We start from the raw sequence: 72,089 nt of genomic DNA, 5'->3' as shown, positions 1-72,089 counted from the left end.
ATCCTGTCTCTTATTAACTAAACTGTATAACCTGTCCTAATTGTAATGCATATGGGAAACAGGATTCCAGTCTCAGATGGTCATTCCTTTCTGTTATTCAAAAAGGGTGGCTGGCAGAATGAAATTAAAGTTTATATCAATTCTTATAGTACAATTATAAAATTTAGCTCTTACAAAGCGCAGGAGAGGAGGCCCATAATAAGTGGATTTGATTTTGGGAATCGCTGAAGTGAGTTGTTGGGGGCAGGAGGGTTGCAGAAAGCAGGCTTGTCTCCCCCACATGCCTAGTCTGAGTGGTGGAACAGGCTGTTGATAGACTCCCCCACTTCATGGGAATCTCCCTCAAAGATCTCCAGGAAACTCTCATGGAGCTACTGGACAATCCGCTGCCGCAGGTTCCTCGGCAGAGCTGCTTTGTTTCTTGCCCCATTAACGGTAACTTTCCTGTGCCACCACAGGGGGTGGGAAGGTAGGGGTGGGAATCATTGCTGCACACAGATGAGCTTCATAGTGGCCAGGGTGGAAGCTGCAGGCTTGGAGAAGACCCTCCCTTGATTCCCTGCTCACCCTCAGCTGCAAGTTATCTTTCATAATGATCACCTCCTGTGGAAAGTGTGGAAAGTGTGGGGACAGGAATGATTATCAGGCCCCCAACTACAGTGCTGGCTCTCCCCAAGAGCCCTGGGCCCAGTGTACAGCAAGATCCAGCAAGAGTGATTTACCCTACCCCTGTGGCTACTTACCATTTGGGGGGTCTTGTGGCTAATGTGTGCTTGCCTGGGGTCAGCCAGCTAGAGACAGGTGTGTGAGTACTGGTTGTGTTTTAAAGCACTGAATCAGTGTTGTCTGTGTTGCAAACAATACTGCTTCTGTAAAATGTTGCATTTAAACTTTACAGAGATGAACTTGGGTACCCAGCCTCCCTCTTTGTTATCGGTAGCAGAACAGCTGCACAGAATTAGGAAGCATCCAAGAAGAACTAAGGAGTACTTTCTCCGTGAAGTTATGATGCACTCCGCTGCTGAGAAACAGGAATTGAAGGACTGGAGGGACTGTGAGAAGAGGGACTGAAAGGAGAACGCAGCACACCATAAAGAAGCCACGGAGTGGCTCTTAAACGTTATAAAGTGCCAAGTGGACATGCTCCAAGTGATACTAGCTCTTCAAACCAAGCAGCTCTGTGACCACCCTCCCCTACAGCTGCTGTTGCAAAACTATCCCATGTGCCCCCCACACACTGCCAACACACTGTTATCAACCTCCTGGCTCCAGTCTGTACCTGCGGCACTCCACTCCTCCCCCCTCACAGTCTAGCGCTGTAGACTCCCACTACCAACTGCACTCAACACCCATCCCTCTGCAGTTTGGCCCTGCTGAAGTGCAGGACCAGCTGCATTTTACTCCAAAGGAGAAGGTTGGGTATGATCCCTGGACGTACACAAATCTGTAGCCATCCTGGGACCCCTCCTCTTCTTGAGACCTTCCCTTCCCCCATCCTCCATCCCTGCTGAAGAATTTTTTCATTTGACTCTCTCCTCCGGTTGTTGTCTTTTAATAAAATAATTGTGTTGATTTGAAAGCAATCTTTATTCTATTAAGTGAAAGCAAAAAGAGCACTGCAAAGCAACATGTTAAGCCCCCTTCTTACATCAGGTGCACCAATCACCTCCTAGCATTACAAGCGCTGCACTCCTGAGCATAGCAACAAATATTAGTGGCTTTCAGCTTCAAATTGCTGCCTCAATGAATCCCTGATCCTTATGGCCCCGCACTGTGCCCCTCTAATTGTCCTGGTCTCTGGCTGTTCAAACTCAGCCTCCAGGTACTGAGCCACTGTGGTCCAGCCCTGAGTGAAGCTTTCACCCTTCCCTTCACAAATATTATGGAGCATACAGCATGTGGCTATAAGTATAGGAATAGTGTCATCGGCCATGTCCAGTTTCCCATACAGGCATCGCCAGCAGGCTTTTAAACAGCCAAATGCACACTCAGTCATTCTGCACTTGTTCAGCTTGTTGTTGAACCACTCCTTGCTGCTGTCAAGTTGTCCCGTGTATGGCTTAATAAGTAGGAGGGGTCTCCCAGGATCACAATGGGCATTTCAACTTCTCCTATGGTGATCTTCTGGTCCGGGAAGAAAGTCCCTGCTTACAGCTTCTTGAACAGGCCAGTGTTCCGAAAGATGCGTGCATCATGCACCTTTTTGGACCAGCCTTAATGTCTGTGAAAAGCCCACGGTGATCCACAAATCTGGAGAACCATTGAGAAATACCCCTTGCAATTAATGTACTCAGGTGGTCTGGTGCCAGAATTGGAATGTGCGTGCCATCTATCACCTCTCCACAGTTAGGGAAGCACATTTCTGCAAAGCCATCCATAATGGCACGCACATTGCCCAGAGTCATGGTCTTTCAGAGCAGGATGTGATTAATGGCCCTGCATGCTTCCATCGACTCCAGCTGTCGACTTTCCCACTCCAAACTGGCTAGCAACCGATCGGTAACAGTCTGGAGTAGCCAGCTTCCACAATGCAATCATCACGTGCTTCTCCAGCGACAGGGCAGCTCTCATTCTCATGTCCTTACACCACAGGGCTGGAGCAAGCTCATGACACAGTCCCATGAATGTGGCTTTCCTCATGCAAAAGTTCTGCAGCCACTACTCGTAATCCCAGACATGCATCATGATGTGATCCCACCACTCAGTGCTTGTTTCCCAAGCCCAAAAGCGGTGTTCCGCTGTGGTCAGCAGCTCCATGAATGCCACAAAGTGAAGAAACAGATTGACAGAGCCAGAGGAGTACCCAGAAGTTACCTACTAGGGGACAGGCCCAACAAAGAAAGTAACAGAACACCACTAGCCATCACCTTCAGCCCCCAACTAAAACCTCTCCAGTGCATCATCAAGGATCTACAACCTATCCTAAAGGACTACCCATCACTCTCACAGATCTTGGGAGACAGGCCAGTCCTTGCTTACAGACAGCCCCCAAACCTGAAGCAAATACACACTAGCAACCACACACCACACAACAGAACCACTAACCCAGGAACCTATCCTTGCAACAAAGCCCGTTGCCAACTGTGCCCACATATCTATTCAGGGGACACCATCACAGGGCCTAATCACATCAGCCACACTATCAGAGGCTCGTTCACCTGCACATCTACCAATGTGATATATGCCATCATGTGCCAGCAATGCCCCTCTGCCATGTACATTGGCCAAACTGGACAGTCTCTACGTAAAAGAATAAATGGACACAAATCAGACGTCAAGAATTATAACATTCAAAAACCAGTCGGAGAACACTTCAATCTCTTTGGTCACTCGATTACAGACCTAAAAATGGCAATTCTTCAACAAAAAGACTTGAAAAACAGACTCCGAGAGACTGCTGAATTGGAATTCATTTGCAAACTGGATTCAATTAACTTAGGCTTCAATAAAGGCTGGGAGTGGATGGGTCATTACACAAAGTAAAACTATTTCCCCATGTTTATTTCCTTCCCCCCGCTGTTCCTCAGACGTTCTTGTCAACTGCTGGAAATGGCCCACCTTGATTATCACTACAAAAGGTTTTTCCCCTCCCCCCGCTCTCCTGCTGGTAATAGCTCACCTTACCTGATCACTCTCATTACAGTGTGTATGATAACACCCATTGTTTCATGTTCTCTGCGTATATAAATCTCCCCACTCTATTTTCCACTGAATGCATCCGATGAAGTGAGCTGTAGCTCACGAAAGCTTATGCTCAAATAAATTGGTTAGTCTCTAAGGTGCCACAAGTACTCCTTTTCTTTTTGCGGATACAGACTAACACGGCTGCTACTCTGAAAACAATCAATCTTGTGTTGTAACTACTACACGTGGCAAAATCAATGTCGCACTCCTCTTGCCTTTGTAGTTTAAGGAATAACTCCACTGCCACTCATGACGTGTTGGTCAGAGCAAGCAGCATACTGGTCAGTAGTTCAGGATCCATTCCTGCAGCCCAAAAGAGATGTGGCATGCAGTACACAAACCTTTGAAAGACGGTGCCAAATGAAGACGGAAGCACAGGGATTGCTGGGATGCGAAGCAATGCATCACAGGGCATTGGGACAGGACCCAGGATGCTGCGCAACCCCCTCCACCTTCCCACAAGTCTTAGTGGCAAAAGAGAAAGAGGTACTCTGTGGGATAGATGCCCAGAGTGCACTGCTCTGAATAGCGCTGCAAGTGTGAACACGCTATTATGCAGGCAGCTGTCAGTGTGAACACACAACAGCAGTTTTCCTTCTACGCACTCTGAGCAGCGCTGTAACTGCCGGCGCTGTAACTTTGCCAGTGTAGACATGCCCTTAGACCAACTGTTCCTGCTAGATGAGGCACTGAAGACCAACCAGACTGAGCCTGAAAGTCACTGATCTTCATCTCTACTTCCTTTGGTGTTGAAACCTCCAGTTAAGGTGGCATATTTGAGGACTGTGTGGGAATTGCAAGCTCTTGCTTTAAGTGTGTGTTTACTCATTGGTTTCTGGTTCTGCTTGCAGGCTAATGGGCTCTGTAGCAAAGTGTATCAGCAAAGCTGGTCTGAAAATAGACAACAGTGCAAGATGGGGTGAGTTGTAACTTACTGCCTGAGGGAGAAACGTGTTTTCTCTCACTCTGTTTGGAGTTCGTGTGTGCTCTCTTTTTGAATTCAGTCTAGCAGCAAGAATAGCTTTTTTTAAATCTAACTTCTGTATTTCTTCCATGAACATAGAAGTGACCAGCTTTTACAGATACTGTGTTAGAATCCGTTTTAAAAAGTCCATCTAGATCCAGAAACTCTGAGCCCAGTCATCTGGACTATGGTACTTATTGTTAACTGACTGTTTTTAAGAAATGCAACAGATTCTAGAGTCACTTGTCTTCCACAAGAAAGACCTTTTCTTTTAAAATGGAAAATATTTTCATTGAGAAACCATAAGGAGGAGCCAGTCAGAGACTGAAGAAGGCACAGAAGCTGCAGAAAGCAGTTCAAGCAGGAACTCCTGCACTGGAGCGGGGCCTAGGGGAGGTGGAAATGGGACCTACCCAGGACCACTACTCTCCTTTATTATTCTGCAGGCCCAGAACCGTAGGGGAGACATTTCCTCATGTACAGGGCACTAAGATCTATGCAGCATCCCCCCAACTCCCTCTCATGGGGAAGGCCAAGGCTTTTGGGAACGACAATGCTGGGAGAAACCACCCAGACTCTGCAGCCAGCAGAAAGCAGCTAAAGTAGGGGCTGAGAGACACAATATCAACAGATTGTTTTCTGAATTTCACTGTCCATGCTCTCCTCCTGTTGATTGGCTGCTTGCTTCAACCATTCCCTTGTCTTTCTAACTAGACAATCCCCTCCTGGCATAATCCCACTGAAAGAAACCAAACCAAACCAATGAATAAATAAATCACAAAACTTGCATGATATTTGCTGTCATCACAATGTTCACCCTGCTTGAATGTTATATCTCTTTCCCCGTGGCACTACTGTAATAACTGTAATAGTGAATCTCATTCTGGGCTTTCAGGAAAGGTGATAGATCAGTGATGGGCCACCTGTAGCCCGCATGTGGCCCATCAGGATAATCCACTGGCGGGCTGCCAGACCATTTGTTTACATTTGCATGGATGCCTGCAGCTCCCAGTGGCCGCAGTTTGCTGTTTCCAGCCAATGGGAGCTGCGGGAAGCAGCACAGGCTTGGCCACCACTTCCCGCAGCTCCCATTGGCCGGGAACAGCAAACTGTGGCCACTGGGAGCTGCCAGCGGCTGCGCAAATGTAAACAAATGGTCTGGTGGCCCGCCAGTGGATTACCCTGATGGGCCGCATTTGGCCCACAGGTCGCAGGTTACCCAGCACTGTGATAGATGCTGTGTTAACTTTCACAATTCCTTTTAATTTGGGCTATTTGTTATCACACTGAGGAGTCTGCTTTGCTCCCAAGGTACAATTAAAAAGTCAATTAAGCAGTTCTAGCAACATTCCATCCAGACCTAGCCAGGAGTATAGAGACATCACACATGTAACAGTTTAAAGATTTTCGGAGGGACTGATAAAGATGGGAATACCTTCATGTCTGGATTTGAATCCAGTGCTCACCATGTTGATGAAATTAATGTTTGAGCCCCTGAGGGAATATTTGCTGAGCCAATAAGAGCAGCCAATCAGATAACAAACCCAGTGGCTCATCTACACAATATTTTATTATGATAAAGTGATATTTTGCTCACCTATTAAATTTCTGCCTAAAGTTAGGATCTATACTGGAAATACTGGAAGGTGAAGGAAAGGTTAAGTTGGCAATAACTGTGGTTCTTCAAGTAGTCTGCCTGTATAGATTTTACCTCCTCACCTTCCTTCTTCCAAGGTCTTTGATATGGACCATAATTAAAAAGAAAGGAATTGAAGGGTGCTTGGACCCAAAGTTTCTGATATATTAGAAGGATGAACATTCGACTCAGTGAGAAAGCATGCACAGCCCCTGTTATTCATTGTTCTTCAGAGGATTTTGAACCCACATCCCAAGTGTGTAGATCACTATAATCTACCTAAAGATCTACAATTCCTAATAAATACTTTGCTATCTTTCTTATTTAAGAAATCTGGAATGAAGCCAAGATTCTGATATTGCTTTAATTGTCATCTTCATGTTACATAATAAGCATGAAATTTACCAAGTGTTCACAGTGAGAATCAGATTCATCAAATGGATATTGTTGGTAGAATATTGTTTCCTATTCTCCACTTCTTAATAGAAATTATTGAAAACCAAAAAGTGTACCAAATGGTTCTAATGGTAGTGATATTTGATTTTCAATTAAAGGAGCCATAGTTAATTTTCAGAAGATGAAAAATTCATATGTATAGAGTGCCTGTTTTTTTTTCCCATTAAAAAAATACTGGAAATTAGCCAAATAATTACTCATTTAAAAAGCCACCATGTTCAATATTTTCTCCAAGAGGTGGAAAAACAACAACTAATATGTGTAATTTAATACTTATAATTGCCACTAAATTCATCTGGAAACCCCAAAGCCAAAACCTGCTAGTCTTAATCATACAAATGGTCACAATGACAACATTGGAACTAACTCTTCAATTCCTGTCCACGCAATCAGGATAAAATCATTCTGAAGGAGTGCATAAGGAAGGCTGGAAGAATGGATCAATATAGGAATGCTACTTACATCAGTGGGACTATTCATTCATGTAAGACAAACAAAACTTGGCCTGAAATCAAAAGAGACCTATGTTGTTAATCATAGATCTTATATTGTATTGATAAGCTAGTTATACCAATCAAAGCTATTCATCCATACTCTTTTCAATGAGCTTGGTTTTAAAGCCAAATACAGGATAATGTACCCCAAATTGTACATAATAAATGATACGACACCGAAGAGTTTCTGTGATACTAGACATCACAAGAACAAAGTTTTAGTGTGTTCACTCAAGACACCATAAACCCATGAAAATGAATGAGGCTCTGCAATTAGCTGAAACAAAGCATTATATTTATCCCTCCTATAAAGAATACCTAACAGAAAAGATAGCTTAAAATCTACAAGCAGATTTCTAGGTTTTTGCTTTCTAACAGACCCAGCCAGATGAATGAGGTAAATACTTCTACTCATACAATTTTCACAACAGGCTCTCTTTATTAATTTATTTTTATGTTTTAAATATTTTGACAGTTTTTCAGAATATTTTTTCTCCATTTTTATGATAATGGAGTTGTAATGAAACACTTTATCTACTTGAGTCAGCTCATCTTGCCTAACTGGCTGTTGATAAATAGCAGCAAGATTATGGACTGGAAAAAATGGAAATAGCTAATACATACATTTCAATATAAACCCAATTCTGCACACCTTTTGGAGCCCAAAACTTGCATTAATGTCAGTCCAACGATTAGACCCCAAAACAACTTTCTGTTTTGTCATCACTAGTGTCAGGGTTCCCTCCCCATTCTGAACTCTACGGTACAGATGTGGGGACCCGCATGAAAGACCCCCTAAGCTTATTTCTACCAGCTTAGGGTAAAACTCCCCCAAGGCACAAATTCTTTGCCCTTGGAAGGTACGCTGCCACCACCAAGTGATTTAACAAAGAATCAGGGAAAGGGCCACTTGGAGTTCCTATTTCCCCAAAATATCCCCCCAAGCCCTTACACCCCCTTTCCTGGGGAAGCTTGAGAATAATATCCTAACCAATTGGTTACAAAGTGATCACAGACCCAAACCCCTGGGTCTTAGGACAATAGAGAAATCAGTCAGGTTCTTAAAAAAAGGACTTTTTTAAAAAAGGAAAAAATAACCTCTGTAAAATCAGGATGGAAAATAACTTTACAGGGCAACAAAAGAGTCAGAAACACAGCAGAACTTCCTCTAGGCTTAGTTTCAAAGTTACAAAAAACAGGAATAAACCTCCCCCCAGCAAAGGAAAAACTCACAAGCAAAACAAAAGATAATCTAACATGCCTTGCCTGGCTTTTACTTACAATTTTTGTAATATGAGAGACTATTAGGATGGTTTATAGGAGAAGGGGTTTTCTGACCTGATGCTTCTCTGCTTCCCAAGAGAACACACGAAAACAAAGCCGTTCCCCCTTCCCCCTCCCCCAAGATTTGAAAGTATCTTCTTTCCCCATTGGTCCTTTTGGTCAGGTGCCAACCAGGTTATTTGAGCTTCTTAACCCCTTACAGGTAAGGAGGAATTTTAGGCTACTCTTAGCTGTATGGTTATGACAACTAGTAATAAATTGAAGTTTTGTTCAAAAGAACAGTCGGTCATATTAAGAAATGGGCTGATATTGTAACAATTTAACAGCATAGGACCAATTTCACTCCATAACCCCAAACTTTAAGCCCCTCTGCACCTCTGACTGAAAATTATCCAGGAAGTCCAAGGCCAAATGCTTCAGTAAAAGTTGGCAGGACTGCCCGGGGGGGATGAATCCACACTTTTTCTGGGAAGCCTCTGTTAGCCAGGGCCCTCTGGAAACCCAGCCGGAATTTAAAGCTGCTTTCTTCTTTTGGTTAAGCTGTATGGCACCTCCATCTGCCCTGCCTAGGGGAGAATTCACTCTCGCCACAGCTGAGAAAGTGAATATGGCTTATAAGATCTCTGTGGCACCGCCAACATACTCAGTAGTAATTGGTCAGTCCTATCTTCAAAACATGCCACTATATAGTACTAATACACACACATTTTATATATAAATAACATTTTAAAACTTATATAAAAGCCTGCCATTTTAATAAATATATATTTGTGTTTTCAAAATTACAGCTATGTATGTGTGTGTGTGTGTGTGTGTATGAAATATCTACTTAGAGGATTAATTTGTGTGATTAAAGCACAGACTGCCACAGTAGGGGGTAGTGCACATATTCATTGGTCCAGTGGAAACTCCTGAAGGCATAACATCTCAGGCCTGGGACTACATGTGGAGTAAGGTACTACTGTGTGTGAATCAGGAAGCAGAATCTAGCCCCCTGAGTTCAAGGGTTGCTCTTGTATTCAGACCCTTTATAGGGGAAGGTTCTTCTACTTGTGCACCTGCTTAGCGTATATGTCATACATGGAAAAATAAAGTAATGTAGATTTACAGATCTGAAATACTTAGGTGTTAATGGCTAAGTCTTAGCAGATCAGTAAGGGGGGGCAGTGGAGGGGCTGACAGCACTATCTGAAATGTGATCCATTCTGCAAGCCCTGCTGTCATGAGGCCCCAGGCAAAGCGGTGACTGGTCACCACAGTCTAGCATTTTTAGCTTTCTTGTTGCTAGTTGATGTGGACAGAGGCTACTAATGTCTTCTATCCCCATAGCTCATCTCCGTAGCCTGGGGCAGGATTTTGCTTTGTATGTTATAGCTGTAGTGATTTGTTGAAATTGAATGTATGGCTTGTGGTACTAAGGAATCTTAGGTTTATACATATTGCAATTATATGTCTTGACATCTCACATCTTTAATACAACAGCCTTTTCCAGCTTTGAACGATCGTTAAAAGTAACATCATACCTAGATCTGAAGTGAATATTAGTTTTTTGCTTTCAAAGCACTCCTGAGCAGCCAGTACCGATTGACATCACAAAACCTGCACATGTTTTGGCAAGACTGGAAAATACCCAGTAGACTGCCAAATAGTAAAAACTCAAACTCTTGGTCACATTTGATATCAACATCTTAGATAATTATGTGGCTTCCATTACCGTTCTAACTGATGAGACGTATTATGCCTGTTTTGCAAAATATTAATTACAGGGTGGCATTGTTCTGTCCCTAAATTATAGTTAGTTGAATATGATCTATGCTGCCTGAAAACATTGCAGGTGGCATTTTCAAAACCACTGCACACTGACCTATGTCTGTGCAATTAAAGTCACTGTCATTGACTTGAATGGGAGCAGACATGGGCCAATGTGGACTGATTTTGAAAAATCCCATCCTTATTTCAGAAAGTAACAGTTAGAAAAGACTCTGTAATAATGAAATACAAACAGCAATATCTAAATACATGGCTGCATTACAGGATAATGCATTTTAAGTATAAATATACTGGATATAAGTTAGCAGTGTTGAAAATTGCAACATGTTGTATATATTTAAATTTAAAGGACCAAACCCTGCTCACCTCTCGGAGAAAATTTTCATTTACCCATCATTTACATGAGTAAGATGAGCAGGATTTGGTCCCAAATAACTTAGATAAGCTCTTGTGTAAATGAGAATTTGTGTACATCTCACTCCACCATCACTGAAATAACAATCAAGAAAAAATGCTGAAAGGGTAATAATTAGAGTAGCTAAATTAAGTTGCTGATATTATACTCATAAATCATTTAACCAATTTAGTACGTAGTCCAAAATGACATTAATACAAAAATTACATTCACTGTTCATACCCAATAATGATCAAAAGACTTGTTAAAGTGGGTAGATAAATAAAATGTTACCCTCCTCCCACAAAAAGTAAGGAATTCAATTAAAACTTCTGTACAATATGTATAAGGTTTTGACATGTGGAAATTAATTCCTTTTTGTCTTTGGCTGATGAATATTTTGGATGCTGTAATTTGCAGAATGCCAAAAAGATTCATGTGACATAACTAGATTGGTGAACCTTGTCTTTGTTTTCTGTGTTTAGTGTATAAATTTACTCTAATGAAGAAAACAAGTGACTTCTATTAACACAAATCATTGCTGTGATTTTTCAGAACTCCTTGGACATACATGGGTCACTAAGGTAAGGTAGAGTACCTCAACATTTTATTCAGCACAGTGAGAAATGTGATGTTTTCAAGAACAAAATACCCAAAAGAATACATGAACATTTAGGGACTAAAATATTTCCTAACCTTTATGAAAAAGGCTTATGGGGTATGTCTACACTGTGATGAAAGACCCATGGCATTCAGGTGAGCTGCACTGGCTGCATAAATCTAAAATTGCAGAGTCTGGTCTCTGAGACCCTTCCCCCTTCATGGATCAGCTGACCTGGGCTGTGAGACTTGCTGTGGCAGATGTTTTAATCACAGTGTGGACGTACCCATCACAGTCTTTAATGGGGATTAAACCTATGGAGTTCTGAGGATATTTAATAGGATTCTATATACATAATTCAAAAATACATATAGAATTTAATAGCAAATGATATCCCTTTCTATGGGTTTTTTGAACCCTAGACTTATATTGCCGGGATATATTTCTCTATTAAATTCCATAAAGCCTGACCCACACTAAGGCATTAGGAGATGTACTCTATCCAGTGATACAGGGCCAACATATTATGCTTTAAATGAAATAATACCTGCAGAGTGGTTAGAAGAGTGTGGTGAAAGTGCCCTTTACAACACCCACACAATAGATGTAGCCAGCACTTCCCTTTAAATAACGCCACTGGTTTGTAAGGAAGTTTGTTGTGCCATAGATTATTTATAAACAGTACTGAAAGCAGCCGGAAGATCAAGGATGAAGAACCGGTCCTGAGATCTTCCTACTGAGAAATTATTGCTGATCCCTGCTGAAAAAAGAATTCCTTCCCCTCTGTTTGCAACTAGCACCCACCTAGCACACCTGCACGAAAGAGGCCATAATTTGGCCCCCATTGCTTGTAAGTACTGCTGCTATCAAGCAGGACAATAACCATTAGGGGAAGGATGGGAAACAGAAGACCTGGTATCTTTGCCCAAAAACTGAAGCCTAACTGGTAGTAAAACTTTCTGGTCTTTGAAAAAGTTTGGTTAACTCTAATATTACATATGTAAAATTCCCACATGACATCTTTATTTCCTGGCTCCAGAAGAAGTGCTAAAATACTGGAGGAAAGCCTGTATTCACCGTTTTTTTGGCTTTCCAAGGAGGAGGTAGTGAAATCTCACCAAAAAGCATATTCTTAGGAAAGATCCATATCAGTTTTATCAGCTCAGGAAGTTCAAATATTTTTCACAGTTAAGGAAGCACCCAAGTTTTGGGGTGTTTTATCTGAAACAAACCCAAAAGGTTGAGCTCTGCTCTTTACTAGTTATGACTCAGTTTATAAGATAGCCTTGTGTCATAAATATAAAGGGAAGGGTAAACCCCTTTAAAATCCCTCCTGGCCAGAGGTAATCTCCTCTCACCTGTAAAGGGTTAAGAAGCTAAAGGTAACCTCGCTGGCACCTGACCAAAATGACCAATGAGGAGACAAGATACTTTCAAAAGCTGGGAGGAGGGAGAGAAACAAAGGGTATGTGTGTCTGTCTATATTTTGTCTTTGCCGGGGATAGACCAGGAATGAAGCCTTAGAACTTTTAGTAAGTAATCTAGCTAGGTACGTGTTAGATTATGATTTCTTTAAATGGCTGAGAAAAGAATTGTGCTGAATAGAATAACTATTTCTGTCTGTGTATCTTTTTTGTAACTTAAGGTTTTTGCCTAGAGGGGTTCTCTATGTTTTGAATCTAATTACCCTGTAAGGTATCTACCATCCTGACTTTACAGGGGGGATTTTTTTTTAATTTCTATTTACTTCTATTTCTATTAAAAGTCTTTTTGTAAGAAAACTGAATGCTTTTTCATTGTTCTCAGATCCAAGGGTTTGGGTCTGTGGTCACCTATGCAAATTGGTGAGGCTTTTTATCCAACATTTCCCTGGAAAGGGGGGGTGCAAGTGTTGGGAGGATTGTTCATTGTTCTTAAGATCCATGGGTTTGGGTCTGTAGTCACCTAGGCAAATTGGTGAGGCTTTTTACCAAACCTTGTCCAGGAAGTGGGGTGCAAGGTTTTGGGAAGTATTTTGGGGGGAAAGACGTGTCCAAACAGCTCTTCCCCAGTAACCAGTATTTGTTTGGTGGTGGTAGCAGCCAATCCAAGGACAAAAGGGTGGAATATTTTGTACCTTGGGGAAGTTTTGACCTAAGCTGGTAAAGATAAGCTTAGGAGGTTTTTCATGCAGGTCCCCACATCTGTACCCTAGAGTTCAGAGTGGGGGAGGAACCTTGACACCTTGCATTCTTATAACCATGCTGTACAAATGGAAATATTCACTGTTACTTTTTCACAAATACATAAAAAATGCACAAAAATATATTTATAGCCAATAATTCCTGCTGGGAAGTTGAGTGGCAAGTGGGCTACTGTGTAGTCAGCACCTACCCAAACCACTGTTGCTGCTTGTCATGAATGTGCAAGTCCTTTGCACAATGAGGCTTGGCCTACTGTGAAAATATAATTAAGCTATTGGGGAAAACACAGCAATTTTCACACAAAAAATTAGACAACATGAAACAATCTTAGTTTTATTTGAAATTTTTTCCCCAAAATGGAATTTTTCATTTCAGTTTTATTTCAATCTAAACAGAAAATATGGATTGTTTGTATTTTCCCCATTATCCTCTTCCTTCCCACTCCTCTTTTTTTACCATTAGAGGAGAGGGAGACAATGGAGAGGGAGAAGGAAGAAAACAAAACTGAAAAGAAAATCATATAGCTTCAAATCACTTATTTTTTAAATTGAAGATTTTCAATAATACAAGAGTTTGCAAGTAATTTGAAAGGTCACTTTTTGACACAAAATTTGGATGAAAAAAATTCCAACCATGTCTAGAAAATAATCACATATAAAGATATGGACAACCTTCCCCTTTGGAAATAATGCAAAATATTCATTATTTTGGTAACAGTTTGCATAGGATACATTAGGAAGCTCAGCAGGCAGATGCCCCCACTTTTCAAGCGGTACAATCGATTAGCAGTGATCTTGAAAGGATTCCAAACAGTGCCACGAATATGAGCAGAGCGATGGTCCTATCTGACCTTTGTAGAAGTCAATGTGTGTTGGAACAGGTCCCACATAACTGGCTTTGCTTTAAGGGTTCTTGCATTCAATACTGTCACAAGAAGCATCCTTTCAGTTTGTGTCAGGTTTAACGTATTGGATACAGGATTTCTGAAGCAAAGTAATACCACGGTGATGAAGGCTGCATAAATGCTTAGATGGAGGGCTGGCTGTAGGTTATTTGTGCTCATTTGCATGTTAATATTCATCTCCTATTCATAGCTACTGTAAAGCAGGGCTTATATTTGAAATATGGAACAAGCCTAATATTTTGAGGCTCCCATTATGACCAAAGAACAACAACAACAACAAAAATCAGCGTACACTGGAATTTTGAAATGACATTTTAGGCTTCATAACCTGATCACCGCATGGGTTTTGCTTCTCTTTCAACAGGCAAGGTTAGCAAGATAATTAAAATCTCTCTACTTTAAGATCAAGGTCGGTTTTCTTGAGGGGGCAGAGGAGAATAGATTGCAATATCCATCTCCCTCTTACAAACATATATTCTTCACAGCCATGACTTCCATGGTTCTGTTTCACTCCTGAATGGCATATAATCAGTGTTACTTGTATGGTCTTGACTTAGTATGTGGGTCAGATCAAGTACATTATATCCCCCAGGCAGCTAAAATTTAACAGCTCCATAAATGTGTCAAGATGACAAAAAACTCATAAAGTTGATATAAATTTAATATCAATGACCACTATTCTAGATTTTCCCTCAGGTATTGGTAAAATTACTTTTTTTATATTATTAACTGCTTCCTGGTTAACCTTACACAAGTGGCAGACTGGAATTATAGTGCAGTATGTTTCAATTTACATTAGAACGCATTTTAAATAATTTGAAGTCCACAATCAGACTGTTTGTTGGATGTACCCACCACAGCCTTGTTTATCCTATGCAGTAATAGAGGTGCAAACATTATTTACAGTTAGAAGATCCCTACGTGCATTTTTTTTGCAGTAGAATTTCCACTATAAAAGGAAGGATGCTTAATAATGAGAAACAAACATATCTTGTTAATAACCCTATTATGTATTAGTTTTATCACTTTAAAATATTTAATATTCAAACCACAATTAAAATTAGAAAACCCTAAACCATGCAGCAGGGGTTTTCAGGCAGGAACACTGCATAAACAAAATTAAAGTCAGCAGTGATTTCAAGTAGAAATGCTTAATAATTATCTTACAAAATAATATATATTCAAGAGATAACAGCAAAGGTCGATTGCCTTACTTTATTCCTGTCAAGGTTTCTTCCCCACTCTGAACTCTATGGTACAGAGGTGGGGACTTGCATGAAAACCCCTAAGCTTATTTTTACCAGCTTAGGTTAAAACTTCCCCAAGGTACAAACTATTTTACCTTTTGCCCTTGGACTTTATTGCTGCCACCACCAAGCGTCTCACAGATATATAACCAGGAAAGAGCTCGCTTGGAAACGTCTTTCCCCCAAAATCCTCCCCAAACCCTACACCCCCTTTCCTGCGGAAGGCTTGATAAAAATCCTCACCAATTTGCATTGGTGAACACAGACCCAAACCCTTGGATCTTAAGAACAATGAAAAAGTAATCAGGTTCTTAAAAGAAGAATTTTAATTGGAAAAAAAAAAGTAAAAGAATCACCTCTGTAAAATCAGGATGGTAAATACCTTACAGGGTAATCAGATTCCAGACATAGAGAATCCCTCTAGGCAAAACCTTAAATTACAAAAAGACACAAAAACAGGAATCTACATTCCATTCAGCACAGCTATTTTATCAGCCATTTAAACAAAACAGAATCTAACGCAGCTAGATTACTTACTAAGTTCTAAGACTCCATTCCTTTTCTGTTCCTGGCAAAAGCATCACAGACACAGAGAGAACCCTTTGTTTCTCCCCTCGCCCCCCCCCCAGCTTTGAAAGTATCTTGTCTCCTCATTGGTCATTTTGGTCAGGTGCCAGCGAGGTTATCCTAGCTTCTTAACCCTTTACAGGTGAAAGGGTTTTTCCTCTGGCCAGGAGGGATTTTAAAGATGTTTACCCTTCCCTTTATATTTATGACAATTCCATATCAAAGCTGAATCATTTTAGTGTTCCATAGCTTCGATATTTACAAAATAAGATGTCAAAGGATAATGCCAGGGCTTGGTGGTATTTTAAAAGTCGACTAATTGTGTTAATGTTTAAAAATATTAATGTTTCTCTTCAAACTTTGTGGTTTCTTGAGTGCATGGAAAATGCTTACTTGACAGACACACAAATGAAGTTACATTCATATGTTTCCTTTGAAGGTTTTATCAAGGCTTTTATGGATTACTGGTAAAAGGGAAATTAGATTGAAATCACCATACAAAAATGAGGTTGTCCAAGCAACAGAGTAAAACAAGGTCTTAATTAAATTATAACCCTACCCACAGCTAGTTTCTCCTATCCATATTAATGCATAAACAGGTGATAATGTGACAAAATGTTTCCTACATTTTCTTGTTTTCTATTATTTTCTTTCTAGTTCTAGAGTATGCCACTGCTGCTTTGATTCTCTGAGCATTAATTTTCCAGAATCAAGACAATCAAACAACATTACTGTTGTTCAGTACAGGCTGCTCAGGTGTCAGATTTGCCTTTATTAGAACTTAAACCTAATGAACAAGAAACTATATTAGTGCGTCTTGCAGAGTAAGTCTTGCATTCACCTTTTTTCCTTTCTGTGTTTGAGTAAGAAAATACTAGTGTTAATATACAAAAATTGCTTATAAGCAAAGAGACTTCCTATCCTGTTCTGAAGAGAATCTATACACACTGAGTGAAATCCTAGCCCCATTGACTTCACCCGCTGTATGTAGTCCAGATTACCCCGTCCGGGGTTTGGTTTAATTAGTAACACAGGTAACCTTAACTTCAGTTTTCTTACTAAGCTTGACGGTTCCTAGAGTTTCTCCAAAGAGATGTCTCCTCCCTAGAGCACACTGCATTCTTCCAGGGTAGCTGTGGAGACGGGACAACCTCCCACAATGAGTCAGCATTAGCCTGCAAGGGTTGAACACTTGCTCACAAGATAGGTCACCAAAAGAACCCTGCTACTCTGTTACATGAATTATTGAATTCTAACACCTGCTGTGTTATTCATAGAAGATTGGGTTAAAAGGGACCTCCGGGGGTCATTTAGTCCAACCCCCTGCTCAAAGCAGGACCAATCCCTAATTTTTGCCCCACATCCCTAAATGCCCCCCTCAAGGATTGAACTCACAACCCTGGGTTTACCAGGCCAATGCTCAAACCACTGAGCTATCCCTGCTGCCACCTTCATCAAAGGGGATTGAAAAGTATGGAGTGTAATTGTACAGTATTTGTCTGTTAAGGCTCACTGTCACTTAAAATGAAGCGTGTTTAAATTTTATCAGAATTTTACTCTTCAGATTCTGAACTGCATTAAAAAGTAATTAAAGAAATGATTCATCTGTCCAGGTACCATGATAAATATTATTCTTGATACATTAAACAGTAAGTATTATTTTGGCTACTAGGTAAGATTCAAGAAAGCTTCAGGGTATACTGTAGAACTTCCTTCATCTACCCTGTGACCACAGGAATTAAATATTAAAAATTAGGATTGTTTCATTCCAGCCTTTACTATATATATAGTAAATACATGAAGCAATCTAGGTCTAATTTTAAGTCATTACAAAACCATTTGACTCAATGAGAAAAGAATTAGGATCAATTTATAAGTCTCTTATCTCCATGTATGTATTAGAACACCCTTTATAAAGTTAAAAAAATCACTTGTTTCGCTTAAAAAAAAAAGCTGATAGGCATCAATCCCTGTTTTGTTTGTTTTAAAAAATAGTCCAGGATTTTCACTTGTTATAAGAAGTTACTGCTATGTAGTCTTGTCCCCAAATTTGGGGGACTTAAAATTGTGATAGTCTTAGCTAGGAGCATGCTTTTCAGCACAGGTAGGTAGATACATGCTAGCTCTGCTTTAGACAGTGAACTAAAAATAGCAGTGTAGCAAAGGCAGCAGTCTGAGCTAGCCCCTTAAGTACAAACTCACCTGGACCCCCCAGAGCACCTACTCAGGTGGCTAGCTCAAGCTGCGCCCTGCTACTTTTGGTGTGCTAGCTCAAGTAGAGCTAGCCCGTGTCTATCTACTCACAATAGGAAGCATGCTTTCTAGCTGCAGTGTAGACAGACCCGTGGTATAACTAGCATCCTCTAGATCAGTGGTTTTCAAACTTATTTGATCGCACCCCCTTCTTTATATCTGTAGTAGTTTATGCCCCCCCACCACGTAAGTACATATACCGATTAAAGAAAAAATCAACATGCAACTCTCACTAATATTAAAAACCGTAAGGCTTTGATTCAAACAGAGCCAATGATCCATTGTAATAAGAGCCAAAGCAAAAACGATTGTGGTTGATGCTTACACTTAAACATGCACAGAGCATTGTAGCGAATGGATTAACATACAGATGGCAACAACTTTGTATAATGCTATGGACGCTTAACGGAAATCAAATGCACAGCACTATCTAGAGTCAAATGCACAGCGCCATCTGAGGACTCGATATGTTCGGAGGAATCAGCGTTGCTAGCTATTCGTTGTTGTGGATATAATGTGTGTCGTAAGGTTTTTTCCCCCCTAAAGTTTCTCACCCCCCCCAAAAAAAGGCTTGCTCCCTAGTTTGAGAATTTGCAGGATATTCCCTCTCTGACGAAAAGAGAATTTTGAAATGGCTGTCAAATAAAATGCTCCAAAGCACATTTCACTGCAGTTTTAGAAAAGTGCCCAATGCATGTCTAAAAAAGATGACAAAAAAAGTTGAGTTCCAGATAGCTGAGGGATTTGGATGCCTCCAATCCAGAGGAGCTCATCATCAGATTGGTGATATGAATATACTGGTTTACATGGTGCTATGAGAAAACTAGAAGAAGATATTTGTGTGGTTATGAACTGAGCTACCAAAAAGAAAGATGGAAAAAGAAAATAAAAGAGATACTAAATTACTTTAAAAACCTTCAAAACAATCAAGAACAAATCAACATACTTTCACATTCTGATGCTTTTAATTAATTGGAAGTCACTTTGCAATGGTTTGAAAAACAAGAGGAAAGTGGTGCAATATGCCATATTGAAATGTATGCATTGTGCATACTGTCATTTTGAGATGTTAAATTTTATTACGTTTTCGACCTTATTCCTCACTCCTCTGTTAATTAGTAATATAGGTGTTTTACTGTAAATATGTCCACCCACTGCATCCTACTAACTTTTCCATCCAGTAATTTCTTTGCTCTGAATTCCTGTCCAAATAAAATATGTATATTTTAACCAGAACCAGATAAAGTAATGCAATATGATTTTCATCAATATTTATTCACATTTTTAAATAAATTTGTTTCAGCTTTGTTTTTTATGAATATTCTAGCCAGTGATTTCTGGCAGAAATGTTTTTAAAAAGCAATGCATTTTCAGTGAAATAGTGGAGAATATTCATAGAAAGAAAATAATGAATTTGCAATCACAAGGATTTGCATGGAAAAACTGATTCTGATAGGAGTGTTCATTCAATCGAAAACATACCACCCTAATACCGCCAATAGTGTGGTGTAGCAGGCCCAATGGATTCACATAAGGAGTGTCCCACTCTCCGCATGCAGCCCCTGGTGCAGAATGTGCAACAGAAGTTAACACTATAGGTAAGAAACTGGGGAGAACTGGACTTCTTTAACAATCAAATGTGGAAGTAAGGATTCCGTAAAAAGTAGGCAAACTTTTAGGGGCTGATTTTCCTCTACCACTGATTTTACATCAGTGTACCTCCAAAGACTTCAGCAGAGCTACTCCTGATTTATACTGTAGTAAGTGAGATCACTATCAGGGCCATAATACTTATTTTCTACCTACTTCTCATATATTATAGGTGAAAAGAAAACATCACACCCTTAACACCAATGTTTTTCAGACCCAGAGATTCAGAAAGAAAAATACTCTAATGGGCAGTTACAATTTTACATTATAGCTTAGAGATGTAGGGCCAACTCACTATTTATGGATTACTGAACTTCTATTTTAAGTTATAAAATTGTAACTCACCACCACAAGAGTTAGATCAGGATTCTGCTTTTGTTCTAGTTTGGACGTTTTTCCCCATATTTCCCTTAATTAGGGGTGCCAGGCATCTGGTTTTTGACTGGAACGCCTGGTCGAAAAGGGACCCTGGCATTAAAAGTCTGGTTGGCGGCGCAGCTGGGACCCGGGTGTAAGGTAGGTTCCCTGCCTGCCCTAGTCCGCGTGGCCCCCAGAAGTGGCCGCCAGGTCCCTGCAGCCCCTAGGCCAGGGAGGCTCCATGCGCTGCTGCTACCCAAAGGCTGGCTCTGCAGCTCCCATTGGCCAGGAACTGTGACCAATGGGAGCTGTGGGGGCAGCACCTGCAGGTGCAAGGGCAGGACGCAGAACCTCCCTGGCCACCCATGTGTCTAGGGGCTGCAGGCACCTCGCGGCTGCTTCCCGGGAGCCGTGGTAAGCGCCGCCGAGATCCCGCACTCCGAAGCCTCTCCCATACCCCAACCTCTACCCCAGCCTGGAGTCCCCTCCTGCACCCAAACTCCCTCCCAGAGCCTGCATCCCCCCCCCGCCCCAACACCCAGTCCCCAGCCCCAACCCCCTGATGCACCTCAAACTCCTCATCCCCGGCCCCTCCCCAGAGTCCACACCCGCAGCCAGAGCCTACATCCCCTCCTATATCCCAAACCCTTCATCCCCAACCCCACCCCAGATCCTGCACTCCCAGCCAGAGTCCTCACCCCAATCCCTTGCCCCAGCTCAGAGCCCTCTCTCACACTGTGAACCCTTCATTTCTGGCCCCACTCAGAGCCCACACCCTCATCCCAGAGCTCAATCTACCTGCACCCTAACCCCCTGCCCCAGCCTGGTGAAAGTGAGAGACAGTGGGGCAGAGTGAGCAGAAGAGGGAGGGGGATGGAGTGACCAGGGGTGGGGCTTCAGAAAAGGGGCGGGGTAGGGCCTCCCAGCAGGGGGCAGAGCTGGGGTGTTCGGTTTTGTGCAATTAGAAAGTTGGCAACCCTACCCTTAGTACATGATCATAATTTGATTTCATTTTCTAAGAAACACCTGGTCCATTTAGCAATCTGTCTGAAATAAAAGATAGGATCTACAGTCTACGGCTCATAATCTAAGAGGGAGCGAAGACACATTCCTCCACACTGAGCAGCAACCAGACACAGCAATAGTTCCACCATTGCTTTCCTCATTAACAAATACTGTGATAATTGCTCTGATTAGTACTTTGCAGTTGATTTGTCATAGGAGCAAAACATCACTAAATAGCATTTATATGGAAAAGATCTATGTGTTAGCCTGTTATGTTCAGCCATTGAAGTATTGCTACTATACCTACTGGGGCTACAACAGCACAGGGTAGAGTCTCGATTTTTCCTCTGGGATGAGGAGAATGTCCTACTCCATTTTAGAAAAAGCTAATTTGTTTTTGCAGTATAATCTGCCTGTGACCATTAGTACACAAGTGGTGGGCAGTTACCTCAAAACTTTTCATTGACTACTAACCTTAATCAATATAGGAATTTCCTTCAGCTGTGGTCACATTCCTTTTGCACTAGTTTTCTGTGAATTTTCTAATGAATGGCCTGCTTATCTTTTATGTTGGTCTAAATCAGGAGTAACTCCATTGAAGTTAAACACTAGTGTAAAATTGCTGTAAATTGACAGACCAAAAGCATTAGAAGGAAAGTTTGCAGACACTCTGAATTTTACACATATATTAGAAATTATTTGCAGAAAAAGCTATTTTTGAATTCATGAGAATTCACATTGTGAAAGTGATTCCGAAACCGTGCCTACACTGGGGAAATGCATAAAAAATGCCGAGTGATAAAACCTGTGAGAGCTCTAATGTAGGCAAGGCTAGTGTAAATCATGTTTTCTACTAGCTAGCCACTTTACATTAGTATTCAGCTATGACAAACAATATTTTTCTTTTTGTAATTAACTAAATAATTGGATAACCCCAGACAGACCCTCAAACTCTCACTATGTACGTCTTTGACTTTCTATATAGCCTATAACTTTTACACTATGGAGCCCCTCCCCCACAAAAAAACCAAAAACAAAAAAGTGAGACTCAGAATGTGAATTGTGCTAGGCCAATATTTAATTGACTGAACTCAAACTCATTAACAGATTTGCTTAACACTTCTCAGAAAATTCTAGCTTTAATGAGAGATCGTGTGCAGAAAAATTGAGACACATGAACCGTATTTCTCAAAGTCAAAGAGATGGATTCTATTTTTGCAGTTAAAGTGGAAGTTCAAACTTTAACCATAGCACCACTTTTGTTCTACCATATAAATCTACCTATCTGATCCAAGCTATCCAAGTACTTGAATTTTCAATGATTGCAATGAATTGATCACAAATAATTTACACAGAAAGAAATTTGGTGATCTAGATACACAACTCTGTGTTCCATAGACTGCACAGGCTTCCATTTTGTTTCCAGGTGGAAGCCAAGGTTTTGATTGTAGTCAACAAAGCCTCTTTGTAAATGAGCTCACTCACTACTAGGCAGACCCTTGTGGCCAGGCATGCTGTGGGAATTCTCTTGCTGGGCTAGCTCCCCCTGTTAATGGTCAGTCTAGAATTGTGGCGGTTTCTCTGTCAGGAACGTGGCCCTCTGGCCAGGTTATCATCTTAAATCTACCCCTCCAGTCCCCAAAAAAGTCTTTAACAAAAACAAAAATCCTTCTGCTCTTTCTGGGGCTCTTCCTCAGCCAATGTTCAGTTCAGCCTTCTGTCCCTTGCTATATCCGACAACCCTTACAGTGGGCTTGTACACTTCCAGCCTTGGGGCTGGTAAGGGAACCCAGTCCCCCCCTCTACTGTGGGTTCCAGCCCTAAGACCTGTACCAAACAGCTCGGTCTGCTCCTTTACTTGTGCTGCAGTTTTCTTCAGCCACTTCCTATCTCTCTTCTCAGGTTCCCACTCTGGGTTGTACAGTCACTTCCCCGGTTGCTTGGGGTCTCTACCAGGCCTGGAGAGTTTTTCAATCCCTTCCTTGCTTGGCCAGGTTCTGTCTCTCCTTCCTCTTTTGCTTTCCTGCTCTGAAGCTTTTCCTCTGCTGACTCAGGGCATTGCAGGAGCCTTCTTGGGCCCTGCAGTGTCTACAGACACACCTGTACTCTCTTTAAGCTTCCCTCTTTACCACAGACACCTTCAGCTTTTTATGGGAAAGTGCCTGATGCCTTTAAGGTGGGGCTCAGTCTGTAATCAGGTTTGCTTATCCCCAGGCTCTTTAGCCCCCTGGGGCAAGCCAGCCACCCTATTGAAGCATTTCTATGCTTTGGATTTTAGGTACCCTTTAAATATTTTATTATTTACCTTAGAAATCACCCCTCTCGCTATGCCCATTCTTGGTATTGGAAATCAGCTCGGACACCGTTCACTACAGTCCCCATATTTGTACTCCACGAGGATAGAGGTAGGATGCTGTCAGGAAGAAGGGCTTCTAGAATTTCCTTCCCCCTTTTGTTCTGACAGAGTCTCAATTTGTTGATCTTCTAGGGAGGTTTCATGGTTTTTTTTTTTTTTTTTACACAGGACCTTCTTGGGCACATGCGGTGACTGGCATGAGTTCAACTGAGTGAGAGCAGTGGAGTTCTGTTCTAAACGGACAACAGGTTTTGTAGTTTCTCCTATACGATATTTCAAAGTGGTTACACAACCAGGGATCATTGGCCTGTGCATATTTTATAAATCAAATGAAATAGATATCAGTTACATGTTTAGGTTATCCTAAGAGGGTTAATAAACACTACATTACTATTTATTTAGGCGTTTGGATTTCAGTATCCTCAGTAAATGCTACTATCTCATTTTTTTTAACTTATACTTACATGGACCTTTTTGACCTATGAGAATGAAAACCAAAGAAGATAGGAAAATCATTTAAGTGGAGGGAAAAAAACATTGGAAAACTACATGGTGGTTAATACACAGAACTAAAAAAGGGTGCGCTCTGCATAAAAGGAAACTGAAACAAGACAATTGTAATAAACAAGATAAGAGCATGGCTGACGGCAACAACTGACTATGCATTAAAGACCTAAATAAGAAGTTTCTTGTTCATTTATCAATGAGTCAAGAAGTATATTTGCATTTTATTTTTACTAAATTTGATTGAGATTATGGTAATCCTATAGAGGAAAGAGAGCAAGTACAAAATAAACTAAGCAAAACTAAAGCCAATTCAAAGATTACTGGCTTGAATTGTTTAAATTGAAAGACCAATGGCTGGGAAAAGGAATTAGAAAAATGACAGTGAGTACATTTAAGCTTCTCAGTTATGATGAGCCTAGTCATTCCTTCAACTTTCAGTTTAAACATCACATAAGAACATTACCTACCAGAACAAAATAGGAGAGCTATTGGTAGGCCTTCGAACTGAATAAGATGACTTCTTTATTACTCAAAAACCCAGTCTAATATTTTACCAGTTGTACAAAAGACCCTACCAACAGCTACACAGGGCAATAAGTATAAATGATAATACATTAGTAAGCAAGAAGGTTGTATATCACCTTAAAGGTACTGGGTTTTTTTTTTACCCAAGACCTGTTATAGATTGTTTCATTAATTAATTTTGAAGAAAAATAATACAGATCAAATCACATCTAAATCAATGTTGTAAAACTCAACCTTTAAAAACATACTTACCAGAATTTACAGTGGAAATGTGCCTCAGCCCAGAAGTATTTATCTGGATCTCTATATACACAAATACTATAGGCCAAAAATGAATAGTGTGATTTGCTTCAAATTGCAGAGAAACATAAATAAAGTTTTGAAATCTTTTGCTCTTGATAGTGAGTACCCCACTTGAAAATATACTCAACTTTTAGTAGATATAGAACTGCTGCAAGTGACTTGGTTTAAGTAATGACCTGCATTTATGAATGAAGTCATTAATATCTTCATTGAATGATAGCTTTCTACAGAATTTAATATGTAGGTGAGTGCAGTATTTTGGAATGCAACACTGTCATTTGAACATTGCTAGGTACACACACATGGTCTAATTACCATTTCCACCAAAGTTCTTTGACACTGCTCTGGTAGTCGCAAGGTTTTAGGCCCTTTAAGGCTCCCTAACACTGCCAGAATGGTATTAAGGAGCCTTAAAGTAAAAAAAGACTCACGCCCCACAGGACATAACAGAAAACAACATTTGCAGGATGTACAAAGAGAGAAAGAAAACAACGTGTGTCACTCAGAGTAATCCAAAATTTCAGTATCTACTTGGGACCTGAAATATGGGCTCAAATGGTGGCTGGCACTTGTGCAGGTGTGTCAGAGGTGTAGAGAATGCAAAAAGCCTTCCCTTCCACTGCATACTCTAACCAACAGTCAGCCACAGTTACAATCCCTGCACACCCTTGAGGTTTTAACCCTCTTGCCAATATTTAGGGGTTAACGAAAAATGGGTTCGGTTTTACCCTATGAATGGTTGATTCGTTTCCATAGTGATTTACTTTGGTTGTTAAGACTGAGACAACAATTTACAACACAAATTATTCAGTAGATTCAGCCTCTTTCCACCCATGGACTATCTAGGACTACAATCAGATCATCCTAATACTTCAGCAAATTTATTCATTATTCATATGTGACAAATATCTTTTTGATTTTTTTATTCTGTGGATTGAGTGCAAATATCCAAAAGTAAAGCTATGTTACTTAGTTGTGGCCAGATACATCACAGAGTATTTTTTATGTTCCCCGATTGGAAGAGCATGCAGACACTTCTGAAATATTAGAGAGAGAGAGGTTTCTGGAAATATTCACTCTTACAACTTTGATATTAGAGTTCAAAACATTTTGCAATAAAGCTGGATTTCTTGAATGCTCAGAGAAATGACACACAAAAGTGTTGCACACATGGCCATAGTTTAATTTTTTTTAAATGTACACAACCATTTTCTATGTGTGTATTATTTCCCCAGTTCTTCTAGTACTGAATGTTTAGACTGGTGCAGGGACAGTAAATCTAAAATTATGACCTGTGAAGTCAGCTTTTAGATGCCTATAGACTCAGCCAGACCAGTCAAGACTTTATCCAAAGGCCTTCTTATGCACACCCTGTCTCTCCCTGTTTAGGGTAGTTTTCACCTCACGATACCCTATGACATGCCATGTTCATACTCAAGTTACCTATTTCAGTGTTATCATCCTATCCTCTGTGACCCTCTTCACCCAGAAGTTTATTTACTCTTGCTAGAATTTAAGAGCTAGATTGATATCAGCCCTGCTGATGTATGTAATGGAAGGGCAAAAGTTGCAAGGTGCACGTCCACACCTCTTCTGTCCCTGTGGATGGGTCAGGCATAATTCTTACGTGGAGTGAAGGCATTGTGCCCAACCATGGCCACCAGGAGTGCTGGCTGCCATAAAAGGGACAGAGAAGAGTGAGGGCAGAACTGGCCTGACACTAAGAGGAGAACCCTTTTCAAAGAATGGTAGAGCTGCTGCTCTAGCATGACCTATCCCTGAGCCCTAAGGGCCTAAGAGAAATTCCAGCTGAATCTGCCAGAGGGTAGGCTCTTCCTCATCCCCTGCAATGCAGTACATGGCTTAAAGCCATGATTTGTTCCCTATGGTTGTTAAAAGTGAACACACATTAGTATCTTGTGAAAGGTAAAATTCAGAGCTCACCTTTGGTCATGTTCTGCCCTCTGACACGTACAACATTTTCAACGAGTGCAGTAGGTGTTTGTCACATGTTTCTGAGCAGAAATTTGAACTTTTTGTTTTCAGGTACAATGGGAAATTCCAATAACCATCTGAATTCTTATTAAAATATATGAACAAACCACGATAAAAGTCAACTATAGGATTTAGAAGGTGACTGGGACAGTATATTTGTTTGACTGTGTGTCTACTGATTAATGGATTTAACAAGTGAATTAGCAAAGAAGGGACTTCGAGTTTGTAAGCCTTGTTTCCTCTGCACTGGTCCTGGCTGGAGGATATTTTTTGGATCTGTTACCACAGACTGTAGCTTTAATATTTATCCTATTGTTGCATGGAATGAGTTATAGTACTTATGTGCCTTTTTTGATCACAGGCCTCTTAAATAACTTATTACAAAAGTAATGTAATACAAATACTTAGTACTTTTGTTGCATTTTAAATTTTGAAATTGCTTTACAAATTTCAACTAAACAAACCGCAGAATAAATATACTATGAGGTGCATAGATAAGTATTATCTTCACTCTACAACTGAGGAAACAGCCACAGAAAGATATGACTTGACCAATGCCACACAGCAACCCTGTGTCAAAGTCAGGATCACAATTGGGGAGCTCTTTGCTCAGTCCACTAGATCATACTTCCTCTTTTGGCTTCCTGCTTGGCTCATCTTTCAACCTCAGCACCTGACTGTGCTTCCTTAAAAGTCAACGGCAAAAGTCCCATGGATTTCTGGGTGAGCAGGCTTAGGTCCTCACTAATATGCAGCCTGTAGAATCAGATCAGCCTGTGCTTCCTTCAAATCTCACTGAAAAGAGAAGTCTCACTGCTACAAGCAGAGTCTCCTTATTAGGGTATAGGTCCAGAGAACCTTTAGCTATACAGGGTGAAAGAGAAGAGTAATGTACACTTTCCTTAACTATTAAAGTAATTGTCTGCTGGTTTGCAGCACTGGCTATGTGAACATGCTTGTGATTCCAGGTTGTTTTCTGTACTATGATTGTCTGCAGGAATTGCTCCAATATGTTTAATTTGTCATCTTGCTGGTATGAGAACAAGTTCCATTTTTTAAAAAAAATTCTGAAGTAAAGGTTCTACGGGCACTGCAATCGCTTTTAACCTAATTCTAAGGCAAACATATATTTCTCCCAATAATTTAATGGCCAATTGGTGCATTTATTGTTCATCAGTCAGTATACTTTGTGTTGTTTATACTGCATTCATCAGAATTACACAATCTCCCATGACACTTATCCAGATTGGCTTTTGTCTCTTCTGCATATTTATATATGCCCCTCTTTAAGAGCTGAGCCACTGAATTTCCTGAAAGCACAATTGTCACAGTGTTAAGTGAATCTCAGGGGATTCAGAGATACAGTTGAGTTATGCTAGTCCCTAAAACTGAATGCAAATCCATACTGTTACCATACCTATGAAGTTGCATTTTAAAAATATTAATATAGATTTTATATTATAGTTAAAAGAAACAAGTCTTCCTTAAAGGCAATTTAGTGGATGTGAGATAGATTGTGTGATGTAATCCAATTCACATCCATCCAGAATATATGGATGATGAGGTCAGAAGTCAGGATGTTGTTATTTATTTTTTAGTATACACTTAGAATTGATTTCCTCGGCAACAAATTTATTTTCAGCAGTGAGATCAAGGCAAACTGCTATTTAAATTAAAATAAGCAATGCTTTGATAGTGGATGCAACTGTATGCAAAGAGAATGAGCATTACATATGTCTGCATTTAGACCTTGATTCAGCAAGGTACTTAAACATCTGCCTAACATTAAATACAAATAATTCCAGTGAAGTCAATAGGACTAAACTTCCATGTAAGAGAGAAAACCTTTTGTAGTGGTAAACACCCATTTTTTCATGCTTTGTGTGTATAAAAAGATCTTCTATACTTTCCACAGTATGCATCTGATGAAGTAAGCTGTAGCTCACGAAAGCTTATGCTCAAATAGATTGGTTAGTCTCTAAGGTGCACAAGTACTCCTTTTCTTTTTGCGAATACAGACTAACACGGCTGCTACTCTGAAACTTGCTGAATTGGAGCTTTCATCTGCAGTTCCATGGGATTTTTTTTTATTAACACACTTTGGAGCATCCATCTTTAACAAATTGTTTTTAAAAAATTACAGAAGCTGGAATAGTTCATTATGTTTCTCTAATCAATTTGCTGTGAGTTCTGGAAGTTCTTTCTCTCTTACTATGCAGGTCTAACAGAATCTGTGTTTGTTTATAGTTAAAAGTATCATTCCAATGTGCAATCAATAAAATAGTGAAAATGAATACCCTTGCTCTAAATGGCATTAAGATAACCCGGGCTCACCTGTAAGAGGTACAGTATATTTGTCATTCTATCCAGCCACAAGAACTCTAAACTAGATGTATCAGTTGTAATTCAAGGTGACCTCCCTCACTGCACTATGATATTCCCAGATGGTTTAAAGCTTAGCTGCTCAGCTCCTCTTTCAATGTCAGAAGTATTGTATATGAATATTATACCAATTTTCAAATTTCCAGTGACTCCCAATGGGAAAGTATAGACATTAACATTCTTGTCATCCAGAATATTGGATTTTCTATCTATTAGACGTTGAAAGAAATATCAGCAAATTGGTTTTACCTCAGGTATGTATTGTTGGTCATAGAGGTCAACTTTTTTCATGCCTACCTTCTCGGTACCAGAATAAATTTCTTAGAAAACATTGTTATACATAATACCTACAGTGGCTGAAAGGTAAAGTTACGTGTGACACATTTCTAACATTCACCTTTGAGAATTCAAGATTGATTTTGTATTTTAGATTATCTAGCTAGAGATGGATTTGTATGTGCAAGTGAACATTTTCAATGCTGCCTGTACTACCAAAGATTTTCCATAAGCCTAAAGAACATGGGATTCACCTTGGTACAAGTTAACAACCTCAAAATAAATGTAAAATTGTTTGGTTGGCCATATTTTTAAACTCTGGATTTTCATATGAAATTGCTTTTGGTCCCAATGCGGTCACTGTTACTCATGCTAAGTGGTCTCTTAATCTGTAAATTGTCCTACTGAGAGCTGGTAGTGCCAATTTCTACTGAGGCAAGAACACCCCATTTATTGCAACATAAGGGTGGTAGAATTGGCCTTGTATTAATTAGAATTATTGACAAAGAGCCTCAGGATCACAAGTGGCATTTCCCTTCTCCCCACCTAGGTTCTTTTTCTGATGCCTCCACCAAAGTTGACTCCTCATTATACCAAAACATAAGGAGTGCTGTACCTTGGGAATAGGAATAATTCTACTGGCAGACAAGGACTATAAAACCCATTACTGAAGAAACCATAAAGCAACACAACACAAACTCCAGCAAAAGAATTACACCCCTTCCCACCCCCACCCCCAAACAAAGAATATAAATAATGTGGTGCCAGGTCAGACTCTGCTACTGCAGACACTCTTCTCTGCAGGGCTGGAACTGCATTACCCATGAAGTAGCTCCCACAGCTGTTCAAAGACTCCCTTTGTGGGAAGGGGAGTTAATCAGAGACTCCCTGATATGTTCAGCTTCAACCTCAAAGCTCAACATGAAAACTAGTCTCTCAGTCAGACTGTCCCTTCTCACTGAAGGGCTGAGCAGACCTGGCTCATCACTAACCCACCAAACTGCTTGTCCATATCACCCTATTGGCCTCAGCAGCTATTTCTAGTGCCTTCTGTCCTCACCCCCGACTCCTAGCATTCTGGGAAATGGTGTCAGAGGATTTTAGTACCCATTACATTTGCAGTCCATTGGGTAGGACTCCCTGGAGGCTCAGTTCGGCACTCCAGGAAATGGCAAATATCAAGTGGCAGCTACGTGCCTTTTTAAAAAAATGTTATTTGAATCAGGTAAAAAACCAAAAAGATAAAAGTAGCAGTTAAACTGTTTCTTTGGTTTTCATCTCAAGAGGTGCTGCTGAGCAAATCCTAAAAGAATTAGCAGAGGACAATGTTTCAGCTGATTTTCAAGAGGCAAGGAAAGTAAAGTTAATTTGAAATTAAACTTAAAGGGCTTGACTCTAAAATAGTGGCTGTTCTTTCTTCTGCCCTTGACCCAGTTATATTATGAATATGATACAAATAAAGCTTCAGATAATGAATAATGAATACATGAACCACATGGAAGGATAGTAAAGTGTCTCTAATCAACAGGACAAGCAGCTGCAACTTCAGTATGCAACAACCCCAGCAAGAAGTGGGAAAGTTGGACTTAGCCTGGAAATGCAGAGCACAGATATAGAAGAAACAATTTATTAATTGTACGTATCCTGAAGGCAGCTGAAGACCCTGTCCTACAACCTCTTTTGAAGTGTAGCTTCCCAAGGTTTTGAATCTGGAATCCAAAACATGTCTACACTAAAAATCAAGCTTTGATTCCTCATCCCCTGAATAATAGAAAGCTAAGGCTGTTACACGGTGGCTCTGTTTCTTCCCCAATCAGGTTAAAAACATAGCAGCATTGTGGAGACAAGAGAAGGGGATATTGAGGGAAAATTGTGTATTACCCATGGGTGAATACTTTTTACAAAGCAATCACTCCGCATCTGACCTCTCAGCCCCTGTCCTTAAAGGAAACTGGCAGAATACCTTCAAAAGCCGAGCCTGTGAATTTAAATTCATAACTCTGCTGGACACTAACAACTATGGACTTAACACAGGAACTGGCTTTATGGCTCATTACAACAATTTGTAACACATCCTATTGCCTGCTAACCCTTAGTTGCCCACTTTATTTTAAGTGGTCTCCTATAACATATGTGATCCTCTTATGCTTAACAACATGCTCCCACCTTGTATTTAGCTTAGACACTCTGGTTTCCTTCTCCAGACCTGAGGTAAAGCTCAAAAGCTTGTCTCTTCCATGTATAGAAGCTGGTTCAATAAAATATATTACCTCACCTACTTTCTCCCTCTCATCTCCTGGGACCAACATGGCTACAACAATACTACAAACAAAACTTTTCTCCCCAGTGATAGAAAGAAAGAATGGCATGGGCTCCCTGAGAAGAAAATTCTTTAGTTGTGCCGTCCTGTAGCCAGCAGTGCTAACGAAAGGTTAAAGAAGATGATGTGGTGCATACATTCCACAAACCCAAAGAAATAGCAGCCTTCATCCAAAAGAAGCAAGCCATGGTCTGCAGGCATGAAGAAGCCTGACACTCAGCAAATACGAATTGTATTAATTCAAAAGCGAATGGCACATTTATTCCCTTTTTTAGATTAAAACAACGAGTTATGTCATGCAAGCTCTTACTTCATTAATGTGGAAATATTAGCTTTCTTTTTTCTTAATTACATGTAGTGTTCTGCCCAGCTTCTGAGATCTTCTTTTACACTTCAGCAATACCTGTACCTAATCACAGTTCTTACTACTATTACAATGGCTATATTTTGCAATGATGCATCTTCCCTGTCCCACTCAGGTCTGGATTTTAATACAGATGGGTTGATCTATTCTCAGTGACAAGTTCTGATTGCTGTTTTCATTCCATCTCTCTGGCTTAGATGGGTATGGTTACACTTATCCTAATGAATACCAGCCTGAATCTGATACTATTGGTTTACCCCCTGAATTTAATATATGACAAGCAGAGATTATTGAACCAGACTAACAATGTAGTGTAAAATATGACCAATTTTAACTCTCTTGGAGGTTGGGGGTGTTTAGCCTTTTCTCTGGCAGCTTGTTGCTTTCTGTTTCTTAAAAGGAAAGATTTATAAAAAGGATAGCTTATACAAATCAAAACTATTTAGATGTATCAGGGATATGAATGAAGGAGTAAGAGCAAATGCAATAATTTTATATCGCGATATTACCACATTAAATTTTAGGCTCTGGTTTTATTGGTTTATTCAATTTTGTAATTTTTTTGCATAGGGAAGTAGGATTTAGGCCTTTATGGATATGTCTATTTAGCCTATGGCAGTGAGCCCCCCAGCCCTGGTCAACCAATTTGGATTAGTGGGACTTGCGCTAGCATTCTAAAAATAGCAGTGTAGACAGAGCTTTGAAGCTGTATTCTGGGGTCTGAAGCTCGCCCCTGTTAGGCTTCTGAGTGCAGGCTCCAAACATACACTTGTCAGGGATGGTCTAGATAATAGTTGGTCCTGCCTCAGTGCAAGGGACTGGACTAGACGCCCTATCAAGGTTCTCTCATGTCCTACATTTCTATGATTTTCTCTCTTTCTGGAGATTGTGAACAAGGGAGCTTGAAAGTTTGTTTTATGAAGAATAGAGGTGGTAGTTGGACTCTGTGTGAGAGGGAACAAAAAAAAAGAGTCTGGTATGGAACTGGTATGGAATCTTTCTTACAATTTACTTAGAATACAAAGGTCATTCTTCATGTCCTTTTCAAATCAGGTTAAATGTTTATATGATGCCTTCATGTTTTGGATACTTAACGGACACTACGTCTGTCAACCAAAAAATTCACATTAAAAATATAAAGACAGCAATAAAATTGAAGAGGAGAGACTTCTGACATATTGACTGGCATGAGATGCTAAGTAGACTTCTGTGAGGTCTGTGTCAACTACTAGCTTTTTTCATTCATAAAAGGGGCCATTGTGATCATCTAGTCTGAGTACCTGCATGACATCACCAATAAATCCTCCCCAAAACAATTCCCTTAGAACTAGAGCTTATCTTTCTAGAAAACATCCAATCTCAATGGAAAAATTGCCAGTGATGGAGCATCCACCACAGTTTTTGGTAAACTGTTGCAATAGTCAATTACCTTCACTATTAAAAATGTACAACGTATTTCCAGTCTGAACCTATCTTGCTTCAAATTCCAGCCATTGGAACTTGTTATACCTTTGTGTGCTAGATTTAGGAGCCCATTGTCAACTATTTTTATCCCAAGGAGTAATATAGACTGTGATCAAATCACCCCTTAACACTAACACATATTCGAATCATTTAATTGTTCTTGTGGCTCTTCTCTAAACTCTCTCCAATTTATCAATATCCTTCTTGAATTTTGGACACCAGAACTGGACAGTCACATGACTGCCGTATACAGAGGTAAAATAATCTCTTGATTCCTACTTATGATTCCCCTATTTATGCATCCAAGGATTGCATTAGCCCTTTTGGCCACAGCATCACACTGGGTGCTCATGTTCAGCTGATTATCCACCATGACTCCCATATCTTTTTCAGAGTCACTGCTTCTCAGGATAGAGTCCATAATCCTGTAAGTATGGCCTACATTATTTGTTCCTAGATAGATACATTTACATTTAGCCATATTAAAATCCATAACATTTGCTTGTGCCCAGCTTATTAAGAGATTCAGATTGCTCTGTGTCTGTGGCCTGTCCTTTTCGTTATTTACGACTCCCCCAATTTATGTCTTGAGCAAGTGGTATTCTGAATACCAAGGAAAGCATCCAGTCTCCTTCAGATTTTTCACAGAATCACAGAAGTGTAGGACTGGAAGGGACCTCAGTCGATCATCTAGTCCAGTCCTCCGCACTCAAGGCAGGACTACATAATACCTACACCATTCCTGACAGGTATTTGTCTAACCTGTTCTTAGAAACTTCCAACAGAGATTCCAGAGACTCCCTAAGAAATTTGTTCCAGTGCTTAACTGCCCTGATAGGAAGCTTTTCCTAATGTCCAACCTAAACCTCCCTTCCTGCAATTTAAGCCCTTTTCTTCTTGTCTTATCCTCAGAGGTTGACAAGAACAATTTTTCTCCCTCCTCCTTGTAACAACCTTTTATGTACTTGAAAACTGTTACCATAACCATCAGCCCCATCAGTCTTCTCTTAACATAAGAACAGCCATACTGGGTCAGAGCCAAGGTCCATCTAGCCCAGTATCCTGTCTTCTGACAGTAGCCAGTGCCAGGTTCCCCAGAGGGAATGAATAGAACAGGTAATCATCAAGTGATCCATCCCCTGTTGCCCATTCTCAGCTTCAGGCAAACAGAGGCCAGGGACACCATCCCTGCCCATCCTGGCTAATAGCCATTGATGGACCAATACTCCATGAATTTATCTAGTTCTTTTTTGAACCATATTATAGTCTTGCCCTTCACAACAGCCTCTGGCAAGGAGTTCCACAGGTTGACTGTGCATTGTGTGATAAAATACTTCCTTTTATCTGTTTTAAACCTGCTGCCTATTAATTTCATTTCATGGCTCCCTAGTTCCTGTGTTATAAGGAGTAAATAACACTTCCTTATTTACTTTCTCAACACCAGTCATGGTTTTATAGACCTCTATCATATCCCACTTAGTCTTCTGTTTTCCAAGCTGAAAAGTTCCAGTCTTTTAAATCTCTCCTCAGACGGCAGCCCTTCCATGCCCCTAATCATTTTTGTTGCCCTTTTCCAAGTCCAATATATCTTTTTTGAGATGGCGGGGATCACGTGCACACAGTATTCAAGATGTGGGCATACCATGAATTTATATAGAGTCAATATGGTATTTTCTCTCTTATTACCTATCCCTTAATAATTCCCAACATTCTGTTCGCTTTTTTGACTGCCGCTGCACATTGAGTGGATGTTTTCAGAGAGCTGTCCACAATTACTAAGATCTTTCTAAGATTTCTTTCAGACTAAACAAGCTGATTTTTTTCAATCTTTCCTCAGAAGTCATGTTTTCTAGACCTTTAATAATTTTTGTTGCCCTCCTCTGGACTTTGTCCAATTTGTCCACATCTTTCCTGAAAGTGGCGCTCAGAATCGGACACAATACTCCAGTTGACTCCTTATCAGCTCAGAGTAGAGTGGAAGAATTTCTTCTCGTGTCTTGCCTAGAACACTCCTGCTAATGCTGTTCACTTTTTTTTGCAACAGTGTTACACTGTTGACTCATATTTAGCTTGTGATCCACTCTAACCCCCATATCCCTTTTTGCAGTACTCCTTCCTAGGCAGTCATTTCCCATTTTGTCTGTGTGCAACTGATTGTTCCTTCCTAAGTGGAGTACTTTGCATTTGTCCTTATTGAATTTCATCCTGTTTACTTCAGACCATTTCTCCAATTTGTCCAGATCATTTTGAATTTTAATCCTATCCTCCAAAGAATTTGCAACCCCTCCCAGCTTGGTATTAACCACAAAACTTTGTAAGTGCACTCTCTATGCCATTATCTAAATCATTTATGAAGATATTGAACAGAACCGGACCCAGGATCAATCCTGTGGGACTCCACTTGATATGTACTTCCAGCTTTACTGTGAACCACCGATAACTACTCTCTGAGAATGGTTTTCCAACCAGTTATGCACCCATCTTAGAGTAGCTCCATCTAGGTTATATTTCACTAGTTTTTCTATGTCTCTTCCTCTCACCATTCAATTCAGGCTCCTTAGGCAGAGGTTTCATGTCACAAAGCAGGGAATAAATATGGCTCTGGCATAACTATATCTAGACTATTGTGCTTAGTTTGGGGATCCTATTTTATGTTTACCACAGACTTATGAAGATATCACACACAGAGATTGACCTGATGGAGTTGTGTAGGCAGCAGTATAGGCATAATATTTGCTCTTTTTTTGGAGGAAGACAGCAACGTACGTGGTGGACAAATCTCTGAACTAAGAAGAGCTGCTCAAAACAGAAAAAAATGAATATTTGTGTCTATTTCTATCAAAATTTTATTTTTGTGGAAATTTTCCGACTACTGCTAGATTCCAGTGATAGAGATTTTTTTAGGGATTTCAATTGATCTACAAGATTTAAGTGTTTAAGTCCTAAGACAAGGAGTGCACAGATATATGACCAGCCTTTCAACAAAGTGGCATCTATGTGGACATGTTTAATACCTCTACATGGTTACAGCAATGTGCAGATTCTTGTTTCTATATCCTTTGTTTAATTAATTCCCCAGCAGATTCTGGGCTAATAAATTTCTCATTTTAATCTCAAATAGTTGTGAGGTAAAGGAGAGCCAGAAATGAATTCCAAGACTGGCTTGACTAATGTGACTTTCCTTCTTCAACAGAAGACATCTAACCGATCAATTGAGCATGTCATTACTATGTTTGTGTATACAATAACAGTGACTGTGTGCGCACATTTCTAAAAATCTGGACTTAAAAACGAATGTTGAAAGCTATCCCACTTTGCCTTTGTCTAATCCACATTCCTCACCAAGTGCAAGAGAAATACAGCAGATTTGGGGGGTTGGGGGGAATCAGGCCAACCAATTACAATATCTGAGAGGGCAGTTTTTCAAGAAGATTCATCTTTATTATAGAAGACTACATGCAAAATGCTGTGACAGCCGACATAAAAGGTGGCATTATGTCAGTTTATATTCTTGCCTTGGGCTCCGAAAGGAACTAATTTTCAAAAGCACTGTATGGAAAGTGATATTTCCCATTTGCAGTTCTGTGGCATTGGCCTGATAAAGATCAGGAATGATCCTTGTTCAGGCACAAGTTTCCCTGGCCAGTGAATTTTTCGGGAATTGGTTATGGGCCCAATGCATGCTTCAGCTACAGATATTTTGGGACCTACCGTAGCTTCTTTTCTAAGGTATTAAGGACTTAGGCAAGTACCCAGGCAAGTTAACATTAAGGTTGCCTTCCAATGCTTGCGGTTTTTGAGCAGTATCCACCTGAATGAGAAGTTCTGTTCAGTTCCCTTTCAATTAAAAATACACACACAGTGTTCTGCCCTGCTAGTTACCAGGTTCCAGACTCTTGCCTTCCTGGCTCAACACAGGCAATCTCTCTGGCTGATTAAGCAAACGGATGTTCAAATTAAACATTTAGGGCGAACATTAGGAACGCTTTTTATCTTTATTGCAGTGTGAATGATAGACAGGTTACTTCTGTTTAAACCCAGTACATGTATTTAGAGTTCTTTTGCATCAAAAGCTCAGACATATAACAATGTACAGACAGCAGAAAGTGAAGTGTCTGTCTCACCTAAACTCCTTGCTAAGCCATACTCTTCTCTGATAAAAGGTGCCCCAAACCAAACATATATAGGATTAATGTGAACAGGGGTGACAGTGGACGAGAAGCTGGATATGAGTCGACAGTGTGCCCTTGTTGCCAAGAAGGCCAGTGGCATTTTGGGGTGTATAAGTAGGGGCATTGCCAGCAGATCGAGGGATGTGATCGTTCCCCTCTATTCGACATTGGTGAGGCCTCATCTGGAGTACTGTGTCCAGTTTTGGGCCCCACACTACAAGAAGGATGTGGAAAAACTGGAGAGAGTCCAGCGAAGGGCAACAAAAATGATTAGGGGACTGGAACACATGACTTATGAGGAGAGGCTGAGGGAACTGGGGATGTTTGGTCTACGGAAGAGAAGAATGAGGGAGCTGCTTTTAACTACCTGAAAGGTGGATCCACAGAGGATGGATCTGGACAATTCTCAGAAATAGCAGATGACAGGACAAGGAGTAATGGTCTCAAGTTGCAGTGGGGGAGGTTTAGGTTGGATATTAGGAAAAACTTTTTCACTAGGAAGGTGGTGAAACACTGGAATGAGTTACCTAGGGAGGTGGTGGAATCCCCTTCCTTAGAAGTTTTTAAGGTCAGGCTTGACAAAGCCCTGGCTGGGATGATTTAGTTGGGATTGGTCCTGCTCTGGGCAGGGGGTTGGACTAGATGGCCTCCAGAGGTCCCTTCCAACTCTGTTATTCTATGATTCTAATGTGTATTAGGGTCAAGCAACAGAAAACATGTTTGGAAAAGAAAATATCTCAATAAGAGATTTTGCTGCCTGAGAAAGCTGACTTGTGTCTACAGAATAAAAATTGTCTAACTGCTGTGCACACAGCTCAGATTTTCCAGCTAGGACAGCAGGAAGCTACCCTCAACCACTCAGTAAAATAGCAGGGTATCTCACTCACCCAAAGTGCCCAGCTCAGCTGCACTATTATGTGTATTTCAAATCTAATCTGCTGCTTAACTGTCTGACCACCCACTCTATCCACAGCTTTGTTGTGAGAGTGTGTATGCAGCCACAGACACCCCAAAAATAAATTCATTGTGCTGCACTTCAGAAGCAGAAATTATATTGACATGCTGCTATTTTACACAGAAAGTTTCCCAGTGCTGTACTCTCTGGGCCAGATTCTGATCATGTACTGCTCGGTGCTATTCAACTTGCTCTGAAAAACATTTGTCCTCAAACACTTTTAGAGCAGTCACACCCCCTCCCCCAGTGTACAAGCACAAGCCATCCTCTATTCCCATGAAGTAAGGCCATGGCCATAATTCCTATTAATGCTACACAATTGCACTAAAAGAAAACTATCCTCCAAAAACCGCTTCCTTTTGCCTGGAAAATGAACACCTATCCTTAAAATAGTTGTGTGCTTGTGCATGCATGAACTAGACTTGACATTGATGACTGTATTGTAATCACAAGTACATCTTCCCTCCCTATAAGTAATTATGTTTTTAACCTTCCTGTTATTAACACATTTCTGAAACCTCTCACTGTGGCCTCCTTGTTAATAGGTATTTGCTGTTTCAAACACCCATAGCAATAAAAATAAAATGCATTTAACTCTCCATGGGCCCATTATGTTTAAGGTATTAGTTCATTTTTAATTAGTTTGTCTGTTTAATTTAAAAGCTTGATTTCCTTAAGTGAGAAAGGAAAGAAAGACTTTGATCGATCAGTTAATTTAATTTACTCTAAAAACTTATGGTTAATTGTTAAAAAGTATTTGAATAAACAAAGTCACTGAAATGTGACCAGTTGTGGCTTCCCAGTAGATGAACAGGTGTAATATGGTCCAAATACCTTCACTCAGTGCACAGTCTGAGTAAAAGATCTATGTGTTTGGGGAGTTCTATAGGGGCTAGGAGACAGAAAATATTCCATTCCTGAGCTGTACAGTAATGTTGTCAAATCTGCAACACCATTTCTGATTTTAAAGGGTAATACATACATCTTTGGTTTCAAGATGGTGGTCTTTTTTGATGGTAGGTTCAGGAAGGGAGATAACAAATCTTCCTAACAAACTTATATTTGGACTACCTTTATTCCACAATATGTTCAGTCTTACATTTTCTGACTCACATGGGAATAGTTGAGAATTTTCTTTAAATTGAAATGCCAAAGATCGCTATCCCTTTCCCAATGACTGTTCTTCAACACAGATGGGGAAATAAATCATTTGAGAGTGAGTTCTGTAAATAGTCAAAATTTACCAAAAATTAACGTATTCTAGAACCTGAGATATCACACTATTTCCTGTACTTAGAATAGAAAATACATGGCCATACCTAATATACTACAGTGTGGTAATTATTGGTAAATATTTATTTTTGAATGGCAACTACTGTATATATTAAAATACAGATATGCATATGTATTTATCTGAAAAGCGAGAGTTGTCCAAAGGAAACTTTCCGGTATGTTTGGTAAATTAAACACCTTAAAAAAATTACCCATTTATATGTTATTCAGAAAAGTTCTGACTAAAGCCCTGATCTTGTGAACTCCATGGTGTTAAGCATCCGATTAGATCTTTGCAGGATTGGTCCTTAATGTTTGTGTGTGTGTGTTCTATATCAGTCAATTAATGTAAAGGATTTTCATCACATAGGAAATCACATGTATTTTCAAGATATGAATGTGCTCATGAGTCCAACAGGACTTTTCTTTGGAGCTCTATTTCCTTTTTATGGAGCAAAAACTGAAGGAGGTACCATCAATTCCTACAGGCTGAATACTTACCCACCTCTATAAAAATTAAATATTGTATGACTTAAAACTAACTGAAGTCAGGATATACTGAGACCATGCTGTCCAGAGCAGCAACAGATAATGTTCATACATTGTTTCCTCCAATTAGAGCTTGTCAAACTATTAATTTTTGAATAATATTCATTAATTCACCCCTCTTTTGGTTAGCAAACCACTCAAAAACATTATTGATTTTGGCTAATGTTCATTATTTGTAAAAATTCATCAGATCATTTTCATGAATTTTTTTTAAATTCCGCAATGTTTCAAAAATGTTTGCTTTCATTATTCATTATTTGTGTGCGCGACTGGTCACGTAACTCACATAATATTGTTTCTACAGTCCAGCTGATGACAAACTCTTTAAATAGGATGGTAGCAAATAACAATAAAGTTCCTGCATTTATTTTTGGGTGAAGAAATATCCGTACTAAAATTCATGACAAACTTTTGAGATTCACAAGTACTTCAGCAGTACCATACAGTCAGACCTCCAAACCTCATGACTGATAAGTTGTGTGACCCAATGAATCACAGTGAATAGAACATAGTGCTTTATTGATAAAGTATTCATTTACCTATTTTTAAAGCTACTTGCCAATTACACTTTCAGTCAGAAGACCGATACAGACAGACGTCACAAGACAACTGCCAAACACTATGTAAATTCACTCAGCAATAGGTTCACCTGCTATAAATAATAGTATTCCTGCTGCCACAGTTGTCTCGACATTCTTTCTTTCCATAACATAAGGTCATGCCACAAATGTAAAAAAAGCGGGGAGGTTCAGAGTGAGTTGGTCACTCCACCCTTAATTTAAAATATTGTGCCTTTCTCAACAGCATACATTACAGATTGATTATCATCCTTTGAATTAGCAGACACTTATGGTTTGTGGCTCAACCTTCACATTATTCAAGCAGAGTGTTTAGAATTTAATATTCTAATGTCAGTGAAACCCCACTGTGAGAGAAAACAGTGTTAAATGTTTCATTCATATGTATGATCTTTTTCATATTCATTGCAATTAAACTACCCGTTACTTTGGATAACTATAACACCGCCAAATTTGAACTATAGTAACTATAATTAAGTTTCAGTTTTAGATTATTACACATAAAGAGAATACAGACAGTGACATTTATGGGATTTCAATAATTGAAATCTATCCCACTTTGGGTTTTATCATTATACAATGTGTAATTGATGTGCAATAAAGATTAAAATGACAATATCATATGTCATGCTTGCAAATGAATTTTGGAGACAATGAAAAACATAGTCCAATAAATCCCTGGTTTCTAAGATCAAATCTTCAACTTAATTTTGGATTTTACAGAATACGAATCTACTGAGAATGAAGTTGTTTTGCAGAGAAAATGTGAAGAAGCATTAAGAATGTATGAAGAAATTAATTAGTTGTTCTCCTTTTGATTTGCTTCATGCACAAACAACATGAAGCTTCATAAAATACGCATGCTACTTTGTCCAAGCTCACCTCAAAAATATATCTGTTGGGGCTCTGGAATATATAAGAACTTGAACTGATGAGACTCTGGGTATCAGAGCTGGTTTACTGTATACAGCCAAAATTTACTTTAACGCTGGGGCAACTCTCTGTATGAACAACTATTGCCACTATAGTCCACACAAATGGATTGCAACCCTCTTTGCTAAAAGCTGCATATAAAGAGCTACAAATAAGAAGTCATTTGCAATTCACAATAAGAAGTTTTATTGGTTTTTGAGTGCCATTTATTGCCTATCTATTTACCAGCTGTAACACTGACTGCACCTATTCCCTCATCCCAGCCTGCACCCTATCCTGCCCTTCTGTACTTTGCAGTGTTCTTGTCTTCCAGATTCCTTCTCTTTCAGCAGGTGAGACAGGGCAGGCTGCTACTACTCAAGGTACAGCTAGGCCAACAGCTGTTCCTCCTTCCCTTTTCTCTTCCCACTCCGCCACCCCCTGCTTCCTCTAGGTCTCTCACTGGAGGAGCGGGGAGGGCACAGATGGGTTAGGAGGAAGAGGAGGGGAGTCTCTGCAACATGCCCAGCTCACTTGGGCAGCTGGTCAGAAACCAAAGACTAAGCAAGGGAGCCTGGGGAGCCAGAGAACAGTCCCAAAAGCCAAAGGCTAGGAGGTTTGGACACAACTCAGTGACTGATGCTTGTGAAAGGATGCCCACTGTTACCATTACTGTTTGCATTGGTATCAGAAACACCGGCAATTACTAGCAGTAGCAGAGAGGAGGGAGACACACAGAGACAATATCCAGAAGGTACAGGAAACTCATAAACTACTAGTGCATGAGAATGACAAACTTTTTATCATCATACTACAGAAAGGCAGTGATACTTCAAGTCGAGGGCAATGTCAGATTTTGGATTTTAGTACAGCCTTATAAAAAAAGTTTATTTTCTTACCCTGATGATCTATTATTGATAAGATACAGGTAATGTTTGTCCCATGCAAGCAGAATTTTGCAATGTTGGGTTAGTATCAGATTACAGTATAACATTATGTGGCAAAAGGATAGCAATGTTTTGCCAATCTCTTCAGTTTGCCCCATGGAATTAAAGATTTATTTGTGAGCTAAGCATAGGGCTAGATAGTATAAAGAAGGATAATCTGAGAACAATAATGCGGCATATAAAGGAAGATCTCAAGGGTTAGAACTCATTAAATCTGAGTTTATGGAGATGAGTTAATGCTATTAAGTGGATATCTGCTGTACAACAACTATTTTTCTCAACCGTTCCCAGTACAATTTCCAGCAGCCTGCTTTGCACAAAAGGGAAATCGCCGCTTGCCTAGGGAGAATCAAACTGCCGTGTCTAAAGTTTAAACAAAAGCAACTCAATGTAGTCTTATATACAGAAGGTTTATGTTTAACTGACCTTAAATTCTATCAAATTGTTTTTTAAAATATAACCCAAATGAACTCGCTTGAAACAAAAAGCTTTTTGTAGGTTAGGATGGAATACTGGGAGCATGGGAACAGTAGAAGGCTATTACATAACCCAGTGGCTCTCAACCAGGGGTACACATACCCCTGGAGGTAACCAAAGGTCTTCCAGGGAGTACATAAACTGGTCTAGTTATTTCCCTAGTTTTACAATAGGCTACATAAAAAGCACGAGTGAAATCAGTGCAAACTAAAATTTCATTCAGACAATGACTTATGTATACTTCTCTTTATACTATGCATTGAAATGTAAGTACAATATTCCAATAGATGTATTTTATAATTATATGGTAAAAATGAGAAAGTAAGCAATTTTTCAGTAATAGTGTGCTGTGGGATTTTTGTATTTTTAAGTCTGATTTTGCAAGCAAGTGGTTTTTAAGTGAGGTGAAAATTGGTGGTATGCAAGACAAATCAGACTCCTGAAAGTTACAGTAGCCTGGAAAGGTTGAGAGCCACACACATAACCTAACATACCACAGCCAGAGACTTACACCTATATTAAGAACTTGAAGATGCAAAAATGAGCACAAAGAAGAGTGTTTGTGCATTTATAAAGGAAGGTGCTACTGATCTTTAATTGTGTTGCATTCACCAAGAATTGTACCTGCTAGGAGGGTCCTAGAAAATGCCCCTGATATGGAATCCCTAAAGGAGTATGCCTGAGTGCAGTTGACAAACACAGACCCCCAATTTTGTGCCACTATTATTTATTATTTGTATTACCGTAGCATCTAGCAGCCCCAGTTATGGACCAGGACTCCATTATTCTGGGCTCTATACAAACACTAAACCAAAATATGGTCCCTGCCCCAAGGAGCTTCCAATGTAAGTTTTCACCCGGTATTGTCTCCAGAAAGGGACCAGTCCATGCCAATTCTCTACATTGATTTCTGAGTCCAGTCATAAGCAGAATCCAGAGATAAGCCTTTTCCTAGCAGCATTTTATCACTATTCAACACTATAGCTGCAACTTGCTCTGAATATAAGGGAAACAACCTTTGGCTCAAAAAGATTGGGGGAAGAGAAGGATGAAGAGGTCCAGAAGCCATAAGGAGCAGCAAGTATGGCAAATGTATATGTAAGATACACCAAAATATCCTGAATACTAAGAGTTAACAAGGGCATCTTGAAAGGGAACTCAACTTATTTGTTATTATTTTCACCTTACTTCACTACACCACTCACTCCTAACAAATGTAACTGAACTTACTCACTGTCACAACTACCTTGAGATCATACAATGTGTGGTAGCTGCTTGGTCCTTAATACAACCATGCATGTCTGACAGCTATGGAGGAGGGGAAGAAGTCACTTTGCTGGTACAGCAGCTTAGGTGTATAAATAGGATTTAGAACCTTAATTTTAGACTGCATAATTTCAACATTATGTGAGTTATCAGGAAATAAATATCTGGGCAGAAGCAGAAAGGCAATCACAATTCCTAGTCCCTTTTCAACCAATAAACAATACTGCCTCCCTATTGACAGGTTATGTAAATAATGAGAATATAATTTTTGCCATAAAGATACTTGTATAAATTTAGTAGGAATCATTCCTCTATTTATAAATGAAACACATGCACAAAATAACCAGGAAATTCGGGAAGTTTAACAGTATTATATTGATTCGGGCACCTGCTGATTAAGCAGCTAAATATGAATTTGGATTATTTATGTTAGGCAACTATATTTGAACATGTTGACCTCTTTGTGCCTCAGTAAAAGAAGTATAGTAATAATAACATCTCCCTACCTAACAGCAATGCTATTCTTTATCATTTGTAAAATACTTGAGATGAAAGAGGCTAGATAACTACAACATTTATAAGAGTATAGTTTTAAAACGTATACCATGCAATAGTAATACAATTTGGCATTATAAAAATTCCCACTTTCATTCATAGTGCTTCTTAAGAAAGTCTTTATGGAAATAAATATGTATGCACGCTTCCTTAATATTTTGTGAAATATAAACATGTTACAAAAATAATCAAAAGTCATGGAGATACTTTCTTGTCAATATTAGATGGTTTCTAGTATAGCTATTTTAATTGCATTTGAATTTTTAAAATATTTAAATTTAACTAGTATTTTCCATCATCCATTTTGAAGAATCAATCACATATTACAGTATAAGATGTAATCACTAGAAAAAAAGGTGAATGTTTCAGATCCTCATATTTCACAGGACATCTGCTAGGGAATAGGAAAGCTGCTCTTCATAATAGGCAACAAAGTGTAGCAAGCTGGGTTAATAGAGCTACATATGGCGGTAATGAAATAAATGTTGTTCTGAACAGCTTTGAATACATGTATCACCACTGAAGATAAATGAGTTGACAAAACTGAGGTCCATACATTTCTGCTTCAGTCCCCACATCTAGGATTTGGCCTCAGGACCTCTGGCACTGTAGGCAAGAGCCCTAACAATAGACTATTACAATTATCAGTAATAATACAGAAAAGGCAGATGTGTTCAAGTCTGTATGTTGGGGAACAACAGATGATGTAGTCATATCACAAAATAATACTCTTTCCATTCCACTAATGTCTCAGGAGAATGTTAAAAAACAGCTACTAAAGTTAGCCTTTTAAATCAGCAGATGTGGGGTTTGGACTTTGTGACTTGGCCAGATGCCTGAACCATGGAAGACTCAGCTAAAGGCAGATGATTAGCAGGAGGTGCTGTTGATGAAGACCCTTTGCAGCATCAGACCCTGACACAAGGGGGCACTATACCACCTTACACAAGCCAAGCAGAGATTCCATTGACATGAGCAGGTCTTAGTCCTGTGTGACACAGTGACCTGGATGCACTGAGTGATCCATCCGAGTGAGGATGTAGGCCACCATTGGAGAAGAGTGTGGCCAGGAGGCAAAAGAAAGTGATTTTGGTGGGGTTGTCATTAGCCCCGGTAATTCTTTCTTATGCCTTGAATTTTAACTTAACTTCAGATGTAAACTCTTCGGCTCTAGGAGTTCTTCTGTCTGTTTTTACCGCATCTTACCATCAATGCTCAGAAACAGGCAACATGCACTGATATGCCCTACCAGTACCTCGCTGAAGCTGTTATCTGTTAATCTGTTTTCCAGAATCTCAGAGGTGGTTTTATTTTTATTTTTGGGGGGTGGGAGTGGAAAGGGAGTGGTTTTTAAAATAAAAGTCTCTGGCTTTTACAGTTGCGAAGAAAACCTCAAAAATGTGTCCCAAGTGTATCTGATGCTGAGATGAGTCTGCAGAGAGCCTGGAGCAATAGCTCTAAGAAGTGTGTCCTGGTTGATTCACCTCAGTCAGGAGGTGTGAACTCAGATGCCCATGATGATAATTTAAATGTGAACATTGTCAACTAGCTCACTCCTCATGTGAGAAACAAGAAGAGTCACAGAAATGAAAAAAATTACTGTGAGTAAACATCTCATTTTGGTGATACAAGTAGGTGGCATATGGAAGATATCTCCACTTATTTTCCCCAATCAAGTAGCCCAAGTCTAAGGAGCCTAGTAGAGCCCATGTACATGAACAAGCCCTTCCATTGAGGAGCCAGGCTCAGGAAGTGCTGTGGAGTTCAGAGATCACAAACAAACATGTTTTGAACATCTACACAATCCACTGTTAGTAGTGTCTCATTTTGTTGACTCACCTGGGGAAGGGAAGCTCATTTTGTGGGCAGAGCACTGAAGTATACCACCTATCTGATCCTTGCCAAGACACTAGGGTCCTGAACTTGTTTGGGATGTGCATGCACTACCACAATTTAAATAGTAATTATACCAACAGTTCACTAAGGAGGCATGATTTGACACACCCCTACACCAAAGCAAAGTAGCATGCTAATTCAAATTCAAGAGGCAGCTAACAGCAGAAGACTACAATAAAGGAAGAGAGAATCCCTGTACCTCTTTAGATGCCAAACAGGAATGAGAACTGAAACAAGACCTCTACCTGACTCCCAATCTAGTACCTTAACTGAAAGACCATCCTTCCTATCTAGCATTATTTTCATATAGCAAAGAATGCTTTATCTAAATGACTATTGAGAAGCAGAAATAGAAAGAGAGCATTTTTCCTCCACAGGAACAATATCCACAAATCTTTCATTAATAGGAATCATCATACATTACACCATTCAACTGATGGTCCTTTAATCAGCGTAAAATCTTGATTACACACACTCCGTTCCAAACTTATCTTGGCTCAAGAAAATAACTTAGAATGGTCATGTGATCACATACTGAAGACCAAATTTTCAAATCTCACAAGCCAAAGTAAAGGTATGTTAAGTTTGCTAACAGGAGTTAGCCAGTAACTCAGAAATAGAGATATTTGTAAGAATTTTATAATGAAAATATTTTGGGTTGGAAGGAAGTGCTTGGGTTTGAGGTGAGCATTTTCAGGTGTCAGCCACCTATTAAGCAAAGAGGATTTATTGAATGATTCACAGCTTTTACATATTACTACTGGAATGCCAGCATAATATCTGTAAAAAGTGTGTTCCTTTCATTCTGGATACTGTACTTGGGTGATTGATATGATTAAATTATGCTGAAAAAATTGCCATATGGTACAACTCTCTATTAGGAATGTATTAGGTTAATACAATATGTTACATTAGAACTGTTGCAACAGATTGTAACTTCATATGTGCTGATCAAGTAGAAGCTGTTTGTTAGCAAAGCAGGCTCGCTCTTTTAAATCCTTAAATATAAATTATCAAACCCTAGGTGGCCATTAACCATCTTCATTCAAATTATTTCAAAAGAGCGATTTCTAATAGCCACCCATAATATTAAGCACATCAATTATTCATTCAGAACCTTTGTGATACATCTGTAATGCTTAGGATTTATGAAGGGACAAATGAAAAGCAGCCACATCAAAATCTATCATTTACATATTGCATGAAGTACTAAGTAATCATTTTGTTCCCCTTTGAAGTGGACTTTCTGGACTGTAATTTGTCTGTAAGTGTTTGCACATTTTGATCTCCCCAAATTAATATGGTATAAGATTTATAATGAACCTACCTCCACCTACTCTTGAAATTTAAGAGAAAATAACGGCAGCTGCCAGGTTTTTAATAAATATGAAATGTAATCAAAGTACCCATTTTCCTCTATGATTTCACAGGGCCACCTGCAATGTGCTGTATCTATGTTCAGTGTAGAATACAGTGGCTGTAAGTAGTGGTTTAGACAGTGTCACCTCAAAGACTAGAGGGCCTGAGGTTAGCCAGCCCTGATTACTAAGGATCCACACCTGGGTATGGATCAGGTGATTCCACTATAAAGAGCAACAGAAAGGAAGGAAAAAGCTCAAGAAAATACAAGAGTCTCTCAGCAAAGAAGACTCTGTGGTCGGGAGAGTTTGGAGGCCAGAGTCAGATTTCTGGCCTGGTAAACCCCATAAGTAGGTGTTGAATGAGATGAGGGAGGACAGACCCTTCAGGAAGGAGGGGACAGATCAGCTCAAGTTTCAAACACATGTAAGACTTAGTGTTTGTTTTGGAGTACCAGGGGAGAGTTCCGGTCACGGCAGACTTTATTGTCAGCCTGAGTAGAACTGGCAAAGGGTGACCCAAAGGAACCAGGGAGAAGAACAGTCCAAGCCACTGAAGGAGAGCTGTGGGGTTCCCTTAGTCAATAGGAAAGGCCTTGAGATCTAGACAGCTACTGGCGACTGTGTGCTAAATTAAATAAACTAGAATCCCTGCCCTCTCCCAAAGTGGCAATGTTGTTTAAAATGCTGTGGAATTCTTAAGGGACCCTGAAGCAGATGGAGAGGAGGCAGAAACAGAGGCTGAGTGCTGCAGAGTGACCTCTGGCCATGAGGCAGCTGCCCTGTTACACCAATGATAGATATAACTGACTGCAGTGGACAAAGTCATCTCCCAAAGCAAAGAGAACATTTTAATTGCATACTTTCACATCTCATTTTCAATGCAATTGAACTGAATAATATTAATGCAGTAAAGCAGTATTCTAATTTATGTTTTATACCATGGAATTATTCCCAGCACAAAAATGTAATTACTTTGCTTTCCCTTATTGTAGTTACAAGGAGATGAAGAACTGGGTATTTATGAAATATTTCATGAAAAACAGACCTTATTTATCATCAATGAAAAGTCAGTAATATTCTTTTGCTGCTTTGTAAGTTCTATAGAGCCATACATGTTTTACAAAAAACATGAAGGAGAATTCTTCACAGGTGCTTTCTAATTCTCTGGTACAAAATATTGTTCCTTTGCCAACTCTGACAACTATATTGTGAATCTCACAATAATTATACTTCTTAAAGCTCCAGCTATTGTGGTCAGGTGGATTTGTGAGAATTCCAGCTGTATCATAAAAATAAAAGTAAGTTTCTAGCCATCATGGTTGGAGAAAAAAGATTGAAAATGTAATCCCAGAGTCACCTAAAAGTTAAAAAACCAGAAAGCAAATAAAAAGAACCCCAAGTTTCATTTCTTTAAATCTCATGACTTCTAAATCAATTACATGAGTTTGCGGGGAGGAGGCTGAGCCACCATTTTTGATGTCTGTTTCTTTGTGTAGTGGAACAGTGATGACTTTTTAATTTGTGTGTGTCTTGTCACCATTAATTCCATATTTCTGGTTTTGGTATTTAGGGTATATGCCTACACTGGAATCAGAGGTGTGATTGCAACACATGTAGATATACCTGAGCTAGTGCAGTATCAATAACAGTGAAACTGCAGCAGCCCATCCTAAAGGTACCTGAGCTAGCTAGATCAAAGCTAGCTCAGATACAACTACAGTGAGGACACACCCTTAGCGGGCAGCTGATTTGAGCCTGTTGCACGTGTCTTACTGCAGTTAAGACATACACTTAAACTAATTCTGCAAGATGCTGACCAGCACCTTAAAAATGCTGAGTATCCTCAGGTCCTACAGACTTCCATGTAGCTGAAAGTACTTAGTATCTTGCAAGATCAATTCTTGGCCTCGGAGTCCATAATTTCATTATCAGTGTCCCAGTGCTCCACATCGGTTTGTAGAATATTTTCTTAAACTTGTAATCATTTTCAGTGTCCTCAGAATTGTCAAGTGTTTGAGATACATCAGCCAATACTTAAGGAAATAGTTCACACTCAGTGCAAATCTGCAAAACAATTTGGCAGGCAGTAACTGTCATGTTAATTTGCAACACAGGCAAAACTTGTAGCAAATACTGGTCTGTTCCCTCAAAGTTTGCTTTCGAGAGGACCTTCCTTTGTTTTATTTTGGACGGCTTGTATGGACCTCAGGTTTATGAGGCAGTGCCAGTCTTGTGTTTTTAAGAGAAAAAACACAACTGATTGTTGTCTTATGACCAGCAGAATTGTCCAGCAGAAAAGAAATTATTCCTTCAATGATGACCAAATTCTACATTCCACTTTCTAAACCAGCCACTTGATTGCAGTTATAACAGCTAACAAGTTCAGTTAGAACTGAACAAAACACTAAAACTGACAATATTTTTCCCACTTTCAGGTCTGAGACTTCCATGGAATTATTGCACTTTAAGAAAAGTTTTAAGAAACTTTCTTGTCAACTATTTTTCACTAGCTGACTGTGAAAATGCAAAGCTTGGTCAAACACCATACTTAAGAATTTTGGAAGATGAGTGAGAAGTGCCCCCTAGAAGTCACAAGAACTGAGCACAAACTGGAAGATAGGAAGTCTGTGAGTAAACAGCTAGTAGAACTAGTCGGAAAATGTAAATGAAAGGAAATTTGGCTGAAAAACAGAAACTGCTAATTTGGAACATTGTTATGATTTCCTACCCTCCCCACCCCGCTGTTCTTTTCTGACCTTACCTAACCAGGAAGCCCTTTATATTGGATAACAGGAGCCCTTTGTTAAAGAAAAATTATTAATAATTTAGATTTATTATTGCAGTGTTGCCCAAAGGCCCCACTCAGGATCTGGGCCCTATCATGCTGGACACTGAACACATGTAGCAAGATGCTGTCCCTGCCCTGAGAGGCTTAATCTAAAAACTGCAAACATATGAGAACTAGGGAAAGGAACAAAACATACAAGAAAAGTGATCAGGATGATAGCAGGCATGTGGAGATTTGTTTATATATTTGTCATATGAAAAAAACTTAGTAGTTAAGATTATTTTTGGGGTGGGGCCATCACAGTCTGTGGGAAAGGAAGATAATTTTGGAGTAGTGTGTGTGGAGGGTATAACTGGAGATGGAATCTGATTGAGAGGAAGGGTGAAGGACAGGAGGGTGAGAAGCCCTGTGGACAGGAAGAGGCAGGCTGGATAGCTGATGTTTGGTAGTAATTCACAAAGTGCACAAGAGAGAGCGACATGCAGAGGAAGTAGAATGTGATACAGGGACATAGGCCTGGCATCTCACTTGTATCGCTCATTCTACTCTGCCAATATCAGCAGAGACATGAGGAAGTTCTACCTGTGATCCTTAACCAAACATTTTCCAACCTTCAGAAAGGTTTGGTTTGACACGGAACTCTAATGGTGTAACCCTAATGTTTTCGGAGCTATAATCTAGGGAGTGCAAATCAATAGAAAGAAAGGGTAAAAACAACTAAACATTGAAAATCTGGACAGAGGGCCAAAGTGGTTGTTACTTTAACAGAACTGATTCAACGCATCCTAGTCATCAACACAGGCACAGGGAACCACTTCACAATACAGTCAAGCATACTTATGGAAATACTAAAACCTCCTAGTGCTCTTCACTCTTTTGAATAACTAAAAAAAACCAAACCCTAACAACCATCACAACCCTCCTCCCTCCCCCCACACCCAAACACACGGCTTGTGCAGAGGTACCCATTGCTAGCACTGACTTTATTCCTAAGATATTAAACTGCAGCCTACTAGGGTCTGGAGGAATGGTGGGGAAACAACTTGAAAAATACTTTAGTCCGTAAATTACATTTCTGTTTGTCCCTAGTGAATTCCTGACACCTTGGTATACTTGACAAATATGCATTAGCTGGAGTTTCTAATTTGTAAAAGTGACATGTAGAGAAATTCTAAAAAGCACTTGTTTCCTTGGGCTGAAAGTCTATAAGAGCCTGGAAAATTCAGTTCAGAATTGCAAGGGATGGTAGGCCAAATTCTGTCCTTGTTACACAGGAAAGTCTTCCTGAATCTAGTGAGAGATACGGGGTACACAGGAATTTAAATATAACCACTTTTGGAGGGGCAGGTTCTGTGCCCCTGCTGCAGTCCCAGGGATGGAGAAGCTCACTCTCCCCGCTGCAGGCCGGCCACCACAGCCCTGGGGCTGGGGAGCTCTGTGACCCTGCCATGGCACCTGAACCAGAGGAATTCTATTCCTCCACTGATTATTGGGGGTGCCCCTGCTTGCCCCCCTTGTCCACACCCTGTATGTGCCTGTTACCCAGGGTAGAAACTGGGCTAAACCTGATTTCAGTTCACCAGAAGTGTAATTCTTAGTCATTATTTGTATTACAGTTGTATCAATTCTTGGGTTTCAACTCTCTTTTTACCTGCATCCTAGAGACCTACCTGCATCCCATAGACACTGCTGTGACACTCTGTACCTCAGGGGAACACCCTGCACCCCTGTATTCATCCTTATAATATGATTGTGTGGTATCCAATGCAAAGTTTGTCATGTCGGGTGTCTTCGGAAGGCTCATGATGCACTAAGCATTGTTTTTATAGTAATGTTATAGGTTGTAATTTCATGTATATAGTTATGAGGCTGAAAATGTGTCCTCATGGCTTAAAACAAGCCCAGGCAAAACTGTCTAGGAGCAGAGGGGCAGTTCACACCTCATCAGGGCATGTATGGGACAAACCCAGCCCAGCCTCACAGGAACAAAGGACACTGGCCTAGGCAGCAACAAAGGATCTGTTGGACTCTCAAGTGAGTCACCCACCTTCCCTTGGTCAGTCAGGGACTATGATGAGGTAATGCTTACCTGACCCTGAAGGGGGAGGGGCAAAGCCAAGCGGGAAGAAAGAACATGATAAAGGGAGAGACGTTTCCCATGATCTTCCTTTCCCTTCCACCTCCATCTATAGACAACACCACTAAGCGACTGAAGCACTGATCAAAGGGGAAAGCCTGGCTGAAGGGCAACCAGCCAGCCTGTGGTGAGAAGCATCTAAGTTTGTAAGGGCACTGAAAGTACTAACATCAGCTTAGAATGTGTTTTCCTTTTATTTCATTTGACCAAATCTGACTTGTTGTGCTTAGATTTTAAGTGATTATAAGTCAATCTTTTGTAGTTAATAAATTTGTTTTATTCTACCTGAAGTGGAGTGTTTTGTTTGAAGCATGTCAGAGACTCCCCTTGGGATAAGAAGCCTGGTTCATATCAATTTCTTTGTTAAATTGATGAACTCATATAAGCTTGCAGCGTCCAGCAGGAATAACTGGACACTGCAAGACAGAGGTTCCTAGGGTTGTGTCTGGGACCGGAGATATTGGCTAGTGTCATTCGGTTGCACGGTCCAAGCAGCTGACATGCCAGAGGCTGTGCGTGAACAGCCCGGGAGCGGGGGTTCTCACACAGAGCAAGGTGAGCCTGGCTCCCAGAGTCAAGGATTGGAGTGACCTAGCAGATCACCAGTCCAGATAACACCAGGGGACACTCCTAAAACTTATTCTATCTGGGATCTTTGGCCTCAAGTGGACCCTTCCTGAAGGCACAAGGTTTCTATTCAGCTTCCCTTTTCCAGCAATGTGGGCAAAGGAAGGAAATCAAGAACTTCCATTGCCGCTGAGATAGCCAGTCAACAGGAAGGGAGGAGGAAGTTACCCAGATGGACTATCCCCTTACCACCTCCCTCTATAATCAGTAATGGGGTTCTCCTTCCTAAAGTCACAAGTCCCCATGCAACCCCACCCACAACAGCTACTCAAGAGTTCTATAGCTTCCTGCCATTCCAACAGGCAGTATTGGCATGTTGTTTTCTTCCATCCCCTAAATCAATCAGCTACATTGAAGAAGCAACTCATCTCTACAAAAAGATATAGAAAATTGTTTGACCTTCACTGAGTCACAAGTGAATGTGGAATGGGTTTATGATTATTTAACAAGTCAATTATTACTGAACTGATTGGTTAGAAACAGAACAAACAACAAACACAACAACTACCAACAAACTGTGCTGTAAAAGCCTCACAACTCCTGCCTGTAGAAATCGTTGCTGGATTATTCAGACTAGGGCATGTTTTGGGGTTTTTTTCTTCTAAATGCACCTAGTTGCTACTTTTTTCCCATACTGAAATGAAAAAAAAAATCTGAAAATCAGCAATCTAAACAAACTAATATCAATGTTTATGGCCAATGAAGGTAGCCAAGGGAGGGGGAACCACCACATACAATCATGCATAATTTTATTACTAGTATGATAAATTATCTGTGTCTGCTTGTGGGAAGCAACTTACTTTTTACTTATTGACTATTAAATCACTTAAAAGACCTTAGTAGTCATGGGCAAACCCTTTTTGGTAAAATAAGAACTAACCTGAACCATTGCCAAGAATTCTAATCAAAGCAAATATTTGTAAAGGTTCAAAAAAGTTCAGTTAATTGCCCCCTCATATTATGCTGTTATTCATTGTTGCTGATCTCTGCACTAGTGGTTCTAAATAGAGCTGGTTGAAACAATTTGGGGATACATATTAGTTTCAATTGTGTTTTAATTGAGAAGGTCCAAGGCGCTTTGGTTACTTCTGACCTGAGAGGGTACATTTACACTAAAATAAAACACCCATGGCTGGTCTGGGTCAGCTATCTCTGGCTCACAGAGCTATAAAATTGCAGGGTAGATGTTCGGGCTCGTGCCCAGGCTCTGGCACCCACAGAGGGAGTGACCCAGAGCCTGGCTCCAGCCCAAGCCCAAATGTATACACTGCAATTTTATAGCCCCGCAGCATAAGCCCCATGAGGCTGAGTCAGCTGACATGGGCGAGCTGCAGGTGTTTTATTGCAGCGTAGATATATCAGAGACAGAAGGGCCTGGCATGTGAGAAACCCAAGTTCAAGTCTCTCTTCTGCCTGATTTAGACTGACTGTGGAAAAAAAAACCTGTGCTTTGAATCAAAAGTTAGGTTAAAATAATGACATTTTAAGAACATCTCAGGATTTTGGGAGGCCTGACTCATCATTTTAGAATGCTTGGAGATGGGAATATGGAAATCTTTACAAAATTCTGAAATATTTTTTCTTTTCTGTGGCTACAATAACTAAAGTTTATAAAAACTACCACTAGGTTTTGACAACTTTATTAATAAACAGGTAACACTCAATCAAGTTTATTTACTAAAAATATATAACAGCCTAGACAAAGAGGCAAAGATTAGTCTTACTCCATCCAGGGATGCCATTGCAGTATAGTCTGCTCAAAAAAACTATTAACTCGTTACTAACCATATACATACATACATACATACATACATACATACATACATACATACACACACACACACATCTTAGTCTGTTTATCATGGTCAGAAAACTCCCCAAATTCCTTTATTTTATCACATACCCTAAATTTTCCTTACCCATGCAGTTTGCAGCTACTGTCCAAGGTTCTTCAATATCTATACCCAGTTAATGATCTTGTAATATCATAATAGTTGCTAATTACTTTAAGACAGCTCAACTAAACCTTCAACAAAACACTGTCTTGTCTTTGATGATCTTGACCTATGCCATGAATAAAAGCTTACACACACTTTTGAAAATATTTCCAGCACAAAAGGGCTGGAAGTGCAACTCACATAAATGAAGAGCCTTAAATAAACACATTAATTTTGGGTAAATAATTCTGGCTACCACTACTTTAGTGAAGGCTAATTCCGTGGCACAAAGGGTTACACAGCTGGCTCAACCAACCAGCTGATGATTCCACTGAGGTGGGGGATCCCTGTGTGGGGTAGAGTCAGCCCAACCAGCAGTATGTTATGGCACTTTGGAGCATGTTAGCAGCTGGCTCAGTTTAGAGAAGCTCTGGAGCTGCTGTAATTTGCATTGTGGGGAAGAATAAGTCCCCAGCCAGCATCAGTATCAGGCATAAAGATTGGGTAGAGCCACCTCCGCCACAGGCCCCGTGCTGATCAAAGCTCAGACAGGCCCAAGGCTTATGGCCACTGATCACAAAACCAGGAAATGGTGTATTTGACAATTGGCTTTGATGGTGTAAATAAAACAGCATTTCTATATTAATAATAATGCTGTAAACCATTCTATTAATTCATTCCATTATATATGAGACAGTTGAGATTATTGCTGTATATTTCCATGATTGTGTCCTGTCCTGTAAATCAATATTTGAGTTCTCTGAAATAGCAGTACACAATCAGTAATGGAGCTGGATTGATTTAATTACATGTTGCACATTGACCCCCTAAGGAAAAGGAGCTGGTAGCATAAGAGGGGACTCATCTGGAAGGAATGCTGGTGCTAGACCAGAGGTGGGCAAACTTTTTGGCCCGAGGGCCACATCTGGGTATGGAAATTGTATGGCAGGCCATGAATGCTCACAAAACTGGGGGTTGATGGGCAGGAGGGCTCCAGCTGGGAGTACGGGCTCTGGGGTGAGGCTGGGGATAAGGGATTCAGAGGGTGGGAGGGGGATCGGGCTGGGGCAGGGGCACATCAGGGGGCAGGCTCCGGGCAGTGCTTACCTCAAGCAGTTCCCAGAAACAGTGGCATGTCCCCCCTCTGGCTCCTATGCGGAGGTACAGCCAGGCGTCTCTGCGTGCTGCCCCGTCTGCAGGCACTGCCCCTCTAGCTCCCATTGGCTGTAGTCCCCAGCCAATGGGAGCCGTGGGGGCAGTGTGCGGAGCCCCCTGGCTGCCCCTAGACATCGGAGCCTGAGGGGGAACATGCTGCTGCTTCTGGGAGCCGTGTGGAGTGGGGCAAGACCCTGACCCCACTCCCCGGCTGGAGCACTGGAGCAGGACAAGCCCTGGACCCCGCACCCGACAGGAACTTGAGGGCCGGATTAAAATGCCTGGAGGTCCAGATGTGGCCCCGGGTCATAGTTTGCCCACCCCTGTGCTAGACTCAGGGAATTTAGAACAAGCAGGTCCTTCTCTCAGGAGTAGTCCTGCTGCTGTGAGGGGGCCTAGGAGTATGAGCGGTTATTCGCAGGAAAGAAGAAATGTTTGCCATTGGGGATGTAGGGGATGCACCATTCCTGCTGAGTTCCTAACACAGAGCTGAATAACACTGAGGAACATTGAGCTCCTAACTCTGTGGAAATGAGAAAATAGCCGAGATTTTTAACTAACAACAACAAAACTTTTTACAAGTGCATTTATTGCCACTAAAAGATGCCAGATTGACAGCATCAGAAACTGAAATGCCTGAAAAAGTTTACAATAATTCTTTTAAAAGATGGTAGTGACATTAAAAGGGAAGCATTTTCTTGTGCTCACCTAAATACTGTATATTTGTGTCACATTATTTATGGTTTTGTCCTTTTTGCTATTTTATTTATATATTTTTTTATAAAAAAGGAACTAAAATTGCAATAAAATGACAAGCACGGTGTGAGCAGCAGCTGTAGACATGACAGGATGACTCTCTCTCTAATCCCAGACTTCTCTGGTTAACATGATGAGCAAGCCAAGAAGATGCCTATTAATGAATATTATCATAGTGGTGTTTGTGATGCTAACAGCTGTATACAAGGCACTAGTGTTGGGGGCCACCAATACATTTCAAAAAGACCACTGAACTGCTGTCAGACAGTCTAAAAGTTAAGCCTATCGTACATAAGAAAATTTGATTATGGAACATGTACTTATAAGTAACGCAGATCCTCTTGTTTCCATCTACCTCAAAACAAGGAAATCTATTTGGAGACCAAAGGAACAAAAACAAGCAAAAACCAAAGGAAAATCAAGCAAGGGGACACATTCTACTATACATTTCACAGGTGTGTCTCAGGTGCCAAGTACTTTTCTGCACACTGGTCCCCCCAGATCAAACTAGCTAGAGGTTTCTAGTGGGAAGTTTCAAGGGAACAGTGGTATGTGCAGTTTTAGTTCACATTTTCATTTATGACCAGGAGCTTAGAAAAACAGCATATTAATAAAATCCACATATAAAACTAATATAACACTAAGGAGAGAAGTATAATATAAAGGGACCTAGATGTATTAAAAACATGGTCAGAAAAGTCACAGAATTAGATTGTTGGGGGGAAATGGAAAACTGATACACACTTGAAAGATAATCATTAATGCAAATATACCACAAGGAAGAGAATCCTGGATAACAGTAAAGACGAAAGTGATCGAAGGGTGATAATGGAGGGCAAATTAGACATGAGTTTGCAGGGTGATATGGCAGCAAAAAAGGACAGTTTAATTTCAGTTTGCATAAGCAAAGGCACTATGTCACTGATCTGGGAGCTAATGCTATGTTTCCATATGGCACTGGTGACTGCACATGAAATATTGCTTTTACTTTTGAATGCCCTGTTACCAGAAAAAAAAAAGCAATAAATTGCAGTGTGTTCTGAATACAGAAACAAGACTTCTCAAAGACTTTGGAGGACTTTCTTATAAAGAAAGATTAAAAGAACTTTATGTGCAAATGTTAGCTGTGGTTTAAGATTGGAGACGCAGCAAGACATGGGATGAAATTAAGAAGTGGAATTAGAGGAAAGCTTCCAGCCAGTACATTCCATTAGATTAAAGAATAGTCCTCTAAGGATAGAGCAGAGCAAGTCTCATTGCTTGACACATATAAACTGAACTGGACAAAATATTAGCAAAGGAATTGTAGAGAAAAATTCTGCATCGGAGAGAAGACGAACAGGGTGAACTACTAAGTCTTAGCCACCTCTTACTTTCTCTGATTCGGAGTTGAATAAGCCCACCTGTCCCATCTTCTTGTTTATCTTCTTGAAAATGTTGTCTTCAGTTCAGTCAAGCACACACTCATTTGTATTTTAAGCTTCCAGGCTGACACTGCCTGACTGCTTAGGGATCGTCTATCTGGCATCCCGTCCAAAGAGTTTCTACCACACAGTTTACTGTCCAGCTTGTGGAATCAATACTGATCCCTCATACTGCCCCTGTAACTTAAACACACACACACACACACACACTGAGAACTCCACCCAAAAGTGCGAGTCGTCTGCTTTACCTCCTTAAAGGGGAACAGAATAGATGTAATGCATGAAATGCAGACAGAGGTGCTGCTAACCCATTGGGGGCTCTAAACAGGAATCTTGTGGGGGCCCCCACACACAACAGATACTAAAAAGTGAATGGGGGATCCTAAGCAATTGCTTAATTTGCTAAGCCTATCGCTGACACAGAACGCAGACACTTTGCACAGGATCCGAGCACACTATTGCTCTTAAGCAACAGAAATAGGCTAGACATGGGTGAATAACTGATTTTCAGTTTCATGGCAGTTCTGGGGGGGAAAATGGTTCCAGTCAAACCAAATCTAAAATGTTTAGGAATTTTGGGTGAATTGGAAAAAAAACCCAAAATATTTTAAGTCTGTACTAGAATGGAGGTTTGAACTTCTGTCTCTGACATGGTGAGTGGCCTAAGCACTGGGCTCAAAGTTATGGGTGAAGGCGAGGAGCACAACAGAATCATCACTACCTCCTCCTCCATAGGTTGTTTTATGAATGGCTGAAATCACCCATGTCAAATTCATGAATAGTTTTGAGTCATCCAAAGCTACATTTTTCATCAAATAAACGATGTGTCTGAAATTTCACCCGGCTGTAAAATCCACAAAGTACAGAGCATATAAAAAACTCAAACATCCTGAATACAATGCCCACCTCTCAGCCACATTCTAGCTCACCTTTCCTTTGGGAGTCCTTCATGGACCATCTGAATTCAAGTAGGCAAGGTTCCTCCCTGCCTTGTCAGGCTCCTACACCTTCCCTCATATTAAGCTGAAAGTGGCTGAAGACTCCAAAAAGATCAGCCCCTGCCCTTGTTTTATAACCTTCCAGTCCTTCTGTAAGGTGACCTTCGGATCAGCCTCAATGGGTGACCCCTGTCAGGAGAGTTCCCCCCCAACATCTCCCCTGACAAACCAGTTCTCCTGGTTAAGAGCCACCCTATTGTCCAAGATGTTTGTATTTCAATAAAGGACCATCTTGATTTAAGAACCCTCTATTGTCAGTTCAGCATAACTATCCTGTCAAATCTCAGACTAACATGGAGGCAAAGAGACCCCACAAAAGGCAACTTGTCCCCATATTCAAAATGGAGTTTGCAGTCTGATAAAAATATAGAGAATTCATAATCTCACACAGAATTCATAAACTGTACAGATTCCCAAATCATCACACATACATTTATCTTGATGCAATTTCCTATGGGATACCAGGAAGCACTAAGTAAACTGGCACAGTGAGAACCCACGTATTCAGGCTGTACCTTGTACACTGTTCAGCACTGAACTGGTTAACAGCATTGGCATTTATGTAACTCAAGAAAGAGTTTGAATCCTATTAAATATCCTACAAAGATGAGTGTGGGAAGTTTATGCTTACCCTGTCCTAACTGCCTAATACGGTTTGGTTGCAGACTCATTACTGGCTCATACTAGAGAGATTATGTGCACAAACAGAAATAGAAAAGCTTTTTTAAAAAATGATATAGCAAAACAAATGCCAGAAAATACAGCAAAACCTGCAGGAAAGTCTTTATTTTTCAGATTCCATAGAGCTGTGCTGCCTGTGGATTTCCATTGTCCTTGCTGATAAGTGAATAGACTCCCAAACAGGTACCATGTGACATGCACATCTCTAATTGCCATTTTCTCTGATAACATGTTCAGCTTGTCTTATCTGTCAGCCATATCTCATTATTATTCAGAGGAAATGCTGATTTGTGCAAAAAAGGCAAGATCTGAGTGGAAGGTTTTTATTCACTGAACATCACACCGGTATGCTGTGCCTCAGCATGTGGGGATTTAAAAAATAAATACAAACGTTTCATGCCTCACACATCCATAGGTGGAGAGTAATTTTTTACTATATATTCATAAGCTTTTCTAATCAGAATATTTTGTGTTTAGAAAAGAAACGTACATTCTACCATTAATCATATGATTTTACTTTTCTTTGGCAGGTGCAAGCCAAGGAAGCTGAGCAAATTGCCATCTCCGATCACTGAAAGCTTCTTATTCCTCCTGGTTTGCAAAGCTTAGTAAAACACATTTTTAAACCATCCATGCTCAGGACTGAGGCTTTACTTATTTCCTCATGTCATTTTGCATCAGTGTTTTATTACTTTCTGTTATGGTTTAAGGTGTCAGCTCGATACTTGAAAGATTTTATGATTTTGCATTATTGCAGGTAGAATTTGAAAGGAATTTCTTCAATTTTACTGTTCAGTTTCTGCCTATTTACTATGTAATGCACATCAGTAGGAGAGTTTTCTGGCATGATCCTGAATTTTTATCTTAATTATTTCAACCAGAATTGGCGGCCGGGGGGGGGGGGGAAGAGTCTACGTTAAGTGCAAAGTCAAGCACTTTGAAAGGTTAGAAAATGTTGGCCTGTGCATTCTTAATTGGACCCCTTTGTGTGTGTACCCATTATGATACAGTCTTTAGTTAAATGATCAAATACTATTTGTCCACAGGATCCTTCTGGTCCTATTCACCCTCCTTCCCCCTCTACTCCTATCCATCCCTATACCCCAGCTCCTGCTCCAATCATCTGGTCTCCTCACCATCATACCCTTTGCTGTTATCCTACCTCCCCGCACCCTGGCTCTATCCTGATTTTCACCTATATGTCCCCAGCCCTCTCTGCTTCTATCCTGCCCACCCCATTCCATGTCTCTTGCCCACTCTTACTTTGCTGCTATCCCAAAACCCCATTCTCTGGCTTCTGCCCTCTCCCCCTCTGCTCCCACCCAACCCCCCGTCTCCTTATAGCATATTTGGTGTCTAGCATGTATCACAGCTGCCTGTGAGAACTGTTGTGTGGGAAGCTGTGGAAGTATTGGTGTGTGTTACTAGTCCTCATGACTCCCCTGCTTTCACTCTTTGCCATGAGAAGTTCTTCAGTGCATTGGTATGAGACCCTGCTCCTGGCTACATGTCCTAAAATGTCTACTATTTCTATAATTTTCATTTGCTGGATTGTATTTAAGTACCTGTGTTCTAGCCACAAACTCTCTCTTCCACCTTTTCACCCACATTTCTCACTCTTTAACATTGCTTAGATCAATTATAAACACACTCTAGAGAGTTGCTCACATTACTTGAACAAGTAAATGTTACTCATATTTAGCGTAGCTACGTGGAAGCCTCTCTGCACATAATCTGAGTCCTAATGTTTTGGGGCTTCCTGCACTTCTTTCAGCAATACTCTGGTGCCAGCAGAATTAAACCCTATTTGATGATGACTCACCCATATTGCATGAGCAGTTGTCTTTCATCTGCTCTCTCTGTGGAATATCTCTTAATTTCTTCTCACTGGAAAAAGTCTTGAAATTAATTTCCTGAACTTTTTAAAGCCTATGGACCTCAGAAGTTATCCATGTCCAGTGTCCCTTTCAGTAGTTTTCCCGTGTAACAATAGGCATGCTGTTATGTGCATTTATTATTACTTTTATTCTGGTAGCACCCGCAATGTGCTCGGCACTGTTTTCTGCCATACACAGTCCCAAAATAGCTTATTTTCTGTATTTCACTTCAGTATTTTTCCCCCAAGCATCTTGTCAAAAAGACCTAAAAAGATCATTTCAGATGAAGAGATCTTCAAAACTTGATCACAAACACACCAGTATGCTACTTTAATACATCAGAAATCTAGATGTTATTAATTAATGAAAACTATAATGAAAAACAGGATTAAAAAGACTGACAGGTGTGGAAGAACTCTAGCTCTCAGTACAAATTCCAGGTTGAAGCAATAGTCATACTAGTTGAATGACATGGTATGTGCACTAGTTGATAGAGTCCTACTTTACAAGGGGTTAGGACATTGGTACCTCCATGCATAATGCTACAGTTTGCTTGTGTTACTAGAAATTCTGTAGCTCATGATCGGCCCCTTCTTTGGTTTATCCTTTGTATTCTGTATGGACTCCAGTGAAATTTGATTTTGTTGATCATTTTACTTTTTATCTGGAGCCACTGGCTAAATGAGTATTTAATGGCGTTGATGAAATCTCACTTCCAAAGCCAGTGCTCATTTGTTCCTGCTCTCAGATAATAATGATCAGCAGGTGGCTTTTTGATAGGACCACCAAACTGGAAGTGATTTAATTTCCATATGTGGAAAAAGAATTTCATTCATTATGAGTGCTGGTAAAGGATTTATCACCTTGGGAGTGTGCTAATTGAGCCAATTATAACTTGACTCACCTGCCATGATAATAAAATGCTTCACTGAATTCTCTCTGCCTTTGCAAGACAGATTTTTTTTTCTTTCTTTCTATGTATTAGCCCAGTTTGGGACATTTACTGGTTTAATAGATCCACATCTTAAAACTGCTGAGATATTGGAGGATGGAAAAAGGGAATTGTTACCAAAATTGATCCTCATAACTGAAGTCTAATTAATAAAAGGCCATGACCGTAGGTGGTCAGGTAATTGTAGCCATGAGTGTTTTGTGTTTCATCTACACCTAGCGAGACAGAAACCACTATTTCTTTTGGATACAGACCCTCATTGCATTTATCTATGCCTTTCTTCTTTCATCGATAGACTGCGATGCAGTCTACGCAACACTTTGAGGCTATATGGAAGCTAAAGCTACTGAAGAATGGGGCTGCCATCTCAGTAATCACAGCTTCTTTGAGGCATGCCAACCTTACAGACCACCTCATCAGGCCAGCTATGGCAGGATCACAATAAAATGAAACATGTCGGAAGAGGGTGGGAGAGTATAGGGCTGTTATGACTGATTATAGAATATGAGGGGAAGAAATATAAATCAATGCTGGAGTTTCATATATGATTTTAAGGTTTATGCTATTTTTTTTAAAAATGTGCTCAGTGCTTTGCAAAGACACGTGAAACAAAACAAAACAAACAGAACTCTGATTATTTGACTATGTCAAAGACTGCATGTGTATTTCTTAGACCAAAAATTAGTTTGTTCAATTATGTCCCCTTTGGAAAATATATTTTCTTAAATTTGTTATAGCATGCAACAAGCAACTGCAGTGTGGAACACAACTGTGGAAAGTTACTACTAATTCTCTACCTTCCCCCAGTTTTCTTTAAAAGGTACAATCTATAGAGCTATAAATTAGGGACCAAGTTTTGACTTCATTTCCATGGGCATAATTCTTATTTGAGTCTCAGAGTCACACACATGTAACAGAGAGCAAAAACTGGCTTTCTGATTTGTCAGAATAAAAATAAACCCTCAGATTAAAAAAACAAAACAACCCCCGCCCCAATCAATAGCTTCCCTTTACAGTTCTCCATACATCCATATGGGTGAAGTGATTATAGAGTTCCTGGTCCTCCACACGTACCAGAGAGGATCAAAATGTGCTGCAGTTGGAGACTTAACAAATGGGGGAACTTTTCCTGGTCGGGGAGTTCTCCAGTTGCTTACAGCAGGACTCTTTCTGTTCATGTCCTTCCATTATATGGTGTCAGAAGTGAGAGAATCCTTCTCTCTGAAGGAGAAAAGGAAAGAAAAGATGCCCGAGACTATGTTCATCTCCTAAAACTACAGTAAAAGTTTTTTAATTGATGGATGTTCAGCAAAGGATTAACACTTTATTGAACTAGCCGTGTATCTGTATTATAGGACACTGTTCATTCAACATAATGCACAATTAATGTTTTAAACAGTAAATGCCACTCCATCACAGAATTGTTGTTTTCTTAAAAAAAGAAAATGAATCCTTGGACCAGACTGTGATCTCATGTGTAGATTTGGAGTAACCCCACTTAAGCCAATGGAGTAATTGTGGATTTACACCAGTGTACAATAATGCACAGCAAAATGCGGCCAAGTGCTTGTGTTTTCTCTACTCACACAGCACTTTCCCAAAGGCTATGATGGCATCTTCTGTGATGCAAGTGCCAAAAGATGTTTTTGCTTGAAAAGTTCCTATTTAGTTTACTTTGTATCTTCTAAAACAGAATGAAGCAATGTTAATAGCAGCTCCATTCAAAACAAAAAAAATATTTGCCAAGCAAAAAAAAAAGGACAGAATCAATAGATGATGAGACATTTTAAGAGCACAAGGCAACCAATGGAATGCAAAACTTAAAAATGGTATAAAATATTGGATCTTCTTCTACTGTTGGTCCCATCTATATGGGGTTGGCTCTTCGAGTCCTTCTCCATTCTAGTCTGACTTGAAGCAGTTCCTCAGAAAATCTGCGCCTAGTCAAATCCTTTTGTATGATGTCCATCCATCAAATTATGGGTTTTCCAAAAGCTTTCTAAGCCCATTTCTAAGTTTGACGCCCTGTTTTCTATATATTCTTCCAACACTTATTCCAAATGTCCAAACAATCTAAGGCTGGAGTCCCTCAGCTTTTCGATAATTAGCACCACCTTCACACTTCCCAAATTGGTTTGTTCCGAATGTGATCCATACTTGTAACTCCAAGTACCCATTTTAACATTCATTTCGACTGTATTCTATATCTGATCCCATCTCTTCCTCAGTGCCTAACATTTGGAGCCATACAAAAGTACAGGGCTAATTACTGTCTTCTAGATATTCCTTTTCAGCTGATGACTCTGCTCACTTCTCTCCATTTCGTCTATGCCTTTCCTGAGCTGCTTATAAGTTCATTGTTAAGTTCACCATTATCCTGTATTATCAAGCCTAAGCACTTGTATTTCTGTACCTTTGGGAGTGGCTGCCCCCAGACTTACAGTCTTGTTGTCTTTCTTCAGGTTATCGTTGCATCCACAGACCATATTCTCTTTTTTTTTTCCTGCTGATTCGCATGCTATTTCTTACAAGTACATACCTCCATCTCTCTAAATCTTCTTCCATTTCCTCCTTGCTCTCCACCAAGAGCACTACATCATCTGCAAAAAGCATGCATCCAGGTGCTACTCTCTGGATGTTTTATGTAAGTGCATCAAGTACCAATGTGAACAAAAGGGGGCTTAGTGTCAAGCCTTGATGTACTCCGACTTTTACTAGAAACTTTTCAGTTTCTCCACATGGCCTTCTGACAGCAATAACAGCACCCTTGAACATAGCTTGGATGAGCCTGATAGAGTCTTCAGGTATCTGTTTCATTATCATACCCCACCAGATGAGTTCTCTTGAAATGCTGTTATAAGCCTTTTCAAGATGGATGAATACTATATACATGATTTTTCTATTTTGCTGTATTTTTTCGCAAACAATCCTAATGCAAAGATAGAATCACTGCTGGCTTGCCTGGCATGAACCCAAACTGATTGTCAACAATCTTTACTTCTCTTCATAGTTTCTTATAAATAACTTTGTCCCAGATTTTCAGCATGAGGCTTGTGCATTTAATGCCACGGTAGTTACCATACTCTTATATTTCTCCTTTTCCCTTAAATATTAGTACAAGTGGGCTCTTTCTCCAGGCATCAGGAATCCTCTCAATCTTCATGACAAAATTAAACAGTTATGTTAATATGTGCACACCTACTTGCCCCAGGTACTTCCATACTTCTGCTGGTATGCCATCAGGGCCCAGAGCTTTATTTTTCATGTTCCTTAATACTTCTGCAATTTCTTCTAGGATTGGTACCACCAGATTTTCCTTTGGTTTTATCATATGGTATGGTTCTCTTGGACTCTGTTCCTTCAGAAACCTTTCAAAGTAATTTCTCCCTCATTCCTTTAGCTGATTCTCATGGATTAAAGATGGAAGGGGAAATATGTTAATGACTTTGATGGGATCAATGTCTTTAATTGTCTTAGCCCTGGTCTACATTGGGGGGGGGGGCAGAATCGATCTAAGTTATGCAACTTCAGCTACATGAATAAGGTTGCTGAAGTCGACGTACTTAGACCGACTTACCGTGGTGTCTTCACTGCAGTGAGTCAACTGCTGTCGCTTCCCCGTCGACTCCAGTTTGCTCTGAACTTGTGAACCCAGGCACAGGAATTGTCACTCCCTCCTGCCCATCCAGGAGGACTATCAAAATTTCAGTGGGTCATTATAAGTCAAAAGTTTGTTAACTGCCCCATCTGTCCATGGAAAAAGCCTCATCCCATCACTCTGAATGCTGAAAAAAGGAAATAAAAAGAGCTGATGTAAAGAATTTTCATCTCTTTACTCTTTGACTCTCACAAGGCCAGAGAAACCAAACTGAAGCCAAAGATCTCCAGGGCTTATCTCCTGGGTCCACCCTGAAAGACACTGAGTTGACAGAGCTGTACAACTCTGTCACTCTTTGGATTTAGATGGTAACTCATTTGTGTGTATGTTTGCTTGCTTTAACTTGTAAATAACTCTCTTATTTCTCTTTCCTAGTTAATAAACCTTTAGATAGTGTATTACAGGGTTGGCTATAGGCTTTGGTGTAAGATCTAGGGTACCAATTGATCTAAGGTAAGTGATTGATCTCTTGGGCCTGGGAGCAACATAAATATTGTGTGATTTTTGGTGTAACTGACCATTTATCACTAATTCCAGTTTGCCTGGGTGGCAAGATAGATAGGAGAGTCTAAGGTGACTGTCTGTGACTCCATGGTAAGACTGCTAACAGTGATGCAGGAGTTCAGATTTGTTACTGGCTTGTTAAAATCTAATTATAGAACATACCACTAGTTTGGGGTGTCTGCCCTGAGATAGGCACACATGATTGTGAGCCACTCCAGACTGTGTGAGGGCATATAAACCTTCCATTGTTTTAGCCTTAACAGCTGCCTTAAATCAATTGTTACCCTAGATCTTACACCAAACACAATGCCTATAGCCAATCCTGCAAATAAGACTCTTTCCTTCACTAATTTTTAAAAAAAAAAAAAACTCATTTCCAGAGGAATCCTTAGTTGCAGTGTCATTCAAAATGCAGCCACTAAGCCAAATTTAAGTGCACATGGGGATGAGTGCAGTTAATGTATTGAGGTTGGATTGGGCATAAGTTATTACAGTATTTGTCCCAAAAGTTTAAGCTATGTTGCTGTAGTGCAGGGGTCGGCGACCTTTCAGAAGTGGTGTGCCGAGTCTTCATTTATTCACTCTAATTTAAGGTTTTGTGTGCCAGTAATACATTTTAATGTTTTTAGAAGGTCTCTTTCTGTAAGTCTATAATATTTAACTAAACTATTGTTGTATGTAAAGTAAACAAGGTTTTTAAAATGTTTAAAAGCTTCATTTAAAATTAAATGAAAATGCAGAGCCCCCCTGGACCGGTGACCAGGACCCAGGCAGAGTGAGTGCCACTGAAAATCAGCTCACATGCCGCAGGTTGCCTACCCCTGCTGTAGTGTTATTACAACACACATTAGCACTGTCTCAAAAGAGGAGGATATGCCAAGTAAGTTGGAAGGGAATTTATGGTATTAAGCTCCTTTCTAATGAGCAATGACTGTGCTGTGGACGTAATACACATATTTGCTCATTATTTTTCAATATTTCATGTGGTGGGCTGCCTTTTGTTTGTTTGTGGTCTGGCTAGATTCCAGTTGATAAAAGTGTCCTATTTTAGCCCATCCACTCTATCTCCCTGTTAGCTCCTCAGCTTTGTGTTTTCTACCTTCTTTTTTTTTGGGGGGGGGGTGTCTAATATGGTTCTAAACATTGCCAGTGGTGAGGCTTCCATCACTTTCTTTGAGATTTTAGTCTATAACCTTAGTGATCTCACTGCAAGGTTTTCCTTATATTAAACTTACGTTTCCCCTCCTTAATTTCACCCCATTGCTCCTGGAACATACTTTTCCCTTCACAGGAACACACATGGGGGAGTAGGAGCTCTACAAGGTTCCCCCCCTCCACCGATGGTATGGCGAGGGCCTCCCCTCAATCTCCCCACAAATGCCTCTCTTTCCCCAGTAGGAAGTTCCACAGTTTGGAAGAGGTGTCTGTCAAAGTTAGTATTTGTCATCATTAATTTTGCTAAGTAATCCCAAGAGGTTTAGGATGAAGATAATGTGTTCCCCTTGTCACTGTTCCTTCCCCATGCACTGAGGTCCATTGGAAAGGTTGAATTATGCCCTAGAAGGGAACAGACCCTCAAAACAAGGGTGCATGGTTACATCAGCTCAAAACTATGGAGGGGATGATTTGTGATTTAATTATTTTCCTCCTTGATAACAGTACAGTGTCAATAATAAGGAAGAGAGATGAGCAGCAGCATTTAAGGGATAATTATTCCAGAAACTGGCTCATAAACTGGATAATTTTCCTTTTGATTCTCATGACATTTTGTTTCATCTTTTTCCTCCCAGTGACTTTAGTGCCCACAAAAAAAAGAAAAAAAAAAGCCAGATAGAGAGCCCTGAAGACTGAAGGCCAATTCCCTTATATTCAAGGGCACTACTGGAGAAAAACGCTGAAGTTCACCTTCAGAAGTGGTTTTCACATGTATGATATTGATCTGCATGTCTTCTCAGTTCATTTCCAAAATGCAACAAAAACAATCCACAGAGTTTCTTTAAATTGTTTATTTCATATGGTAGAGGCAAAGAAGAAGAAAGATATTCTGACTTGGAAATGGAAAGAAAAAAAGCTACAGTAGTTCAGATTTACCAAGCAACAAATGGCATAGGGGAAAAAAGCTCTGACTGTTTGCCTCAAATTTTATGAGACAATTCCCTGTCAGATGACTTATTTTGCTGGAGCTCAGCAAATTTAATCTGGATCCAAATAGATCTTGGAATGATCTGACATGAGATCAGTGAGTAACACAGAACACAATGTGGCAGAATCAACCCAGCTGACCAAATGACAGACTGGCAGAATCTGAAGTAAATAAAACAGTTTGAGAATAAGGGATCCCATCGGCAGCGTGTGTCTCTTTCCTTTGGGGAGGCTATGCCCAGGAGTGCCAGAGGATCCCTAGACTTGTGCAGGGGGGGCACCAACTCCCAGACTGTGGTCCCACTTCCCCAGTCCTCCCCCATCTCTACCCCAGAGGCCCTGCCCTTGCTCTGTCTCTTCCCACCCTGCTTCCTCCTCAGAGGCCCTGCCTGATACTCGCTCCTGTCTGCCCCCTCCCTGCACCATCACTTCCCCTTAAGGCAGGAAAAGGTAGGAGGGTATAGTGTGTGTATGTGTGTGTGTGTGTAGGTGAGTTGTATAGGAGGGGTATAGTATGTGGGGGGGGGCAGGGGCCTGAGTGCTAGTCAGTTACATAACCCGATATTCTGTGATCCTCCCTTCTGCCCATCCCCATTTATTTCCCTGCAGAGTCTGATCTAGGGATGTGCAACCCAACCTCTGCTGACCAGGAATTCAGTCCCGTCCCGTCCGCCAGCCTGGGAGGTGCCTGTGTGAGAGCTATGCTGGGCTGAGTGGGTGCTGCCCTGGAGTACAGAACAAAGGCTGCCATTCTCCCCATCTCCTCACTGGGCGATCTCCCACCCCCTCAGGCGTTACATAGTGGGAACAATCCACTGGCTTGTTGTGTTAGCACTGCCTGGGGGTGGTGGCTGATGCATCCCAAACACACCCAGCCCCCCTGGTCTGTGCAGTTTCCCAAATATGCCCAGCCTCCCCATTCTGTGCTGCCCCCTGAACATGGGGCCTCAGGAGGCGGCGGAGAGGAGGCAGGATGATGTGGAGTGAGGACAGGGCCTCGGGGGAAGAGGTGCAGTGGTAGCAGGGCCCTGTGACAGAGCAGGGGCAGAGTATGGGTGGGGCCAGAGTCCAGGCACTGACACCTCCCCCCCCCCCCACACACACACACTTTGAGGGAGCTTCTGGTGCTTCTACACAGGGCAGAAAGGCAGCGGGCCAGTGCACCTCCAAAGAGAGGTGATCCAGACCGCAGCCAGCATTTGCCCCCTGCAGGGCCAGCCTTTTATTATTTTGGGGAGGTTGAGCCTTCCAGAGCATCTTATCTCTGCCACCCATGAGGGATCCTGAAGCTTCATATGTGCATTTTGAAAATTAAGGAACACAATGTTAATTTTGGTGTCCGCTGGATCATAAACACAGCCAGACAGAAGTCACAATAAGGGCCAGTTCCTGAGAGGCACAACTGACTCCTAAGAAAGGAAAATTAAAGGCTGAATGTCAGGAAAAGCTTTCTGATAGCTAGATCTGTTTGGTTGATCTGTGGAATAATCTCCCAAGCAAAGTGGGGGAAGCCCCGTTATGTTTAAAACTCATCTAAACAAAGCATTAAAAATGTGTTGTAAGGAACAATCC

Source organism: Natator depressus, chromosome 4 (genome assembly GCF_965152275.1).
Source record: "Natator depressus isolate rNatDep1 chromosome 4, rNatDep2.hap1, whole genome shotgun sequence".
Classification (NCBI taxonomy): Eukaryota; Metazoa; Chordata; order Testudines; family Cheloniidae; genus Natator; species Natator depressus.
Note: the sequence above shows the minus strand (reverse complement) of the source record.